This window comes from Clupea harengus, chromosome 14 (genome assembly GCF_900700415.2).
Source record: "Clupea harengus chromosome 14, Ch_v2.0.2, whole genome shotgun sequence".
In the NCBI taxonomy this organism is placed as follows: domain Eukaryota; kingdom Metazoa; phylum Chordata; class Actinopteri; order Clupeiformes; family Clupeidae; genus Clupea; species Clupea harengus.
In genome coordinates, this window is record NC_045165.1 from 27,487,430 (window position 1) to 27,559,518 (window position 72,089).

Consider the following 72,089-nt stretch of genomic DNA (forward strand, 5'->3'; position numbering starts at 1 on the left):
CCATGTCATAGGCACCCTTTCATGAAACGGATCGGTCCCTTTCAGTTAGTTCAAATAAATAATCCAACTGTAAATAAATTAGTAGCTATATAGGTTATCTGCTCCAGTCTTGGAATCATGCCTCGTGAATCATGTAGGCTAAGCTTAATCGTTTCATTTTTGGTAGGTTAGAAAATATGTCATAAAGGTTCTTTTTTGTTAGTTGAAGTAGCAGCGTTGATTTGAACTGCAATGAAAGAATGGTTCAAAAAGGAGGCCTGTTAGGTAGCCTACAGGGTGGATTTGGTTAGCCCATCATCGTTCAAATGTTCTTGATATTTTTTGTTTCTCGATCCTTGTTGCTGCGTTTCATTTCGCTGCTTTTCATGCCCCGGCCTTGTAATTAAATCACAAGTTCAATGTGTTGCTTGTGCAATCACTTTCAGATTCCATTCCCTGACGCCACTTACTGGCACAATACGTCTCTAAAGACGGCTTAGAAACATATGACGCCCACCTAATAGATTTATTTTTTGTTTGTTTGTTTTTCAAACGTCGAGCTGTGACGATTTCTAAACAGTGACCTTGACATTCAATAGGCTACTAGCCCTCACACGCACGCACTCACACGCACACACAGACCATGCTTGTCATATATAACTTGCATTAATCGCAACGTAAATTGCGTGAATTGAAATAACCTGAAAGTTGCCTGCGGTGTATGAAATGCAAACGAGAGACCGCTCCAACTCCTTGAAATTGGCCTTTATCGCAGAAAGTTTATGGCGACAAATCCTTCCCTCAACAGCTTACTGAACTGAATTCTTTGTATATGGTCGTTAATGATAACATAGACCATTTAACCATGTACGACAATGATATTCGTCATTACTCGAAACATATAGCAGGATTAGTTTATGCTGATGAGGCCATTGCATATCTCGAAGGAACGCCTTTCACTTAATTATAGTACACATTATGATAATAACGAATTCACCATGTCTTTGCCAACTTTCATTTGAAATAACCGATGTAGTCCGACACAATACATACTGCATATGATATGGTTTCAATTTTCTTTTCTTTTTCCTTCTTCGACTGGATAGGCCATGGTGTTTTATTGAAGACCCGTTGTGCCTCCGGTTTTGATTTAGTGTTTGTGAGTTTTGTGATCTCATTGCCCAGTATGGAAATTATTAGACAGAGCCAGAGTTGCGTGCATTAAGCAGACTAGGATCAACATGGGGTAGGGGGAATAAAACAGAGCGTGCTGAAATAGGTTTTACGTCCTTAAACTTCATCCGACTTCGCATCTGTCTGTATTGTGATGTTGAGACCCGCCCATTTCCATGACACTTAGTGCAGTTTTACACCGGCGAAGCTGGTATGTTGCAACTTGACAGTTGCGACTTAATTTACGTCAGATGTAAAAACCTTTTTTACTCAACACTTGGTGACACTAGTGAGAAGTACAATGCTTGACAGCTTGACTACACCTAATTTGAAGAGTCTTGTTGCTTCTGTATAGGTCTAGTCATTTATAAGGACAGCTGTATGGTATGAAGGAAATCGGCTTTGCTGAACCAGAGAAGCTCAATTTAGGGAGAATCTCAGGGTGAAATTGCAATAAATGGAATGGTTTGTAAAACCATAGAGAGGAGGGGTCCAGATGGCATATCCATACTGGTTATGCATGAGAGTATATGTGGGACGTGAGTGATTGGCCCCAGCGCTCCACTGCCCTCAGTAACCACATGTTAATTGCTCCATCCCCAAACCAGTGCCTAAGTGGAAGCCTCTATTCAAGCTAATGGGACATGATGTATTCCTGCCCTGATCCATCCACTATTCATATGTATCAGTGTGTGGACCTTTGGTATAACAGTGCATTAACACCTTGACTTTTATAAATACTCTTTTTACAACTTTAGTTGGAAGTGGCAAGTAGGACTTTGGTATCCTTTAGCTGGCATTAGAGGGGAGAAATGGAGAAATCCGAGGCCTGGGAATGGCCGGCCAGGTTTTATGGTTTGAAGGCTCTGAGTCTGCAGTGCAGAAGGACTAATGAGACTGCAAAACCCAATCTGCACCGGGGCAGGTTTGAGCTGCCCAGCTAATGGCTTCTGACCTGAGCAGAATGTGGCCTGAGTGGGAGAGGACGTGTCTGATTTCTAGATGAAGAGTAGAAGAGTGGTAGAGTGGTAGAGTGGTTGAGTGGTAGAGTGGTAGACACACACACACACACACACACACACACACACACACACACACACACACACACACACACACACACACACACACACACACACGTGCATACGTACACACACGTGACTACACGGCTGTGTACGGCTGTGTCACATTGCATAAGTTGCATGAAGTCTGATGATCACACAAGAAAAACAATCAGACCATTTAAAACAATGTCTAGGTAAGGGTAGATCTGTCTATCATAACATACAAGTTCCAACTGGCTAAGATCCCCTGGTGTGAATGCTTCTAAACTCTTCAAAAGGGACTGCAGTCATATATGACATGTCCTCTGAGATAGCCAGGCATTACCTAAGGCCACTACTAGAAGAATATCAGATTGCACCCTCCAATAAAATCCCATATCCCATATCATATTTTCTTATGGCTGTCAGTATCAAAACCTCAACAGCACTATTAACTTATTGGCATGGGTGTCAGTTGCTATGGCTGATATTTGCACCAATAGCTGTGAATACACACACACACACACACACACACATACACACATATATACAGAGAGCGAGAAAGAGAAAGAGAGAGATTCATATTCTATATATGTCAAATGTATTGATTAATATTGTATAATATGAACACATTTCTAGATACAGATTCCATGATGATACTCACACATACGAACGTAAAACATTCACCAAATAACTGAAATAAATGAGCACACTGAGTTGTCACACTCTAAGTGTGAGCTTTCTTAGTGTTTTGTAGATGAAACTCTAAGTAGATGAAAATAAAAGTGCTTATTTTCACTGATGGGCTGTGTTTCCTGACCTGGCCGTGTTCAGTGGATGACGTACCTGCACACATTGCAACCATTGCACTGTTGGCTGTCCTTGAAATTTAAAAATGTTTTGCCAAACACTGGCGACTTATCTGGCTCTTATTATCTGGGGAAGGATATTTAGGAACATTTTCAACTCTCTACAAAGAGGAGCCATTTCTCCTTTGGTACTATGATCCAAGAATATGTCATCAGAAGAAACTGACATTGTTCACTATTAGCCTTTTCAACTTGGTCTTTGTCTATTAAGACTCGGTATGGATGCCCACTAAGACCATATGTACTTGATATACTCTTATCCCCAGTTTCCCATCTAGAGACACTTAAACCATTTGCCCTGCATGGCTAGACATTGAAGTTGGGTGTTGGTTGACAGTGGTTATCAAATACAAACAAACACAGCAGTACCCAGAAATCAAGGCCATATTTCGGTGCACTACCTGCCCTCAGTCCTCCCAGTGTCTTGGTGAACTGAACAGTTCTCACACCTTGTACCACCTGCTGGGTGACAATACCTCCAGATCTAGTAGATCTAGTTCCTGTTCAAGCAGATCAGGTCATGATTATTCTCAAGGAAGAATGCTGTGAGAATCCCCACTGATTCTCTCAAAGTGCACAGGCTCAGGCCCTTGAGGAAGATTGCACAAAGGGCATTGTTCTGTTCCACAGAAATACAACACAGTGCCCTCATGCCTTGGAGGGCTGGCAGCATAGCCATTGGAAAAACTCTGGTGCATGAATGTCGTATCATCCAATGAAATGAAAACGCAAACATCTGTTGGGGAAACCTCCCTCATCACACAAACTGAGTTTAGGCAGCTCTCAGGGAGGAGAGCAAAACCCCAAACCTAAATCTGAACTGGCATCTCAGAGGATCAGTGACAGAGGTGGACGTGCATCTGACTCATTTTAAAAAGCTGTTGACAACAACAACGAAAACATTATAATATTGAGGATGTACGCCAGAGACGTGTTCAGATTGCTAATGTGGAGCAGGATGGTCACCCCACATGTAGGCTTCAAGAATGACTTTGTGTGTGTGTGTGTGTGTGTGTGTGTGTGTGTGTGTGTGTGTGTGTGTGTGTGTGTGTGTGTGTGTGTGTGTGTGTGTGTGTGTGTGTGTGGAGCGGATAGACAATTGATGGGGATGGGTTCATATATCTGTTGGGTTAGGGGTTCATTGTGAAAAAATCCTGGACTTCTTCTGACCTTGACCATGTCAAATATGTTGCCACACACTATATATGAATGAGACATAGATACAGAAGCAAGACATGTCACCCCTCAAATAGCCTTCATAACAGATCATATGTACTTCTTAAATGATGATACCCTACTTAAACATAGATTCCATGAGGCCAGTTGTACTGAAAGAGTCCTGTCAGTTCCCTCTAGCAGCTAGGACTACTGTTTCGTAAAGCTATACTCACCAGCTGCTTTTGATTCATTTAAGGAACCTTCATTATTTTTGGGAATTCACCCACAGTCTTTGAATTACAACAACGGGTGCTGGCTTATGGTCACTTCGCACCTCACTCCCAGTACTATGTACAAACAATCGAATGTCTTTATTTTTTAGATGACATCTGGAATACAGTCTGCAAACACGCAGATGTAAAATGAACAAGATCTGACCAAAGATGGAAAGGAAAATGTAGAGATGTCTAAACTAAGACTTTACTGATAATTCAATTAGTGGTACATACTGTGTATATATAAGTCATATAACATCTTCATAAGCTCTATATAACACAGTTATAAGCAATACATAAGTGCATGTATGCATTCAATGTTATAAAAGAAGTTAATCATGGACATCTGTGTCCATGACAATGTTGTGTAGAGTCTTACCACAGTACAACATTCTTTAAACGGTCATTGTTTTAAATCCAGTATTGAAACAGAACAAAACACTGGCCAGATACTTTATATCTAAAAGCTCTGCTTGCTATTAAGACCAATCTGACAGGTGACAGGCTTGGTTCATTTGTATTCGTGTCCTCCAAAGTGTATGGATGTGCTGTCCTTGGACTCAGAGTGGAGGGGCTCGCAGTGAGAACACAGCGCTGGGAAATTCAAGGCCTGCTATCGAGAGGCAGTGTGATATTGTTTTCCGCTAAACCAAAAATCAAGGCCTTAGACATGCCTTTTTTATGTCAGGAATAGGGGCAGTGTATGTTTTTGACAGTTGCTCCTTTCAAGATTAATGGGTTTATGAAAACCTTGTGTCTTCCGCCAAGATCCAGACCCTATATCCATCAGTGTTACCAGCATAGCAGCACAATGCTGACATTGGAATCCAAAAGACAGAGTGAGTATTGATGTCACAACAGACAGTTTGTGTCTTTCTCTCCCTCTCGCTCCCTCCTTTGTCCTCAGCTGTGTGTGTGTGTGTGTGTGTGTGGCAGCCATCTTGGAATCTTTTAGATATTAGTGGTTGTGGAAAATGTGGCCACATCTTTTCCCAAATTTGACCATTCCCTGACAAAGCCTGAACTTACAATATTGATTATTAGGAGAAAAATGCACACTCTGAAAAGGTTTTCATCTCCGAATGCACATCACTGAGAAAAGACATCACCCGCTAAGTCAATAGGATTCCAAATTACTGGTGATGCCACAATATATTAAATACAACAATACAAAATATTCTGGTTCTCAGGACAATTTATTGTTTAGATATAGTAAATAATGCCCCACAAACAACAGCTGAACAGTTGTAAAAATGACATGGCCATAGTTCAACGAGAGCACTTTGAAAATGTAACATTGCACAGGGATTCTATAGCCAATTTGATTTCTAATTGACAGTAAAGGTGCAGCATAGTTTTAAATTGGCCAGCATGGCAAATAAACCCCATGGCTAAAACAATAGCAGAGTTTGAAGCACAAGTATCTGTGTAAAAATGACCGTCAAACGGCATATTAAATCTGGAAGAACTCGGGAGTAAGTGTTTAAAAGGCAGAATGTGGCCTGATCAGGGCATAGTGTAGGTTCAACCTTCCACTCCAGCTTTCAACCTTCTGCCAGACATCCATAAATACGATCCCTTATTTCTCCCCTTGTGTGGATGCCAGTTGGGCTAAGGAGGGGGTTTGTGTTGGGTGTTCTCCGTGCATTTCAGTGAGAGCCTCAGTTTCACCTGGTACATAAGAGGGCCACTGACTTCCTGAAACACACACGAGCTCTTGCTGTTAGTCGTCTGTCATTTCAACGATTTGTTGAAAGCTGCATAAGTTAAGCCGCGTGTTCGCATAATGGGAGCTTGTTTGTGGAGTCACACATGGATTCATCAAACTTTGCTCCCATCAACGGCCATATCGACGAAATGCAAAATCATATTTTGGAAAAATATTACATTGGCCAAAGAAAGTACCCATTTTATAAAGCAATATTTCTGTTTTCCTTTTTGCACAAGCTCTTATTTAATTTATAGGTGTTTGCACAATTTACAGGAAGGATACCACTAGATGGATGTATGGTTTAATTTGTCTCCAGTTCACAAATATTTCAAAGAAAATAGGACTAATGTACAGATGCATTTTAATGTATTTGCCAGAATGATTCATGTCTGGTGGGGAAAAGATCATTTTGGTGTATGTAGCTTCATTATATGATTAAATGAGTAACTGAAATATATTTGTGTAGAAAGGACTATGCTGTCAAAACTCTGAGATTCTTGGCAGGATTCTTCTGAATGAAGAGTGCGTTACAAATAAAATGAATTATTATTATTATTAAAAGGAGCCAGCACATTTCACAAGAACTCCACTCCAAATTAGACTTAATTTTCATGTATGCATGAACAAGACTGATTATTTATTTGCATCTCTGCATTTGCATTCTATTTATTTCTATGATGTTACTACTGAAGTGAGATGTATCTGATAGTATGGTTGTGTGTTCTTGCTTGTGGAAATGTCTGTTTTTCAACAAATGACCGTGTCTTTACCTCACAATTAAGTGAAAGAACTGCTGCTGGTAGCAAAACCTAAGTATGTCCAACCTGAGTCCAGCCTGGCACAAAGCCAGCCTGGATTTGCCGGTTTGAGTTTAAATTTAACATGTGCTGAATGCTCCCAGGGAAGCTCAAACACAGTATGGGTGGTCAGGAAGAGACACACACAAAGCACAGTGGAGGAGCAGCACTGGGGCGAGAGAGTGACTGAGTGAAGCTCCACCACTGTGCAGGAACCATGATGATTATACTCCATTAAATATCAGGGCAGATTTGGACATATTTTGTTTCAGTAAAGACATCACTGTAAGAAATCTTAAAATGACTTAAAGCAGCAGTAAGGAGTTCTGGTTGAAAACTAGCAGTCTAACTACTGGAAAGGCATGTGAAAACCAGCAGCACACTTGGCAATGATAAAAGGCTTGCTACCATGCTAACTTATCTCCTTTGGCCATATGGTAGGCAATTTTTTCTTCTAAAGCTTTTTTTTGTACATTTTGGCAGGGTGGTCAGACCTGCACCACAGAACTGCGTGCGGCTAGTTGAAAGGACAAGTGTGTTTATCTGACCTTCACATGACCATATACAATAAAGTGGGAAATAGTTGCATACTGTGTCTTTAAGAGGGAGGAAGTAAAATGTTGCATGGTCCAGTATTAAATATATATATTGCATGTTGTTTGTATGTATGTACATACAGTATATATATTAGTTAAAACAGTAAAACTTAATTGAAAAACTGCAGATTTTGAATTACAACTCAAGGTCCTTCACTCACACACACACTAACACACACTCACGCACACGCACATGCACATGCACACGCACACACACACACACACACACACACACACACACACACACACACACACACACACACACACACACACACACACACACACACACACACACACACACACACACACACACACACACACACACACACACACACACATCTGACATACAGACTCTCACCCTCACTTTTCCCTGAAGGGGACCCACATCATATTCCCCTGGAAACAGTGAGGTGGCTGATGTCAGCTAGTGTTGACAGTGCTCATGGGTATTCCATCAGGAATGAAAGGGAACTATGCATCACTGTGTGGCCCCTCTCATCCGCTGAGGGACGGAACATGCAGTGACGGGAGGAGAGGGGTGGAGAGGGAGGAGAGGAGAGGGGAGGAGAGGAGAGGGGCGGAGAGGAGAGGTGAGGAGAAGAGAGGTGAGGTGAGGTGAGGTGAGGTGAGGTGAGGTGAGGTGAGGTGAGGTGAGGTGGGATGAGGTCAGGTCAGGTCTGGTTGTACGTGACAGCCTGTGTGGGGGTCTCGGGGATCACACACCTGTTTTCCCCTCAGACTGCAGCTCCAGGACTTCCCCCTCGGCCCCTCGTGCCTGTGGTGCTTGTGGGGCTTGTGCTCACAGTCAGCCTGAATTTGTGAGTCTCTTCTGATTTCATTCTGAGCCAATCCCCGGTGGTGTAATGCAGCAGACGCGGTTCAAAATACGATCAGTGTTGTTAACGTCAAAAAGTGTTCCATTCTCTTTCTAACGATGTGACTTGAGGTCAGGCTGTACTTGCTCCATATGGGTTAGTTCAGTTGGATAAGTTTAGCTCCTTGACTTTTGGGCCAGAATACAAAAGAGTCCAAGAACAAGAGGGGGTGGCATCCCAACTTCTCCAGTGAGTTAGGAGGTGCCTTCCATAAATGAATTTGCTGTTAGAGCTTGGGACAGCGTGGGTTAATATGAGGTATTCAATGTGAAGCACTTGGTGGCTTGATTATGAAGAAAAGTGCTATATAAATGCAGTCCATTGACCATGGGACTACACTGCAAAATCAGTTGGAGTAGACTGGGCTATTGGAATCTCCCTGTCATGGGACTTGATTTGTTGAAGTGCTGCTGACAGCACTGCCAAGAATCCTTTCAAAAACAAAAATTCTCAGGGGTCTACGGCAAGTGTGTTTACTCTCTGGCAAGTTGTAGTGGAGCCATAGTCTTTGACACCGAAGATCTTTTTTTTATGAAATGTGCACGTTTCTTGTCAGTTGTGATGTTGTTCCACTACATTGTGTTGGAACATTACATGGCAAACTTGGCCTTGCAGCTCTTCAGTCAGAAACATTCCAGCCACTTCTGGGGAAAAAAAGAAAAAAAGACACAAGATCATAATTTGCCCAGGACAAAGAAGGCATCCAGGGCTAATCTGTTTTTGTTTTCTCTTGTGAAATCATCTTCATAATGAAAGGGTTGGTAGAAGACTCCTCGCAAGAAAGGTATGTTACTCAATTCATGATGTCCCGAAAGGATTACCAGAGAGAAATTATCCTAATCCAAAATGATGAAGGCACGTTCACACCTTTGGCAAAAGTATCACTACCTAATTGTATCTTACCTTGTCATTAACTTATGAGACATACTGTATGTGTCTTTGTTATAACAGATGAAATGGAAACCTCTGTCACTCATTCACTGAGAGGAGACAAACATACAGAATGAAACAGCTTTTCCACAAACCTCAGGGGGGGGTTGGGGGGCGGGGGGGGGGGGGGGGGGGGGGTTGGGGGTATTTGAATGACATTGAATCATACATGACAAATAAAGAAATTATGTCATTGAAGGCCTTTAGTGAAAAACTGAACTGCAACTATACTTCACTGCTATTGCAGCAGAGGAGTTACGTTTTCAACTTTTCTGAATTTTGAAACTGACCCACTCAAAATGATTTAAATAGTGCAGCAATGTTTCTTCATCTCACCAGGAATGTTAACCAAATCGTTTTTTTTTTTAAACTAGTTTAATTGCAATGGATTCATCATTATTTTGTCTGAAAAATCTTCTGTCAGTTTGATACGTGCAGCTGATACATGCAGTCCAACAGTAAGTGCTAATTAAATCATGTGTCTGATTCACAATTACCCTATGAGTATATTAGTGTGCAATGGAATGAAAAAAGTAATTTCTTTGGACAGGTCATGTCATGTTCATTGTATATAAAGCTACTGGTTCATCATAAACAACAGGTTCCATCACTGAGACAGTCTGAAGGAAGTCTGTTCTGCACTGAGAGTTTCAGTAGGCAAATATCTGAAACATATTATAATGTCTTCAAACATGATACTAAAACATCCTTTTAAAGATTTATCAGGAAATAATGAAAAAGAAGAGGTTAGTATGTCCTAAGTGCCTTGGAAAGGGACACGAGGATATGCCATTTGTTTCTAAAGCGTTAAGTAGAAGAGCTGTGCCAGACCTGAGTAACCGCTGGATCCCTATGGAGACTAGCCTGTGACCTCAGAGCACAGCCTGGAAAGGCTTTTTCCTCATTCTCTCTCTCTCTTTCATTCTCTCTTTCATTCTCTCTCTCTCTCTCTCATTCTCTCTCACACACACATAAAGTGAGAAAGAGAGAGAGAGAGATTACAAAATCAGAGGCATTCTTGTTCTATGATCCAAAACGAAATTGTCCAAAAACTCATGTTCCCAGCGTGTGAGGACACTTAAAGTGATGAACCTGTCTGAACTGTGAAACACGCCTAACATCTTAGCTGGCTTGGAACTTACTTTCAGAATAGGGGACAAGCAAGTTAAACTACCTGTAGGTAGCATAAGTAAACAGAACTGCCAATCCTTAAAGTAACTAATCCCCAATTGGTTAGAAGATAACTTTGCCTATGGTTGGCCTATGGTTTGCCAATGGTTTGCCTATGGTATGATTATTTGCTAGCTGATTAAAAATTGGCGTACTAACGTTATAGCCAGCTAACATAAGGTGTCAGTATCCAGACATGTTCATCGCTTTTAAGTGTCCTCTGGTTTTGGTTTGCAGAGCGTTGTTTTTCCGGAGCATTTCTGTGTGTGTTGTGTTGTCTGAATTTGTAGTACTTTTTTGTACGGTGTTGTCTTATCTGAATTAGTATTTTCTAAATGCTGTGCATATGTTGCGAAATTAATTCAAGATGTTTTCTTAATTCGATTGTGTTGTCTGTGTTCTTAATCTGCAGTGCACTGGAGTCTCAGGGCCCCTGCAGAACTCCTGTAATTAATGTAACTGATTTACTGCAATCACTATCCGTGATGTACGCTGAAGCATTTTGTTACTGTGATATTTTGGCTTGTTATGCTGTCCTGATGTCCTTTTGCATTTCTTTCTATTATCGAGCAGGCACCGAGTCTGAAATATCCATTTGAATGCTTGATTGCCATTTGATTCTCTTGCGCCATCTCCTATCTCTTATGCGCACAGATTACAATCACACTTCTGCTGATGCCGATGCACCTGGCATCCTGAATCACATGTCACATGACCCGGACATGGGACAATAGACCATAACTGACCCATCTAGCTAGGCTACAAAAAGCACGAGAGGCGTGTTTTGTTATCTCAGTATCATGAGAAAAACAACCATGTTCTGGAAATGCAGGAGGTTTGAGCGCTAGTTTCAGTTATGGTATATGGTTCCATTTGATGACAAAGGTAAAGAGGTTTATTCATCAATTTGAACAGACAATCTGTGTAGCCTATTACATCAAATTATCTTCTTATCTTGAACCTGCAAAATAACCTTTTACTTACTTATGAAAGCAACAACCAGACTTAGGAATAACCCTCTCAACTTTGGGTCTGAAGAACAGCTTGACTTAACGGCACACAGTTTCATATCAGTGTGATTTGTTGCATTTATTGTATTTCAGGCATACCCTCTTTAGAATAAAAAACATTATTTTTCCAAATTTGTTTGTTTGTTGTAAGAGTCTGTTTGGGTTTGAGGTTCTGAAGAGGTTAAGGCTACATGAAAGTTACAAACATACTGGTACGACTGTAAAAGAAATAAACATATACATACATACATACATACATACATATATACATACAGTATATACACATACATATACATATACACACACACAGAGGCTACACAATCATTGATTAGGAAGCCTTTTAAAGTGAGTGGGACAGAGACATCATGGATCATCTCCAGCCAGTCTGAAATGTTCACCTTGGCCCGCTTAAATCAACACCACATGTGGGTGACCTGAGATGTCTCCCACTGACTGCCCACAGCAAAGAGCTGATGTACCAAACCCTCAGTGCTAAAAGAATATACACAAAGCCTGTAATACCTCTGAAATATTCAGAACGGCTGTGGCACAGTATTCTATTTTTCCATACGCTGGTGCATTACCATTACATGATAGAGGATTGCTGTGATAATTGCACCTTCACAAGGTGGACACATCACAAGTGAAGAACAAGACATGTAATCACATGAGACTAAGTTTCTTCCATTTCAGCAGGGACTTTCAAGCCAGCTATTTATATCTGCCTTTGGCATCCATGAAGTTACTGCTACAAAAACACGGGAGTTGCCAAAGTGCTGAAGCAAAGTTGACGTAAAAGTGCTTCTGTCAGTGACTCTCAAACAGACATTCTAAAATTGTGAACACTGTCAGTGTATACAGGTCATCTCCCCTCTCACAGACATGTTTACCTTTTGAAAGTGAATTTGTAATATTCCATTAGGAGAATGTCATGTGGTGTTGAAGCTCTGCTAGCAGTGGCATGGAAATCAGTTTTTCCGCTTGCTTAAGGATGGGTTTCTTATTTGACATAGTACACCTATTAGCCTGTGATGTTTCAACTTTAAGACATCAGGCAAGATAAGCTGGTTTAGCCAGTGGATGTTATCTGTTAGTAAACAAAGACTATGTTTAAAGAATTATTTTTTATTTTTTTTGTTTCCATGTGTATCCGAGTTCATTATATTTCCTAATTAGCAGATTAAATTTATATTTCACCTCAATTTGGGTAAATGTACTTACCGGTACTTAATTTTACCAGAACATTAAATTAGAGGAGACATAAAAATGGTTCACATCTTACAGTTGTATGCCCCATGAGGTCTTGTTGTACTCATGGCATAATGTACTGTGTACTTTTAAGCACTAGTAATTGTATAGTTTGTCCTGCAGAATCAGAGCAAGTCTGGATGCCTGCAGAAACTGGCCGAGCCGGTTGTAAGTGATACACACTGTCTTTGGAGGCCCCTCAGACTAAATCAAGCATGACATTATTAGCATTCTAACGCTAAAATGTTTGAGTTGAAGCTAGAAAAGGATTTGTCACTGTCTCCTTGGCTGGGGGATGATTCATTCAATCAGTGGGTATTTTTTGTAGCCCTCATCTTCTGTGTTGAAACCCAGCCAAAGCAAGCGCAGGCAAGCCCTGGAGGTGAACATCAGATTGGTTCCATTTAATAGTTTTCTCTATTTCACTCAGAGTTCTCACTCCGGATGAACGCAAAAGTTCTCTTTTATTGTATGTGCCTGTGTAAACGAACAATAAATAAATAATACACAAGTGAGCATCACATCCAGTGTGTTTTGTGGAAATACAATGCTAAGGCTCGGAATTTCATGTAGCTTGAGGCTTCATTTGGCTTTTTGCACATCAAGGACGGGCTTTTTAAAAGGCAGTGTGTGCTATAGGTTTAAGGAGTGGAGACACCATTAAAATCCCAGCGGTTCCTGCTCTTTTATAGGGCTGGGCGCAGCTAAGGTTAGGTGCACGGCGTGGACCTGGCGGGCCCTTTGAACTGGGCCTCTCGTTCTCAGGTGGCACGCTGGCAGAAACGCACGGCCTCCCTCTGACTTCTCATCTCTGTCACACACCCCCACCTCACCACCCCACCCCACCCACCCCCTCCCTCCTGCTCTCTAGGTCATATCGAGTTCTCAGGGGGAATCTAGATTTGCCGAGATGCCGTTGATAAGGCCGTGTGAAGTGATGACACGATTGCAGAATCAGCTCCCCAAAGCATTCCGTGGGACACGGGTGAGCGAGCACACGTCTTTCACGAAAGGTTACCTGGCGTCTCCGAGAGGCAGACTCAGCCTCCGCCTGCGCTGCGAGCCGGCCTGTTTGTACCTGACGGAGGCAGAGCTGTGATGATGATTTTTTAAATATCTCAGAGCCTGTCCTTCTTGACCTGCCAGTGACATCTCTGTCAGTGCCAGCCGTGTGGCGTCATGCCATGTTTTGTTTTCTTCTTTTTTTTTTCGCCTGATGCCCTCATAAATGATGAAGACAAGCCTGGCAAGATAAATGGTGTCAGGTACAAGCACGCTATTTATTTAAGCAACCTACGGTGACTGTCCTAGTTGATGAGCCAACACCCACAAAGGCATGCAAGAGCATTTGATTCTCTCTACTCTGCCTGGTAATGATCTAATTACAGATGTTTAATTGCATCTTCAGTTTCTGCAAGTGTTTAATCTTAGTGGGTTGCTGTAAGCTACTAGCCAATGGTGAAAAAGTTCCCTTCTTAGCAAGAAGAAAGCTGTACTGGCATGCTGCAACTTTAAAGCAAGCTGGTCTGACATACAGAGGTATAGAAATATAACGAATATTGAGCTGTGCACTCTTTCTGATGAACAACATAAAGTTAGAAATCTAATGAAATTGCAGCTTAATGTTATTTCACATTTCTGTGTGACTCCTTTTCAGAAGAACATTTAGTTCGAGAAAGATCTAGAAGACCAGTTTAGAGACTTCAACTTCCCAAGCAAAGAACTCATTGTATTATTCAGCACTGACTTGGTGCCATCATCCACAGCTTCCTTTGGTGAAACCTATCATTGTGGATTTAACGGCTATTACTTCATCAGCTTGACAAAATGCCTTGTCCTGGACCCCACACATTCCCATGGAGATAAAGCGGTTCCTACAAACGAATCAAATGGGATCTTTTAATTAATGACAGACGTTGTTGTGATTGGCTGTTTGTGTGGGAAACGTTTCACTAGATCAGAGTTTAACACGGAACAGAATGCATATGATAAAAACTCCACTCCGCTGAGGATTCAGAGAATAATGCTCCAAAGTTGTGTTATCGTTTGCCGGAACATTCCATCTGCAGATATGGCTTCACACCATGAGGCGAGGAGAGAGAGCATGATAGCGCCGTGTTCTCTGATCAATCTACCGACGCTAACCCTAACTAACACACACACACACACACACACACACACACACACACACACACACACACACAAACATACACAAACACAGACATAGAAATGCACACATACACACACAGAGAGACAGATACCACACTGCTGTTTACCTATAAACACCTTAAACATGCAGGTGGAAATATGGGCCAGTGGAGGAAAATAAATAAACTTTTGTCAATTCAATAACAGTGGAATGTTCAGGACACATTTGGACCTGACCAGCGCCTCAAGGCACGTCTCCCTGTCTGTTTCCATCACACGGCCCTGATCAGTGTGGCAAAGCCTCTGTCCAAATGTTTTAGAGTTCAGTTTGAACTCATCATTCAGTGTAATATGACCTACATTTGTAAACATCATTAGCAAGCATGAATGATTTGAAAATATTTCAAATAAAGTTATTTCAAAGTAAAAAAAAAAAGTAACTGGTGCAGCCAAATATATATTCAAAGGAGCGATAGAGAGGAAAGAGTGTGCTGTGGGAATCAATGTCTTCATTGCTCTGAGTCAACAGAGTTATCTCCAGCTTCTCCTACTTACTAATGATCTGCTTATCAGGGACTTTGTCTTTGTCAGTGACTCATGAAATTGATTGACCTGGGAATTAATGGTGCAATATGTTCCAAATTCAAACTGTTAAGATTGAACTGCAGATGTTCCCCTAAACAGTGCCGTGTAATCTCTGTACCTAGTGCTCCACCCTCTGGACTAGAGTGGAACTTTCTTTGCTAGAGGAAAATCACCATTTAAAGAGGTAGCGAACATTTACATGTGTTTTTGAGCTGTAAACTAAATGATATGACTGTACTGTGATGAAACATATCAATGCTGGTGTTAATATTGACCAAATGACAGTTTATATACAAAATATAATGCTTTATATAAAATGGCTCAACTCATCATGTACTGTTTAAAATAACCCAAGGCCAGTACTGACAAACAGTAGATCCATCCGGTTAGTACCGGTGACTGTCAAAAACACTGACTGTAAACTCTCAGCCCCTCCCCGCGGCTCCTCTCAAAACTCTGCCCACCTTTGAGCATTTTTCAAAATGACGCAGTGGGTGGAATTAGGCTCAGACCTGGGGCCTATACTTACACTTTAAAGTAAACTGATGTTTTTTTATAAAAATGGGAATTTTGTCAATATTATCACCAGCATTGATGGGTTTCATCACAGTACAGTTTATCATTTAGTATACAGCTCAAAAAACAGCTAACTGTATACTACCTCTTTAATGGCCGTATTACTGGCATTAATAGCTGTTAAATAATGTTAAGAACACAATAGCTCAGACACAAACTAAGTTACCTGTTTACTTATACTCTTATACTGATACTAATGCGTATACAAATACCCATTCCTAGTTTTATCCTGGTGGAATTCCATTGTGTTTTCATATGGCTCATTCTCTTAATGAACAGGATTTCTTTGCTCATTGTTGGTGTACACCTAATAACAGTAAATGGGTTTCCATCCAACTTTTGAATGTACATTTTGACCATTCGAATGTGAAATTCCTGGTGTAATGCAACTAAGGTTGATGGAAATGTGTTTATTCATATAAATTCGCATTTCATTATTAGGTTTTCCTGTTAAAGTTGCCCTGACAACCTTACATTTTGATCCTACAACTGTTCACAACTCCCCCATAACACAGTGGATGGAGATGCACACAGACACAGTTCCTTACGTATGCATGTAAAATATGCAAACGAGTTGGATAGAAACCCAGCTATTGACACTTGTGTAATAGAGCAGCATTCATCAGAACAACACCACCATAGCATCCTCCTGGTCACCAGAACAACACCATCATAGCAACCTCCTGGTCATCAGAACAACGTCACCATAGCAACCTCCTGGTCACCAGAACAACACCACCATAGCAACCTCCTGGTCACCAGAACAACACCACCATAGCAACCTCCTGGTCACCAGAACAACACCACCATAGCAACCTCCTGGTCACCAGAACAACGTCACCATAGCAACCTCCTGGTCACCAGAACTACACCATAGCAGCCTCCTGGTCACCAGAACAACACCACCATAGCAGCCTCCTGGTTATGGGGTGCCTCCGATGTTTACAGTAGTATCACGTAATAGCAGTGCTAAGTAGCAAACTGTCTGGGATATTCTGTGATTCTGTTTAGAAGTGTCTGATTCTGTATGACAGGCCCTTTTGACTTAACTCTGGTCAACAAATAGTCTTGAAAAAAGTTCCTAGTTTTGAAGGGAGACAACACTCTTTTAATTATATTTCTAATTCTAATCCAAACATTTTAATTTGAGCAGCTCCTGAGGGATAGTGTCTCTCATCATATCATTTCTGTGGTGTTGTCCATGATGAATATGACTGCTTTAAACCAGCCAGTAGGTGGCAGCATTAGCTAAAGAGACTCATGGCATCCTGGAGGTGGTACATTCATTCACTGACACGCCTTCTCACGGCAAACAGTGTTTCTGCACAGGAAAACAAAATCATTCATTTTAATGTTAAATAAGTAATACCAATAATATTTTGGCATCATCAGTTTAGCTATTATCTTGACAGGTGTCACTGTATTGCAGTACAAATGTGCAGTATTCTGTTGTATGCAGGAAGAATCCCAACAACCTATGATGATGCAGCATTATTCTACATTGCTATGCTATATTAAAACACTGCACAACAGTAAATACTTTTGATTCACTTTAATATTTCCACAAAACAATACATTGCAATGTTGGTATTTCCTAATGAGAAGTCACTGATCTCTCAGTTCCGCTGCTGGTCTGTGACAGTGCAAGCTATTTCATATGTACAGCCTGTCTGACTTCTCAATTCTCAAGGTAGAAAGAGAGTACAGCCGTTTAAAAACTATAAAAACTAAAATACTTAAAAACGTCTATTCTGTGTCTGAAGCAGATGGAGGGGAAAGACTAGAAGACAGTAGATGAGAAAAAGCAAGCATGGTCATACTTCCAGGTCATGGAGTGGTGGATGTGAAGGTGTGAATCTAGCTGTCTCTACACATCCCGTATGTTCTATAACCCTCCATGTTCTACTATTAGGGCTCAGCCCACTTCTAATGGTACTGTGTGAAACAATGATGCAGGTCTGATGAGGAGGGTGCTCAAGAGAAGTGCAGCTTGGAGGATGAACCAGGGGATGGCAGTCTTTGCCCAGACTCCACTGAGAGACTCACCTCCTCACTATGCTCATTCACAAATGCTCCCTTTGCTTCGAAGATCATCAACACCTGGGCCTCTTTTTATGTTTTTTTTCTTAGGTCTTTTTCCAAAGTACTCCTTGGATGACAAAATTAGATTAGCTTCAAGGCATCAGTACATATTTAATTGATTGGTCATTTAATATTCAGTGTGTCATTTTTTGATATTACTGAGTATTTACACTCAATTTTGATTAATTTTGAAGAAATAAATCTAACAAGATAACAATGCCACAATTGTACACATCGCATAAACTGATTGGTCTACCCAGCCTACAATAAGGACCAAGCCTCAGTGAGCCTCAGTCTTATGTGAAAAATTGACATGAAAATACGTTATGTAGTAGCTTACAGTCTTTACCAAACTGATGAGTTTCCTAACAGCTACATGAACCTTAAGTTAAAGTGAAGTTTCAGTAGTTTATGTCTCATACGTATAGGCTAGGTCCATAGAAAAGACAGAGACCTTCCCCACCTGAACCCCATATTCCCCCCTCCTGGGTGGGAGCTAGCAATCTAAACACTGGCTATCTGGCAGCTATCAGCTGTCAAGTGAATAGAGGTCCCTGAATCAGGAAATGCTACAAAAACATTTTGTTGAAAATCGGATTGAGTTCACCAGTGTCAGGTTGTATGCCTCAGTTGTAAACGTGCGCTGGAAATCTGTGTCTGAAAGTTGAAAAGGAATCCTCTGATTGATGTGACTCTGAAGATGGCACAAAAAAGAAAACAGGCGCCCAAAGGTGAGCTCATTCATGAGAGGTTTCACAGTACTTTTATACGGCGACGCCGTCTCCGCTCAACCTGCTCCCCTTCACTTTGAAAGTCGGAACAAATCTCCTGACATTGATCCCGCCGCCTCCCTTGGACTCATTTCATTTCATCCGTGCGAGCACAAACGGGGGAGAGAAAGAAAGCAGGAGATTGAGGAGGAGTGAGAGAGAGTGATAGTGGAGAGACCTATCTCTGCCCATCTTGACAGACAATTGTATTTACTATTTTCTTTTCACAAGCCAATAAAGGGGGAGCCGTTATTGCATCAGATTAAATGAAAAACTGTTTAATGATTCCAATTTATAACTCTACAATGAATAATGCTACATTTAAGAGCTGACAGGCGATGATAAATGGGGGCTCATATAAAACGTATTCACCCTGAAGAATGGCTGGAGATGAATTTCACATTGATACAAACCCCAGATAAAACGCCACGAGAGCCACTAGAAGCCTTAATAATGTGCTATTCATTCTGAAGTGATTATTTCTGGTTAATATAAGAGCACAAATTAAAATATATATATAAATTCTGGAAGATAGACATGGGGATATTAAGTATCAGAGACTCCGAGATGCGAAGCCAGGCACCTGCTTTGTCTTGATGCTGATGTACCAGCAGGTGAATGAGGGTTCTTGTCCTTGTTTGGAACATATTCAAGGGCACATACGTGTTTCCTCAAGACTCTTTGTTGTCTCTTCTCATGTGGAGTGCATTTTACTGCTGGTATGAGCAGCGTGGATCATTTCTTAATCATTTCTTAACCTTAAGAACACGTGTGTGTGTATAGTGTTTTGTGTGACTCGACATCAACATCACCTGAACTAAGAGGAGTGAATTCGTTTGGCCACGAACAGGCAATGTTTCATTTAAGGGAGTCAAAATGCCGTGCTATCCTTCAGAGATGAGTATTTCTGGAAGAATCCCACAGTCACAAGGCATTAACTGTTCCCAGAATATCACCTGTGGAGTCCCTCTACACATCACTAGCAAAAAAGACACAGAGCGTGGTCTTTGATTTGATCTTTCTTTTTCGCTTTTTCTTTGCTGGTTTTACCGACTCTGCCACCTCTTGGGTGACACCACAATGGCTCGTTTCTCCCAGGCCGTCTTCATTGATTAGGCCACCAACAGTTGCATTCCTGATCTAACAAAAGTGGTTGAACCCATTCAGTGGCTGGAAGGAAGGATGCTCAAGGGTTCTGTAGTGGCTTTGGTGAATTGTGGTGGACAAGCGCATCACTCTGCCGCCTCAGAGATGGGTGCCGCGCCCCATCTTCACCATTCCAGCTCCCACCACTTTGTTGTCGGGGGCAACCTGAGCACCAGGAGGACGAGTGATAACACCCCCCGCCCCGATTTGAATGATAAAAGTGCTGGGCTAATGAGAAAATGCTAATAAGACTCTGTTTCATGAAGACACAAGGGGCGGGTGGGGTGGTGGCGAAGAGGGCCTGTTTTGAGCGTGACACCTGGGCCTTCAGATGAGCATGTGTGGGTGGGGGCGGACATTGTGCGCCTGCACTGCACATCACAAGAGGTGGTTGGAGGAAAACTCGTTGGGGCAAGTGGCCGTGACCCCCCAACCTGACACAAACATTTGGCGGCCTCTGCAGAAGACCAGGATCAAACAGGTTCGCCAGAGGTTGACTAGCTACCGTTTCTCAGCACAATCACGAGGAACAGTTTGGTTTCACCTCTGCAGCCGAATGCTGTTGAAAAAGCACGACTGAACTGCCTGGGACTGGCTGTCCTCTTCCCCCTGTGTACCTGGCTGTGATTAGACTAACATCACGACTATGTTCAATCACTGCTGCAGACAGACACTTGAATATATAAGGGGGAAGGCTGTGATGTGCTGCAAAAAAACATGCAGAACAAGAGCTGACTTTTGATATCAGAATAGAGAAAGCTGAGATTCAAGGTTTGGGGTGTCAAGGGAAACTGGTGTGCTGTATGCACGTTCCTAGACTATTAAGAGTGTGACACTGAGAGGGCTAATATGTTATGTCGTGCATTATGTTAAAGTAAGACACACTGTTAAAGGAGGTTAACAGCTAAATGTCTGTGTACATGTGTGTAGAAAGATAAGATTAGCTATATGCTTTCCTGAATGTGCATTAAACCTATTTATATACATATCATGTAGAATGACTTTAGAAAGCGCTGATGAATTATAATACATAATTACCAAGGCCATCCTGTCATTTAATTTGGAATTGTGTTCAACAAGCAATGTTTTAAAAGACAAATGTATGAAATGTGCTTGCATGTGAGTGCGAGTGCAACAGTGCCAACTGAACTAAAAGAAAGGTATAGAGCACGCATACGTCCACACATTCACATGAATCTGCCTCAAAGCGGACTAAGGAGAGACACAGGGGAATGTGTTTGGGTTCTTCGTATGTGTGAATGTGCCTCCGGTTCCAACTATTAGTAGTCCTTAAGATGTCATTGCCTGCAATTATCTGACACCTTGATTGTGCTGGACAATGACAGTTCAGCTCTCTCGTGCCTCTTAGAAACAACCTAGCAACACCAGTGCCCTTTCTCCCTGGTCATCAACCCCCCTCCCCCAGCTCTCCATCCCCATGCGCGGGGTCTTTGGCCCTCTGATAAGGAGCTGGGGGCCAGTCCTTAAGAGCCGCGCTGCTAAATGAGGCCCTGCCCCAGCCTTTGTTCAGGCCCCATGGCAGCGCCTCTTTATGTACACAGCTTTTACTCTGTGTGTTTTCTGGCCCTTAATTGCATCAGCCCGAGAGGGCCTTCCTTCCAGTCACTCTATAGATCCCAGCAATGACATCACTCCGGGGCCAGGTGATGGGAGGGTCACCGTGGGAGAGAGAGTGATGGTGGGAAAGACGACTCATGATCCCCAAGTTAACACTTCACAACCCCCCCCCCCCTATTATCACACACCTCTTGAATGGTGCTTGTGCACACATGGATAAACACACACACACAAACACAGACACACATACACACACACACACACACACACACACACATACACACACACACACACATAGACACAAACACACATAGACACACACACACATATAGACACACACAGACAAACAAACACAACACACACACACACACACAAACACACACACACACACACACACACACACACACACACACACACACATAGACACACAAACACACCCACACACACACATAGACACACAAACACACACACAAACACACAGAGAAAGAGAAAGAGAGAGAGAAGCATGATACAAACAGTTTTCCAAACTTTGGCACTATTAGTAATATAAGCAGAATAAGTACTTAAAGTAACTTAAACAGCATGCAACCATTCAGTGCACACATATTGGTATGACAAACAGTATGAAGACCTGTAGGACTGTGCCCACCGTATAGTTCTAAACATTGTACCTACTTCAATAGTTTGTCAATTAGAATATTATTTTTGCAGACACAAATTAGAATAATCCATACCATAACCCTCACCCATAGATGTCACCTGTTCATCAGCTCCATCCAAACAGATCTGTCGACCTTCGTCTTCAGTTCACCTCCAGGAGTGAGAGGAGTGAGAGGAGTGAGAGGAGTGAGAGTTGAGTGCTCAGGGTGCGTGCAGCACTGATGAGGTCCAATCACATTACCCACTAAGGGCCTCACCCTCTGCTGTACCCAGCACTACACTGTTTCTGCAGGCTGTTCCAACACCAATGTTTGGACAGCAGAACAGCGTAATTATCTTTTTGTTTACTTTAATAAGGACACATCCGAGTGCTCGGCCGACTGACAGACACTGTGCACTCACCTAGACACACACATGGCAAAACGGGAAAAAAAAGTATGATATTACCCTCTTCATATGATGCAATTAAAACATTAGTAATTAATTGCTCCCAACTATGCTAACCGCTATGCAAATAGTGTGTTTTTGGAGAGTTACAGAACACAAAGATCCTCTCACCCCACCCTGAGCGGAGGGGTATTTAAAGTTCACCTTTGGAAATGTTATTTTGAACGTGTTGTGATGGCTCTGTTTAATTTCAAGAGGTACTTATCTCAAAGTCAACATCTTACGCCTGTTTTGCTGGTGCCACGCTTGGCCACCTTTATTAGTTGGTAGCCTGGCAACCACAAGAGCAACGCTTTAGTAAATGGATATATTTGGGATGTAATAAACCCGACGAACTCCTCCAACCCTGACCTTGCCAGCCATTTTGGGGGTTTTGTCCCCCCTCTTCCTGCCCAGGAAGGTGTCAGTTATAAATGTTACCTTGTCTCGGCAGGTGTGCCAAAATGGAGAGGCCCATCGCTCTGAGGGGGTCACCAACCCAACGCTGTTACCCCCCATTTATTTAAATAATGGCCCCCATTAGGACTATGGAGGGGATATCCACTGGGACATGTCACTGTTTTTGGGTGCAGAATAAAAGACATAATGACCTGAGAAGAGAGAGCTGGTGGTGCATACTGGAGTTGTCCTGGAACCACTAGGGGGCGGCAGAGAGGATGACAGCTGCAAGCTCTGTCTGTCCCTGACACAGTCCTCATCCTGGCCGGATTGTCCCCGTCAAGATACAAATCATTAGGAAACCAAGAATGCTTACTATTATTGTGGAGATTAGAGTTAGTAAACATACTGTGGCTCCAGGTCACCATCTTTAGCCAGCCTGCGCTGGACAACATTTGGATTCCCAATGCTAATATTGAGACAAGAGCAAGAGCAAGAGCAAGAGCAAGGACCACATCGGAAGAAAATCAAAAGCAGTGCTTTACCTTCAATGTACACAGGCCGCTCTTCTGATCTTATTTTGAAGTTTCTCAACCCTTCAGTAGACTTACAGTATTTTTCTAGTTGTAAAGTTGAAAGTGTGCAATGCTGAAAAGAGATACAGTCCTTACCAAAAATCACCTGCCTGACAGAAAATCTTCCCATTAGCACATATTGAACATTTGCACTAAAACTGACAAAATCATATATTCGGCAACATTGAAACACACTTCAAAGTACCAAACTGTTCTATATTAAACATAGATGAACTGTTGATTTTGGGCATAATCATCTCCTGGGGGCTGTAAATGATATAACCTTTGAGGTAAATCTTTTAGAACAATATAGTCAAACAGATTCCATAGACAGGGTGATGTCCTGGGAGGATGTTGTGAATGCATTTACCTGACACCTAGGGTACGTTGGAACCCTTGGAACATTGATGGTAGCATGCCATTTCATGTACTGCCCCATGTGAGTATCCGGCACTCTGTTATTTGTGCACACCAGGAGGATAAAGGTGCGCCCCATGGAAGACACTCGTCATTGTCACTCTGCTTAATGCAGTCCAAAGACAGCCTTGCAATACAGTGAATGAAGAAAATAAGGAGTATTTTTCTGTTTTCATTGTGGTTATGGATTTGAGGCCAAATAGATGCCCAATTAGGGTTCCTTCAGGTTCCTTGAGTTTCTTGTTTGCCCTTGGTGTTTTGTTTTTCAATTGATATCACCAAAAAAAGCACCCTTTCAGTACTAAAGAATAGGACGCAAATTTGATTACCTCCTCAGATGGGACATCTATCTTTCATTTCAAATCGTCATCTTGATTGCCTTTGAGAAAAGTTTTCTCCTTCCCACAGAACATGCTAATTGCCCTTATAGGCCTGGCTTAAAGAGTTTAATTATCCTCATATCTGCCTGCCCATCTGTAGAAGACACATTGACATTTTTAAATGGTGTTCATCTCTTTTCTGCCTTTATTTAGGATGTATTGTCGATTAAAATGCCTCAGAGATGCACAGATGGGTAATACTTGTCTCGACAGGGTGCAGTTGAGTTCAAGGTAAGTCCTCTTTCAACCTTGTCAACTCCCATTGTAAGGCCAGTCCACCTGAAGCAGATCAAGGCTTCCTCACCACTCTAAAAACTCAAAAACAAACACTGCGTCTGCTGCACAGCCACCACACATAGACACACACACACACACACACACACACACACACACACACACACACACACACACACACACACACACACACACACACACACACACACACACACACACACACACACACACACACACACACACACACACATAATGTGTCAGGCTTGGGTCTCAATACAACATTTACAATTATGTTTAGAGCACAGAGCTGTCACCATGAAATGAAGTACAATATATGTGTTTTTAGCTATGTTGTTCAAAAAGAGTATGTTTTTGTGAAGAACTGACTTGAAGGACAATGTCACAGTACTATCCTGAGGAGCAATGTGAAAGCAAGGACATTCACAAGGAGTGGCCTTCAACCGGCTTAATTATGCCAACATCTGAGGATGTAGCTCTACTAGTCTCATTCAAATCAAAAAACTCTCACAGACGCAAGTGACATTCCTACTGTTCCAATCTCATATTGGAACAGTAGCAGTACAGAAAGCTTCTTGCTCACCAAGCCAATTCAACTTGCTATCAAGTTGAAGGTGTCAAAGATGTCTTTAGTTGTTTCACACAGCAGGTGTCTTTGGTCTGAAATAAGCTTAAAAAGGGGCCATTTTAATGTCGTTCAATACACTGTCAAAGTGGGTCTATAGGATATGAAATAAGATTTGATTCCCTGAAAGCTTTCAAACTGACCCAAGATTTTGGTCCTTTGTCTGAAAAACCTGAGTCAAACTCTTCAGTTTAGGTGCATTTAATAGAATAAGTGCTATATAAAACAGGAGTGAAGAGTTTATGAGAAATATAAGTTGAAGAGACAAAATGAGTGTTTCCATTGAAATAAAAATTTCTTCTCCACTTTGTGTGCTGGAGCGGAATAAAGACGTTGACCATGAAGCACCTTTCAGAGACTGAATACCTGAATACTCCTTTCAAATTCTGTCAGGATCAAATATGACTGCTGTGGAAGGCCTTGTAGCTATGTAGTAAAATACATGTGATGAAAACATTAAGCCTATTCCTTCACATTAGCTTCTAGCCAAGCTAAGATCAATATGTTCTGATATGGGTGGTAACAATGGGAAATAAGCCCAGGCAAATAGTGCAAAGGTGAAAAGGTGAGTCTGATCATGAAAAATCAAAAGGAGACAACTACTCAAAGTATGTTAGCAAAGTTGTAAACTATGAGTAAATGTTATACACTGGCCACATGGTCAAATGAATGAATGTCGACTATTTAAAAGGTTCTTCTTCTCTCAGTGGCCACACATGGAATCTTAACTGCCATCTCACATCAGCCAGCAGTCTGCTGCTTTCATATTGATTCTTAGAAATGCTGAAAGCAGAAGAAATATTTCAATTTCTCAGTTGTGTTCCTGAGTACAACTGAACAGATACTGCATGGAGTAAAGCAAGCTCCAGCCTTCAAGTTTCTTTTATGGGACACATCCTACAGATTTGCAATATCCATCACTGAAGCGGTAGAGGAGCCTGTTGCATTCTTCCCAAGAGTTGTGCTTAGATCTCCGTTTGTGAAACACCATGTGATGCCGTTTTAACCTTGAGGAAAGTGCTCCAAGGATACCAGGACAGTTCAAATTGATTTTAGTACTTTACTGTAACTGCCATGCTATGCCGGGTCTAAATGTTCAGCTTTCCCAGAGATTCCCTCTCCAGTCATCATAAAGGAACCAGATCTCAGCACATCCACCAAGCCATAAAGGCCTCTTTATTGAAGAGCACAGAATTGTTGATGTTGTCTAAAAAGTACTGTCCTTGCATTTTTCCTGTGTCTTTTCTCCTGTGTTCTCCAGATGGAGTGGTACATCTCTCCATGTTTTCTTGGTCCAGTACAATGTGTGTATGGCCTTCTCTGTACATACTAGTCTGGAGAGCGGTAATGGTCAGTGTTATACGAATCAATATAAGACCCACAAAGCAGTCTTTGGACTGTGAAAGCATCCCCTCAACATTCCCAACTAAATGCATCTCAGTCGGCCTTAAAGTACTCTTGCCTTACTATATCTGTATGTCAGATGCTAAAGAGGTGGAATATTGTTCTTTAAAGGCGCAGTCCTCGATACTAATCCAATAGACTTTTTGTAACATTTTGAGAATCGCTGTTCACAGTCCTCTAGCTGTCTGCTCAGTGTTGGCACTCAAAGAAGCTCCAGTGTTCGTACACAGTCCTGGGAATGGGAAACAAACATGGTGGCTCGGACCAAGCCATGAACAATCCCAGCCACTCAACACTGTGCCTCAGGAGCACCAGAAGGAAAGGGTGACATTTGATAAGCTGTTGAGCTCAAATAACAACAACCTTTTGCAAAATCGAAAACTGAATCACAAACCCGCATCTTTAAGAACCTCTTTTCTTGTTTCTGAGTTCTAGATGCTTAGAAGACAGTAACAAGAAAATCTGCAATCTTCCATATAAATTAAATTCTGTGTAGTGTCCTCAGTTGTGTCTGTGTGTAGGTGACACATTCACATACTTTAAGATAGGGCATTATGAACCCAATTGACTCTGGGGCCACAGTTTGATACTTTTAACCAGGGGGTACCTCTGAAATATTTGATGAGGGAGAGCAAAATGTCAGATGTGCGTTTGCTAACGTCCCCAAAGAGGGCACACTGATACAATGACAACTAAATCCCCATCGAGTGAGAAGCTTAGTTTACCTTTCATAGATGGCAGTCATCCTATAATGGTACACTGAAGGACAGAGGTGTCGGAGAGTTTCCCTGTCCTCTCCCACCGAGGCCATCTTCCATCCCCTGGCGAGGCCTTGGAGTGCTGTAGAACCCTTTCAAGCAGCCACTTTTGTGTGGCACAATAAGCCGTGCTGTTTATGTGCTGCCTCTCACCATACAGTGCATCAGAGAGGTCACATTCATCTGACCTGGCAATTTCAGAGGCACCATTATTGTGAGGCTGCTTAAGACATGTATGGCGGGGGATATCGATATACCCTTTCTCTCATGATGGCTCATAGATGTACCGAAGGGTAACATTAAGCAGGCAGCTCATGGGATCAGGAGCTGTGCCCTGACACAAATGCATGAGTGTACCCCCATGCTAATTGAGCATTTTGTTCTGTCCAAGGAGCAACTTAGGTAAAAATGTGTGAGGCTCTGACCAGCATTTGTGTGTGAAGAAGCGCTCTCCTGCACTTATTCTCTTTTTCTCTCTCGCTCTCTCTCTCTCTCTCTCTGGCTTTCTACAAGCAGCTCTCTTCAAGAGGCTGATATATTAAAACTTGAACTGATTGATTTGAGAATGCCGTGCCATTGGGTGTCTTTTATCCCCGAGCTGACTACGTTTGAAGAGTCTTAGTCATCGAGCTGCAGGCCAAGAGATTGATAATAGCTTGACCAGCAGGCCCCATCTTCCCTGTCCTTGTTCAGCAGATCTGTTTAGTAGGCCCTCAGAGAGCTCCTCATGAAACTCCAGTAGCCCAAGGGGATTCACACAACGGAATGAGTGGAAGTGGGAGCTTTGACAGAGGAGAGCTACGTGAATACACTGGAACTTAAGCGGACTACTTTAAGTTAATGTGGAATTCTAATGCACTGATGAGACCAATTTATTTATTTGTATTCGCCGTGTATCAGCAATACACTTGAAGACTCTGATAGCATGAGGCTAATCTCTGTCTTTCATCTGCAAAGTGGTGGGCCACAAAACCCCATCAGTAATGTATTCCTCATTGTTTGATGGCCGCTCCTGCACTACTTGGCAACACCATTGTAATTGTGCAAGGATTCCAGACCATCCAGAATAAAATCACCGTGCCTTGATTCAAGCTGTCCTCCCTTTTTCTTAATAGTAGGGTAGATATTTGTTTCATATTACTTTGATCTCTGCAATCATCGTCAAATGTGCCTCCTCCCAACATTGCCAAATGCTTCCACAAAAAGGACACTCTGGCCTCAGTCACACATACAAATATTCCTGTGTTGCTGTCATGCCAAAACAATCTGAGTTCCTCAAATCTGAGCATTTCAATGGCAAAATACCAATATAATCAAGAAAACAAATGAGATTTCAGCAATTTCAAGTTTACCCCACATTTGTAATGAAGAGAGAATGAATTGTAAAAAGAGTACTCTTCTTGAAAACATGCCCATAAAAGACAAGAGGCTTCACATGCAAAGTGAATCCTTCCTCGTTTGGATTTGAATGAATAAAACTAATTGTTGTATCTGTTGAAAACTGCCGAAGCTTATGTGTACACAACTGGATGTACCTCAAATCTCCCCAGTGTCTCCCAGGAGAACTGAAATGTCTTGAGAACTGAAACGTCTTGAGTATAAGAGAATTATTGAAAAATAGGAATCAGCATTCACAGATATGATAAATATTCAATATTTACCATTTTTGTGTTTGGGGGCCAAATTAGATTCCACATTGTTTCAACGGTGAAAAATAATGACACAGCTCATTAAAATGAATCTGAATTGATACTATACTTCTTTTACATGTATAGGTCAGACACGGAGGTGAGATAAATGTTACTTTGCAAGTTGGTTTGAAGAATAATGAAGTTTTAATTATGATGGGATAGTAAATTATATCAGAAATCAACTACAAATAGAAACGAAAACCTTTTTTTGAGGGCAAAAAACGTTCTTTGCAAACGTCTATATGTTTTGCGCTAGGCAGTCACTCCCCTGATGCCACTCAGATACTCCGAGAACCTACCGCATGTAAACATAAAGACTGGAAGGAAGATCACTTGCGTTCGAGAGGGATTTCATTGACCCTGGATATCAACCATTGCACCAGGGTATCTTGAATAAACGGCAGTGTCGCCTCAAATAACATGCCACATCTGGTCCCTGAGCTTTGTAGCCTCCTGGTTACCAAGCGATTTATTAGATAAGTAGGCTACTTCTGCGGGACCGTACCTCAACGATTAGTTCAATAAAGTTAAACCGTTAAAAGCCCCCCCACACTGTTCTGACTCACTGTCACTGCATTCTCCTATGTCAATTGCTAAGAGTCACTGGGGAAAATATTTATAAAGATTGATTTGGAACAACGTGATTGAAATAGCACTTTTGCAGGTATTGCTTGCATGAAAAACCAAGCCTGAATCAGCTAAAAGCGTTGTCTGTAGGCGGTCATGTTTGCTCTCATAGCAATTTATTGCCGATGAACATATGGTCAGTATTTTGTCACACGTCATAGCAGGGGAAAACAAACATCGAGTAATGTTAGCGAGACAGCTAGAGCAGAGCCACTTGGCCAGCTATGCAAACGCACTTGGACAATATCAGAAGAGGAGCACTTGCTCTCTGGGTATATAAAGCGCATCAGGCTTATCGGTGCATGCACTCCTGACTTCCATTTGGAGATATTTCATTAACCGAGCGGTTTCTTAACGCTAGCTGCAGCACTTAGCTCTGTCCGTCAGTCGCCAGGTGAGTAGAATAACATTTTATCTCACCTCTCGTCACACAGCTTTCTGTAAGAACGTTATGTTGTGAGTGTGTGTGAGTGTGTGTGTGTGAGTGGTGTGTGACAGCGCGCGCGTGCGCATATTCGGATACAACGTGTGTCTGGTGAGGGCTAAGGTGTCAAAGCTGTACGCACTATGACGAATTGTAAGACAATAGCCGACCTCAAACATAACTAATACAAACAAAAGCCGATTCTGTTTATTGTATCGCGTTGCCTGGTGTGGTCCAATTCACCATTTAAAACACTTCTCCTTCACCCAAGAAGCTATCGAGTATTTTTGTATGTAGCTGAAAGATGCCGTGCTTCACCTGACGGCTGTAAAAGTTCTCGAAAAACAGAGCTATCTTCAACACATGTTAGACAATAACACGCTTTCCAGTGACAAAACCTAACGCTGGCGCTTCCAAAACACCTAATCTAATCTAAGGTTTAGTATCATTATAAGCCTTAAAATGAATGAGCCACGTGTGTTTTTACATTTAAGTCAACATGGGCTGGATTTAGAACATTATAACATAATGTTGAGCGTTAGACGAGTCACGATAACTCGCACCCCATTACGGTATGTCTTCTAAAGTCGCTTCATTTTAATGAATGAACAAATAGGCCAACACACAACACTTTATTAAAACAGACTAATGTCCTCCTACTTGCAGAACCTGATATCCATCTGTGTATCCACAATTTTTTTCTTGAGGTTCATACCCCTGATCTAAAAAAGGGGTAAAAAAAACATCCAAATCACCTCTATCACGAACCATGTATCAGTGAAGACACATAGTCCTTTGTCCACCCTATGGTTTCCCCAAGACGATTCGCAGCTATGTCAGCAGAGTTCGCTAGAGTATTACGGATGCCGCTGACAAACCACTGGTCCTGTGTAGCCTCCTCAGAGTAAAGTATCCAGTACATGCGGAGGAGCATCCCTGGATGAAGACATGGTTAGTTTATTTCATGTGTGACAACGAGGAACAAGAACTTTACCCCGTTTTATATGTCTTTTTGTCGTGGCAAATGACTTGTCAATTAAATGTTGTTTTGAGTGATTGCAAACTGAACAGTGTAGTGTAGTAAATTAAACAGAAGGGGGTCGCAAAAGAGCCTTGCATCCCGTCCAGTTAGTTGCTGAGATATTGAAAACAGGAGTGATTTAAAATAATAATCCTTTTCAGCAATTTGTCTCGGAAATGTTGGTAAAAGGGGGCGCCGGATTTCACAGTACAAGCCATGAAATTTACCGTTGCAAATAAACTGGTATTTTAACAAATGAAGGCATCTCCTCGGGGCACGAGCGCTGCGCTAATCTCGCGGTGACATGTTTAATCATTAGACTCGGGGAGACGAATAAAGGCTCGACGTTTGCCTTGGAGCGAAAGGTGCTTGGATTTCTTTCCTGGCATCAAACTGCAACAAATGATTTGCGCTCCAGGGCACTGTCCTCGAGCTAAGGCTTAGCTCAACAAAAATCGGGTTTACCATTGAAACCAATGGATTGCACACAGTGGCTTTTAATCATAGAATTAACTGGGGAGGTCAAGTTGTCAGTTTATACATTTGTTATGAGCATCTGAAGGAAAAAGAAGGTTTCCTTTATCAAACACTAACCGACACCCCCGGGCAATAGGACACACTGTAATTCAGCGATTAAAGAAAGGAAATGATCACTGCTTTGAGACATCTTCCCCTAGCGACCTAACTCAATTCAATTGGATATTTAATTTAATCTACAATATAAAAGAAATTATTTTATTCATTTAAGGTAAATAGTTCCACCACAATTTGGATACAATTTGTATAATCTGGAATTCCGCAAATTCTGACGTTATCGTTCAAAACTAATTAACATGTTTTGGCATTAAATCCCGTTATTATTTTCATGTCTTATAGCTTGCTCTAGCCTTTGAACAGATATGCCTAAACAGTTACGCACCCATTATGAGCTACACAGTACCAGCAGTTGGCTATTTAGCTCTCATCTATAATGATCACAGAATATAGCTAACCCATCCAGCATTTTGTAACACTTTCAAAGTCAACATATTCAGCGACATGAATTCTTTCAAGAAGCCACAGGCCTAAGAAAAATAGTGAATAACATTTATCAACATTTATCAAATGGTTATGTGCATATATCGACTACTTGGTATGTCTACATTCTCCGTGATTACATGTTATGTTGTCATTTTTGTGCTCCACACTTGGGTCACACTTGGTCTGAGATCATTCCGAGCCTACTCGCTAGTTCAGAATACTTTAAACTAGAAAATTACGCACACAGAAAGACACTGCTGCTTTATTCAACTCCAACCATGTAGTTGTTTGGTAATCCTATGTATTCCTATTATTCCTATTCCTATTAATCCTATTATTATTATTATTACTGGCGTCATTATTATTATTACAATATTTAATCTACAGAGAAGGCTGCATTATTCTAATCAGAAAGAGGTATGGAATAGCTGTGCACGGAAGTGAGTTTACCTCAAGTGATGGGTGGTTTGGCCTGCCTGCACGATGTAAATACCTTCGAATCCACTCTTCTTGTGGGATTTGCCTGTCTAAAACTCAAGTAAACTGAACCTGTACAGCAAACTATGTCCTGGCCTATACTCCGAGTGAAAAAGGCGCACGGCCTGTTAGAGCTACCTGGGAAAGTAAACAGGTAAACATAAGGAGATGGCTCTTCAAGTGAAGTGCGCCCACTTAGTCAGTACACATTTACCTCTCCTTTCGTAAATCCCGTTTCACTTGTACAAATACATGCCCCATAACAAGCCACGAATCACGCTCCAGCTTTCGCATCACCGAAAACAGCGATTACCGATTCCATCCTGACTTGAGAAAGAAACACCAAACATACAAGTAGGTTAAGCTTATTATATGACTTATCGTGAATTCATAATTCCAGTGATATGTTTGCAAATGAAAATGATCTCATGCTAAGCCAACATAGGGTATACTGCCTTGAAATATTATTTTCTTGTTTATTTAGGTAGTTGGTTAGTTTAATGGTGAAGAAATATAGTTTTCTTATTATAGGCTTGCGTAAAATATCGGATTGTATGTCTCATCACGGGACGGAGGGTCAGTCAGTAACCTTGTTGAAGCTTTGTCAGCGTGCGTTTTCGCACTAAGCCCGCTCAATGGAGCCATTGTCATTGCAGTTAAGACTGCTGCATGATTAATTTCCAGCAGATACAACGCTAGTAAAGTATTTAACTCACAGGTAATTCATTGCCAACATTAAGTCGTGGGAAAAATAGGTGCTTTTAATTATGCAAGCACATTTTTTATTAGGCTAATATTATCTTATATATTTGGTAAAGTATTCACGGTATTCATTTTAAATAGCCGACTTCTACTTCTATCATACTGCATAACAATATGCATCTAGTATTTGGCTACAAGTATCCTACGCATGTAACAAAGTGTGAAAAGATAACAATAAGTCTGCTAATTTCGTTATATAATCTGTCCGTCTTGTTTTTTTAAAGATGGGTAGGCCTAATGATGCTTCACTGCGGTCACATAAGCAGGAACTAGTTGAAAAGTGTGCTGGACAGTATTTGTTCAGCAGCAAGAGTAAATAGGACGTTAAGGGACTGGATAAGATGTTTGACACAGTCGTCGCCTGCACCCAAGAGAGGCAGAGAGCAAATGAATTTGTGTGTGTGTGTGTGTGTGTGTGTGTGAGAGAGAGAGAGGGAGAGAGAGAGAGAGAGAGAGATAGAGAGAGAGAGAGAGAGGGAGAGAGATGAAGGACTTTCCTTAATATTGTGGAAGGTTTCAGAAATGAATAAAGAGATAGTCCATTGAAAGCGGTTGAATGCCATGACAACTAGGAACAACCTCAGATTTATTCCAAACAGTTAGAACGCATTGTAGTTGGGCGTCAATCATCTATTATTTCGCCCCTGAAATAAATGCAAAAACTGCGCCCGGACAAAGGCTTCCAACAGGAGCCGGACATTTGTCTACATTTCCCCTATTGTCTGCAGCTTAGCAATCGGTTTGTATTTGTGTTTGCCCGGGTCCGACCACCCAGGATGAGCAGAAGACTGGCCAAAAACGTGCAACATTGTCACCCACGTCACATACGACATAGAAGGCAGAGGGAAGAGAAAGCAAGGAAAGCGGGAAGAAAAAAAATGCAGCTAAGCTGAGAAAAAACTAAAATCAAGAATAATGCTGAGTGACCAGCCACACTGCCAAACGTGTGAAGTAAAGCAAACATTTAGGTTGAATAATTCACCACTATCATATAACCTACTTCAGAGTAATTTTGTCGAAATTCAGCCAATGGAGAAATAATAAATACAAAAAATGTTGGTGACCAAATGTCATGACATAGTTTAAATAATTAACATATTAATAATAGCCTAAAATTGATATTGTCGATAACTCCAGCTAGGTCCGTCATTTGAATGTTTCACCTGTCGAAATATTTGGGTTATGTCTTCATTTTTAACCGCATCTCTTGTTTCTAAAGCTCAACCACAATATTGACCCAAAAGGTTTACATAAATGAATCCCTTGTTAAGCTTTGGCATTCCGTTCGGACGAAAGAAAATGCTTGACATGAAATGGACGCAAGCACACGTTCATACTAAGATTTAGGCTTAATAAAGTAACAACGTGAAATGTTCGATTTTACGGCGTTAATATTTTTTACACAAGCAGCGCAGTAGCGCAAACGTAATCTCGGTAGCAATTTGTTAAAACGCGCTTTCAAGTATCCTGAGTATAAAGCTACTTGGAGGTCCTTTGTATGTAAATAGGGTGTAAAAAGGCCCTCCCCGTCTTTGTAATTAATTGACACGTTATACCACTCATCATGTTCTGAAGCACCAATGGTAGAGGCTCGGATCTCCCCAAAACCCACAATTTCACATCTGCAAACACTGTCTTCATCCACTTGACTCCCAAGACCCGCCCACACGTGGCCAACCTTTTGCGTTTTTAATGTTTTTTCACTGCAGGTTCATGTGTTGAGACCAACCTTATATGGACTGAACATCCCGGTAATGGCTTATTTCGCCCTAGCACCCAGCGGTAGCACAATATCCATGAACCAGATATAGCACTTCAGCCACTTTGGCATTCTTCCTGGACTTACTGAACTGATTCCTTCGCTACCGTTACTTTGTCAGGCAATGGTTATCGACTGAGACTCATGATTTGCCTTGTCTTCTGTAGCTCAGCGTTTGTGCGACACTGATCTTTTTTTATCAAATATCGACTGTGTGCGTGTCTGTTTCTCTGTTTTAAAACAGCGGATTTCCAAACTGGTGCACAAAGTTTCCCGAATAATTTCTCCCAGACTATGTCGTTGACCAACACAAAGACGGGCTTTTCTGTAAAGGACATTTTGGACCTCCCTGACACGAACGATGAAGAAGGATCTATCACTGGAGCGGAGGACGACACAGAGGGATCTGAACCTACAAAAACGACTGGAGTTTTGGTGCAAAGTCCACTTGAAGGTGTTCCGAATCTGCCTTTAAAGAACCCCTTTTATGACAATAGTGACAATCCTTACACAAGATGGCTTGCCACCACAGACAGCATCCAGTATTCATGTAAGTACAGTTCAAGAATGAAAACTTAATTCAACCAGTTTAGGAATAGTTTACTTCTAATTTTGTGTTAAGCAATACAAGTGTGCATTTCTGTGCCAGACAAATATTCATGTGCTATTGAGTATGTTGATAAGACCGTCGGAGTGATGTTGTAGTGATGTGCAATGTTGATTATCATGCAGTAAGCATTTAACTGAGAAGAATATTAACTCAAACTAATTTACGCGATGTTTTTCTGTGACCCAGCCTCTACTCCATACATTATGTTATTTTCCATTTAATTTCTGTTGTCACAGTTTAACATTCGCTGAGATCAATTACATAGCTGATATTAATACTGTTAATCAATGTCAAATATTAGCCTATTCATTAACATAGCGTGACTATGTACTTATCTTTAAATTCGTCAATTTTAAACATCCCATCATATATCGACCAGATTATTGAAATATATATTTTTCTGAGACCTCTAACAACAGGTTTCTCTAAATAGCTCAACTGAAAGAAATGCTTGTTTTTGTGCTATAATTGGCCTATTCTGAAATTGCTAAGACTACAGTTGCGCAAATATGAAACATGAAAGCTATACTGTATTAGATTCCGATGTTGGCGCCAGAAGAAGGAATGTTCATTGTGTTTTCCCACACAGTGCACGGTCTATCCGCTAACTCACAAGACTCATCAGCCAAATCGCCAGAGCCTTCCGCGGATGAATCACCAGACAACGACAAGGAAACTTCAAGCAACGGCAGCGACTCCGGTAAGAAACGCAAGAGGAGAGTGCTGTTCTCCAAGGCGCAGACTTACGAACTCGAACGTCGCTTTAGGCAACAGAGATACCTTTCGGCACCCGAGAGAGAACATCTCGCTAGCTTGATTCGCCTGACACCAACGCAAGTGAAAATATGGTTCCAGAACCACCGATACAAAATGAAGAGGGCTCGCGCTGAGAAAGGTATGGAAGTGTCCCATCTCCCCTCGCCACGACGGGTGGCCGTCCCTGTCTTAGTCAGGGATGGTAAGCCCTGCCACACACTAAAAGCTCAGGACTTGGCGGCCACTTTTCAGGCTGGAATACCCTTCTCCGCATATAGCGCCCAGTCCCTCCAGCACTTGCAATATAACGCCCATTACAGCGCCACACCACAGTTCCCTTCGGCACATCACTTGGTACAAACGCAACAGTGGACTTGGTGAATCAGACTGAGAGGATGAGCTTTATTTTGGGACTGAGATTTGAGTTTCAAAAACAAAACAAAAGGAAAAGACTTTTTTTCTGCGGCTTGACCCATATCAACCGTTACATTTCGGGGCTGACGTGTGCGTCATGTTTACATTTTTTCCGTTCAGCAAACCGGGTCCAGCCTCTCCTTAGATCTAAGAATGTCAATGCTCTTGTGAAATTTTGTAAAGTATGTTTGTGTGTTGTAGAAATGTTTTGTCCTTCGTGTCCCCAGCACGTATAAAACCACTTTATAATTACAGAAAATTTTATTTCGTGCTTTTACAATGGACCGAAAATATTTATGGCCAAGAATAAATACTGGCAACTTTTAGCCAATTACTTTGGTTTCTGTTCCTTGTAAATATTTTTGTGGCAATTGTTTGCAATAGTTACATTTCAGGGCGTGTAGCTGGAGACAAATGGAATATTCAAAATATTATTGAGCGTTAAAAGGTAAAACAAATGTCAAAGCTGTCAATATTGACCCATCGAATTGTGTGAATAGTAATTAAAACGCGCGCTGATTGCGAGAAACCGAACATTTTTATAAGGATTTTAATAAAAAATTGTGTTCTAGAATATATGCTTTGTTTTGCGTGTGTTAAACATCAAGTTTTGAATAACTCATATATTCATATGCCTACTCCTTTCAGTGAGTTTCCTTTGAAACCGCAGCAAAATATAAAAACCTTCCGATATCAGGCCTTGCACATAACTTTCCCGAAAGAAACCGATATCATCGTCTTTATTTTGTATGTATTTTTAATCGGTCTGGATTTTCTAAATTTATCTATGCGAACACTTCAGAAATAAGAAGGCTAAAGTCACTTTTGTGAATTGGGGATAAAATCCACTCAATGTAAGAGGGCTTCTTCAGTCAGGAAGCTTTTCATTCATGGCCTCTCCTTTTCATGGTCCTCGGGTGCTCGAGACACAACGGTGTTGAAATGGCACATTAAAAAAGCAAAGCAAAAATAACAAAATCATCTATGAGTGCTATGCTATGAATAAGGATTTAAAACTTATTTAAAGGAGAATGTAAATACATCACGGGTCGTTATGTTATATAACGGAGACTCCTTTTGCCTTTTTAATGAACAGAAAATAACTTCTAGCTCTATGAAACATGATCGGACTCAATTTAATGTAGTGGGTAAATATGATTGTTCCCTGCAAAATCCCCACCGCACTCTGAGCAAATAAAGCTGTGTTAAACAGATGTAGTGGCACCATTGCTATCACTGAACAAACTGCTAAATTGGCACACGTGGCTAATTATTCACTGAACTCTTCGACAGACAAGATTTGGATCATTTAAAAACTGAGACTAATTCCGGAACCTTCTAAACGGCATCATGTTCATTGCGTAGGCCTGATATATTTTGCATCCTGTTGTTATATTACAGCTACAAGTGATAGTAATGAGCCTTTCATTTGGGGGTCGTAACATAAATACGCAGTAAGCTATGTGTTTTTTACTCTATCGCATTTCCATTTTAATGTATTACTATTTCATATGGACTTGGAATTGCGTCTCAATGAGGAAAATATGTTGTTCTACTAGTATCGACAACAATAGTTATATGGACTGCACCGTGGACAAAGTCACGGGAAGGATGCCGCCAAAGTAAATCATACGGACATCAGTGTTGCCCTATTGGCCTGATATTCAACACCGTGACGGAGCACTTTTGAGCAGTCCATCGTTGCACAATATACAGTACACAACACAAAAAGCACACAAAGCCGTAGGGGTGGTTGTTGTGGATGTTAGAGGCGTGCATATTAACAAGGGCCAGAGAAGTGTGTTGGCCAGAGAGCAAGAGAGAAGGGGGTGAGTGGGGGGTTCCTTGTTGCTATTCACTTCCTTTATCTCGACCAGAGCATCCCCGAGTCACGGAGATGTATCCTTGGGTTTTTGTTGAGCCTGTCAGTTGGTGCCATTGTGGTCCTTGTTGTACATGTTGTATTCCATATGGACAGCTGGGCCCGGGAGAGGAGAAAGGGGTCCCGCACAAAACCCAAATTGTGTCCAGCTTTCAAACACCGCATTGTTGTCTCTCAAAGAAAAACGAATTAAAAATTCGCGCTATATCTATTCTGGAAAGAAGCAACCCCATTCACCGATAACAGCGAGTCCTTCTTCCTTGATATAGCAATGCTAACAGAGGCGCTCTCATTTCTTTTTCTCCCTTGCTCCCCTCTTTCCCTACAACTGAAAGAGAACGATTATTGTCTGCTCTCAAAAGTCTGCGGCCATAGTAACCTACCACAAAACTATTTTGAAACGTTTTATTCTGGGCAGCTTTAGTTCCTGATTGCATTTCTGGTGTTGCATTTTATCACAGTGAAAAATCACCAGTGTTTATGAATTTGTGTTAATTGCTACCATGACAGTGCATGTGAAAGTGCTGCATCTTCTGAAATCCAAATCAAAAAGGCTAAAGCCGGCATTCCTTTGCAACTTAAGGGTCACAACATTAAATTGGCATCGACAGTACTGATAGTCTACTCTGTGGCAAAAAGCACCTGACCGTGATCCATCTGCCCTGTTGATGCAGACTTTATTTTATTTTTCCAAACTAAGTTGGCTTGGGTGTTTACTCAGAACATTAATAAGGCCAATTGTTTTTACTCAGTATGTATTTTGTTTGTGGAGGACTATAGTATTAAATCGCCGTAGTATTAGGATCATCTTATTCGCTCATTAAGGCCCCAGAAAAAAAAGTGGAATGCTGTTGCCTTGGCCTATGCGTAAGGACGGAAAGTTGTGGCAGAATGACATTGACCTGCAGGTGTTAAAAGACGGTCTATGATAATACTATCCAGGATTAGGCCTATTCGTCGTGACACACACTGGGTATTATGTTCTCTTCCCGCTGATTCGATCGCCTTTTTTGCTCTCACAAAAATGATGTTGCTTCGTCATGCCATTGCAGGGGTAACAACGTTCCAGAAACCAATTTTAGATAAAACATCCATGTACAGTTGAAGAGGAAAACAATGTTATTCAAACAAATAGGTTAGGCTGTATACACCTAGCCCCGTGGATAATTATATTACTCGCCTGAATCTAGCCCCGGACTCCTGGGGGTTAAAATGTAATATTTCAGGAAATATGCACTTGGGACTCCAGAGATCGCAGTAATCGTGACCATTTGAACCTCGACATAAATCACTCCTTATCATGTACATCTCCAAGTAAACGACGGATCTCCAAGCCATAATAACCAAGGCTTTCATTTAAAGGAAGTAATGTAGTTTTTTATTGCCTCATGTAAGATTCAGATTAGATTCGCCGTTGTCCCTAAACCCAGATATTAAACAGAGAGATTTACTGACGACGAACAACGCTAACGCGTCCTTCCACACGGTGGCAGCAGAGCCTTACAAAAGGAAAATCTATCGTACTCGCACATGTCTGAAAAGACATAATTGACCAATGCTTGCTTTTGGTCAACTGTGTAAGTGATTATATTTCCGAGAGCACAGTTATGAAGTCAATCGATAGGATATGGCAAATTAACCACCTTAACTCATCTTTCAACAGAAATCATTTAAATAGTCGAAACACAAATGTTTAGGCCATTTATGATAATTCAAACTTGAAAAATGCTAAACTCGTAAAAATTAAGGCACAAATGTGTGCTTCACTTGGCCATAGTTCCAAAAACATAAAGTGTTGGAATTACTTTGACTCCAGTTTATTTAGAACTAGGCATAATACCAAACAATGCATTGAAACATTCGCCTGCGTGTTGATTGTAAACAATCTTTTCACATGTGATTTGATTTTTTATGTTGGTCATACATTTCAGTAGTAAAATTACGTTGTTAAATTCTTTGTAAGCTGTTCCACGGACAGGGCAGTCTTACAGGGTAGAGCAATTTATTCTGACCATTATTTTAAAATGAGAAATGTTCGAAGCAAGGTGGCGCTCTCGGCACAGGAATGATTTAATGACGCGCACCCTAGAAATCATGATGATGTCCTGGATTCCTCAAGACATGAAGACCATAATGTTAGCCCCAAATTCACAATAGAGCTGTGTGCACTGTTAATACTAGACATCATCAAAGAGCTGTGCACACTGTTAATACTAGACATCATCAAGGAGCTGTGCGCACTGTTAATACTGATATCATCAAGGAGCTGTGCGCACTGTTAATACTGACATCATCAAGGAGCTGTGCGCACTGTTAATACTGACATCATCAAGGAGCTGTGCGCACTGTTAATACTGACATCATCAAGGAGCTGTGTGCACTGTTAATACTGACATCATCAAGGAGCTGTGTGCACTGTTAATACTAGACATCATCAAGGAGCTGTGCGCACTGTTAATACTGACATCATCAAGGAGCTGTGCGCACTGTTAATACTGACATCATCAAGGAGCTGTGCGCACTGTTAATACTGACATCATCAAGGAGCTGTGCGCACTGTTAATACTGACATAATCAAGGAGCTGTGCGCACTGTTAATACTGACATCATCAAGGGGCTGTGTGCACTGTTAATACTGACATCATCAAGGAGCTGTGCGCACTGTTAATACTAGACATCATCAAGGAGCTGTGCGCACTGTTAATACTGACATCATCAAGGAGCTGTGTGCACTGTTAATACTGACATCATCAAGGAGCTGTGCACACTGTTAATACTGACATCATCAAGGAGCTGTGCGCACTGTTAATACTGACATCATCAAGGAGCTGTGCGCACTGTTAATACTAGACATCATCAAGGAGCTGTGCGCACTGTTAATACTAGACAAGCTAAATATGTTTTTAACATGTCAATATAAATGAGGAAAATACAACAGAATTGTAGCCAGAATATTCAAAACAGTGGATTTCAATTTCATACTTACATGTAGTGTCTGTAATTAAATAATTAGATCATTCCTTAGGTGCCCTGTTAGAAATATATTTAAGTAAATAAGTACATCCAAATTCAGTTTGATATTTCAAAGTGATCAAGATTTGATCATTCCAAGTGATAGGTTTAACTTCTGAATGTCATTTAAGTTAGCAAAATACCTGTCTGATTATTTAGGTTACTGAAGCTAAAGAAGTTCACTGCATGGCTTTGCGCCTTTTCATCCAATGTACACTGACTTTCTGTGAGTTCGAGCTCGCTTGTTACCTGAACATCAAGGTTAAGGTATGCTGCTCCTTCCAAATGCACATAGACACAGAGCAGATGAGCCTTCTTTCTCATTCCTAAATCAGTAGCATATTCCCTGGAAAGTCCACATATCTACAATTAACAATGACATATTGTTTATGGTCTAGTTGAAGTAGCCATTATTTGTCTACACATATAAACATGTGCCCTTATATAGATATTATATTAGACTAGTGTGTGAAATATTCCTCATGTCAATGAAAAAACATGAAAATCTTGAAAAAAAAAAACAGCATGGATGCGACAAAAGAAAACAGACAAAGAAGCTTTCTCAAACCTCTAATTAAAAAAAAAAGTTTTCAAAAGAATTGTTAATTTTAGCTAATTTACATGATGGATTACATGGACATTCAGAACATTATTTTTTTTCCGTTTTAAAATATCACAGAGTGAAGACAGACCACCATAACCACAACCATGGATGCTGACCTACTATTTTTGATTGATGTGAGGTTTTTGCATGAAGTATACAAATCCAGGGCACCAAAGGTCATTCGTTCTCTCTCCCTGCAGCCAAGAAAGGATTTAGTATTAGAAATGCCAGACCAGCAGAGTATGAACTTTACTAATATTCCACTCCAATATCTGTGAGTCTGACTGTCCTTAGCTAGACCACAGTATGTGTGTGTCGGGAGAGACAAACAACAACACATCACAATATAAGAAGGATAATGGAACTGACAAGGAAAGAATCACCTCCATCTGATGTAGACAGCAAGCTTAACCATATACAGACTCATATTTCCATGTGTACAGTATCTAACCATACACAGACAGTGATATTTTCACGCGTAGAGTATCTGACCATTCAGCCAAGCTTTATTCATCACCCTTGGTAATAGAATGCTGAACACATATTTAACAGATTGCCCCACATTGATACAAATCTAGCTCTAGTGAGAGGCACATAGACTACATTTGGAACACAAGCGGCCCAAGACGAGACAGATGATCCCATCGCATCCTAAATGACAGCAATGTGTGGAGGGGGGGAAGGTGGACCCAACATCCCATGGTAAGAACCTTGCACACCTTGAGTATTTATCACTAATAGACAATTACAATGATACACTGAGGTATAGTATGGTATGGCAATGAGGAGAAAGTCCTACTATGAACAGTAAATCTTAATAAGTTTAATTTGACAGTGACGTTGGCCATCAGCTGAAGGTGCTAACGTACAAATGTTATATTATTAGCCCTATCAATTTTACAATTGTACGGTGACACCTTTAGGGTACCAGTGAAAGATGTCAATTTGACCTTGAAGCTATAAAGGTCATGACCTTGACACTGTGTATCATTCCTTGACTTACTACTTATAAATGGATTACGCTTGCTTCCTGCAACCAGTATCACCCATAAGGCTGGGTATCGCCACCTACTCTACAATATGATACTCATCATGATACATATGTCTCAATACAATACATCACAATATCACAAAAGTATCACGATAGTACTGCTGAAAGTTCTTGAATGACTTCAAATGAATATGATTGCCCTTACAATAAACCGACAGGAGTCTAATATTGTTTATAGGTGCTGAGTAGGAACTGCACTGATATGAACAGTGTGCAGAATAAATACATATTGAATTCACAACACAAGAGGTCAATACCAGCAGCGATCCAGTGATACCTAAATGTCTGGGGACAGCTCTAATTGCACATAAACAGTACGTCAGCACTAAAGGGGAAACATTAGTGGGAGGAGTCAGCAGGCCACACGGTAAACCATACAGCAAAGTATCCATCAGTCAGCATTCTACAGACCTGGCTACAGACCTGGCTCCGCAACCCCCAATCGCAGATTCTTTATGGGTCATTCTACTACACTTAAGAGTTTGGGTTTGAATTCTATCCTTTACCATTGAAAGCCCCTTTGAAATAAGATGCTGGTGTTTAGGCTTGTCAACAACGGGCATCATCACATGGTTTGGTGTTAAAGGTCAGACAATGTTCCCAGGCTGGTTTGTTCCACTTCAGCGTCCATAGACTGCCAATGCCACGCCGCTCTGCACACACCACTAATAGAAGTCCTCTTTGGCAGCTTGTGCTAGTTTAATATCCTTGACAAGTAAGTCAAGGGCACAGTACAACTGACACATTAAAAAGCTCAATGCTAAAAGGGTATACTATGTCTCTATCATTTAAACACTCTTTTCACACTCATACATTACTCCACAGAGTCATTTCAGAGTGTTCATGCTTGGTGCACTTCATGGACTGCTTTGGTGTGTCCCTGGGGAAATTTTAGGGAAATGAGGTTGCACACGGTAAAGTCAGTTATTTCTGATATAGAGTTCTGACAGCCGTGTTTAGTTGCTGTCGAGATTCTCAATCCTGCATCAAACAAATGGAAATGTGTGCCCACTCTGTTAAATTAGCATTTTTAAAAGTTTAGTCTAAAACAGGCAAGTTAACCAGCTAGCAGCCAAACCTTCAAACACTTAGCTTAGCATAGAGTGAGTATAATGCAATATAAAAAAACTAAATAAAAGCTTCCTTTTGTGTCTTTCGTTTTGTTGCACAGCATCAACGTATTGAGGCTTAATTACTGATTATGTGATGTATATTGCTACAGTGGCTGGATTATTTGGACTAGGTCTAGTCCCGGATGCTGACAAAAGATTGTTGATATTTGAACTCGACAGTCAATCAAACACTGAAGCAACCCTTGTTGTTGATTGGCTGAAATAGTGTATCCACTTGAGCCACTTTGTGTCCTCAGCAGTTGTAATGGGTTGGATGACACTAGGCCTTACATCTAAAGCTTCTGTCCATCTTTGGCTGATCATTCCATCCTCAGCATGTTCCTCGTGGCTTAACTCTTGGATTGATTACTTCACATCTTACTTTACCTACAATCTACCAGTTGTGAAAGCAAGGGTACAAGGGTTTCCTGGTGTAAAAAAAAACATTTGTCCTGGTGGCCCCTGATTGCCCAGCACAAAAAGGAAAACGACAGGTTACCCTCAACTTGTCCTCGAAGCTCAGTTGGCTCTGTCTAATCTTTTCATCAAGGCACTGATTCTTGACGGACTCTATTCTGTTCCTGGTTGGTGGTGGACTGCTCCTTCTATCTATATCATCTACTCCAGTTTAACAGTAAGATGGTTCATGGACTCGGAGTCAAGGTAGTCAACATGGTCACTAGTCAAGGGTGTCCTGAAAGGGTATCTCCAGGTGGCCCTGCACGCCGCTTGCCCCGTTGGAGAATCATGAACCATGAAAAGGAGAACTGTGCAGGTAACCCTCTTCTTGTTCTCAAAGCTCAGATGGCTCAGTCTAAGCCTAAATCAACATACTGGTTCTTTCATTGATTGTAATCTGTTTCTAGTGATCTGCCCCTCCTATGTACACATTTTCCATTTTTTTTTAGCAGTAAGGTGCTCAGTTGAGTTGCCCGGCTCTCAGAAACTGAGAAACTGTACAGGAAGCCCTGTACGCCGGTTGCCTGGCACGAAAGCACCTCTTTCAGTTTTCTTTCTTGAGTTTACTACTTTATCAAAAGAGAGATATGCCGGTGGCCCAATGAAATGCCTAATGTTTTGATCTAAATCCATCTTGTTCTGGTGTTTATATGGCTGTATATCATATTAATTATTACATCTTTTGTTGTATTTTTGCCTCCTGAGTCTTTCTGGTAGAAAGACTCATAGTCTATGTCATCCATTCATTCACTACTACGAACTAATAGCTTGTCTTAAAATAGTTGTGTCTTATTCACCTCTCTGCTGCATTCAGGACGCCGAATCTAACGTTCCTTCCACCACTGGTTGGTTCCTGTCTAGATGTCCAGAGGGGAGGCTCCTGGCTCTAAGTGTAACAGACCTTCATACACAGACCTGACCTTGCAAGGACAGGCGTTTATTTATTACAAAACCATGTAACAATGTAATGCTTTTTGTCCACGAAAACATTTGTGCACAGGAAATGAACTGATGATTCATGTTGTGCTTTTCATTTCGTTTACGAAAAGCGGAATGCACTTTTCACTTTGTAGACAAAATACATTTTTTGTCATTCTGTCCACATAATAGATATCTTAGGCCATCAAATGTTCTACCCAGAGGAAGAATGGAGATTTTGTATAGAGTTTCAAAATGATATAAATGACACAAATAAATGTCACGCGATTCACAAATGTATGTCCTGATTCACATATAAATGTCACCCCATTCACAATTATAAATGCTGTTACATTTATCTACAGACTAACCAATGTGCATTTACAAACCGCTCGCCATTTGTGAACATCCTTGCATTTATTTGTGGATTTTTGACACTTTCCTGGCACGGCTTGATTCACAAGGCATTTTTTTCAAAAGGACATTCTCCGCAGCCTATCAGATATCTCTTACAATTTCAGCCAATCACATGAACGTAAATTTGAATGTGACCACACTGCATTATATCTGCCCAGTGTCCAGTTATGTGGACTACTACACCATAACAGACATCTGCTTACAACTGATCAAACAAAGAGGAATCCATGTTTCAATGGCCTCTGGTAGCTGCCCACCAAGTGGGAATATAACGTGTTTAGCAAGTTAAACCCTTTATGTCATATGTGATTGAACATGCTTGAACAACGAATATTTGAAAGAATGGACAATTATCGGACCTGTCATCTCAAGCATGTTGCTTTACCGAAGCAGGTTGCTTTTTCCAGTGCTAAGTCAACCTAACCCATTTGGATGGGACATTGCTATTTTCACCAAGCTGTGGACAAATTGGACCAACAATGCTGGGTTAACCGAATCTAAACAGACGGGTTTATTTCACCTAATAACTTCAAACCATATGCTACCTCATGTTGAAACACAATACTTTGTCTGAACAAACTAAACATTTTCACTAAGTTATGTTGAAAGTCACACCTTCTCCTACCAGCTCAATTGATATGCTTTATATGTAGCGTCATTTCAATTATCTAGGCTAATATTACATTACAGGTAGCCTACAGTTAAATAAAACAAGTTAGACAGAAAGACTTCAGACAATAGATTTATATTTTACAACATAACAGGCCTGGTTTTAAAAAGCAAGTTTTGCCAGGGGGGGGATTGCACTGTTCCTTCATTCCAACACAAAATATACAGCATGAGTCATTATTTACACTAAGGGAATCTCAGCAATTGAGTTAGACTAACATGACATTTTGAAACTAGGCTTTACATCAGGATAACGTAATAAGGCGTTTAACTAGTTTAATGTTAGCTCTGTTAGCTAAGCATTATTAAACATAAGCTAATGCTAGCTATCAACAAAATTAGCCAGCCAACTGCAATTGTATCAATCATCATTCAATCATTCCACAAAGGGCATGTCTGTGCTGGATTATAAAAAGTTAAAAGTAGATACAAACCTTTATTCCAGTGCATGTTGAAAACTGCTGGACAGGATGGATGGAATAATAACAACTTTTTTTGAACTTGTTACATAGCTCAAATAATGAAACATTTGAGTTAAACAAAAGTCCCCCAGCAGCTGTAAGGTTTCAGACTTCTGGACCTCACCCCAACTCTATACTTTGTGTAATTGGTTGTATGCATATGGGTCAATGACGTGACGCCTACATATTCTGTCCGACTGCATTTATTTCAGTTAAAAAAAGGTTTAAATGCATAAAAAGATACCATGTATATGTAGTACCTCTCCCATATATGTACTCACTTTAATTTTCTAAAAAACATTATTTATTTGTAATTTTTCTGTTATTTAAAGTGTCAAAATATCATGTGGTGCGACCGTCCGGCCATGACTGCTGTTGTGAAAACTTCTTTGAAAATACTCTAAATCTATTCAAATTTATTTTCTGCCCTATTTGGCATGATATCTCAAGTGTTTTGTAGTCCTGTACAAAATTGCAAAGCATTTGGATTTATATTTCCATCATAATATACAACCAAACTTTGTCCGATGATGTCCATTTTATGAAATATCATGTGGTGCGACCATCAAGAAACGACCACTTTGGGACAATTATGTTGCAACTTCCTGTTTTTGAATGGATATCATCATTGACCAGTTTGCCAAGGACCCATGGAATCAGCAACAGGTTTGTAACACTCTCAAATTTGGAAAAAAAAATAACCTTTTTAACGGATGGTATGTAGTTGCCATATTTCGATATCATGTGGTGTGACCTCAAAAAAACAATGAATTTTAAGTTATTTCTACAAATATATATTTTGATTATAAATTTCATTGTGACCTTTTGTGCTAAGCTAGGTTGTTTTGTTTAGGTGGCCAATTCTGTGCCTGTAAATTTTGACTGAACTTGAAAATATCATGTGGTGCGACCAAATATCATGTGGTGCGACCATTGCAAAATGTTTTCCATGATAGATATATGTCCTTGATTGGCAGTTTTTGTGCTTTAATATTCAATTGATGATTTATATGTATTAAGTACTTTATTTAAGTATTATTTGGAATAGATTTTTATGCAATTTGAGTAATTTTTTTCTAATATTTCAGAAACAACGTTTTAGGTTTAAGCTTTGTACAATATCATGAGAAAAAGCTAAAAATATAATTTAGAGCATGTCATTTCACTTTAGTAATTATGCCTTTATTAGTAATTTATTATTTATTTATGTATTCATTTATTTATAACTGTTTTAATCTATTTTACCAGATGCCAGACAGCCCCCGCCATGATGAGGAGGGAGTGTGGGCACACCTGGAGCCCATACTGAAAGAGCTTCAGGCAACCTGCCAAAAGATTACAGTTCTACATGTAGTCAGATGGACCTGTGGTTGAATCCGCTGTAAAGACGTCATGGAGCTTGCGCATCAAATGAGAAGTCGAGATCCAACTAGCAATCTACCGATTGCTGAACGACTTCTCTACCACCTGAAATCACTCTTACCACAGCACTCCAACACGACTAGTTCGAATCGGGCACTTCGCCATAACCCTCGTTTGTGTTAAATAACTGTTTTGAAACTTCCGTCTATAATATAAATCTTTTCACGTCAGATTTTCTCATATAAGCTATTGCGGACACTTAAAAAAAAAAAAAAACAGTTTTGAACAATGGTCTGATGCAAATAGATTAAGCAGTGATAGATTAAAGTATGGCTTGTTAATGTCATCCCTTTCCTAACCAGCTTCTTAACGATTTAGTTATTGTTGTTGCTGTTATGAAGTGAAGCAGGGTTAATTAGGGTTCAGGCTGAGGTTGCGAGGCGTGGCGTGGGGCGTTCATGTGGGGCAATTACGTCATCGGGTTAGAAAATGTGCGGATCAGGCGTCCAGACAAACACGGATCCGCTGGTGGGTTGGAATCTTTCCACTCTTAAGACCGGTTTCAAAAGGTTGCGGATTCAGTGACCCAATCTGCCGGATTCGTGTGGACGGAGGGCAGATCCGACAACATTTCTTTCCGGATTCAGGCAATCCAGGTTCCGTGTGGACGGGCCCTTAAGATTCACCAGGTTTTGTTTTCACTAGCGGCACAAATAAGTCATAGGGAGGTGTCATGCTTTTGAAGCATGTAGAAATGAAGACATGCCTATGTTACCAGCCAGTAAAAGTAGACCTGAGGGAAACAATGTGCCACACTGAAGATCACTCAAGCACTCCTGAGCGACCAGGGAGCAAGCTAGACTTCAAGACCTGAATGGCAAGTTTGATGCGATTTTTATATAAAAATATGTTTATGTAATGTTTGTGTTCATGAAAATTCTATGAATTTTTGAATAAAATCTGGTTTTAATCTATGTTTTGTATGGAATTTATTGTTTATTGATCTCTTTAAACGATAGGAGGTTTTCATATCATTTGGAGCGACCACTCATCATGTGGTGCGACCAATAATAGCAATCACTGTATTTAATTCTTAATAAAATATCAAATTTTTGGGGCTGAAATATTAATCACTAATACAGTATGCTTAAGTAAATGGTATTTTTTAAACATTTCTATCAGTTTTATGCGCTTTACAGGAAAAATACGTCTGTAAACTACATTTAAGAAGGGGACTTAAGACATAATAGAACAAAAATATGAGATCATTATGTACAAAAACTCAAAAGAAATGCAAATACTGTCTCTAAACACTTTATATTACTGATAACTTGTTTAAAAAATGTTAAGTATGTTAAGGAAATTAATTAGTTTTAAGATAAATCACGGTCGCACCACATGACATTTTTTAAGGCCATGGCCAATTTATCTAAATGAAAAATCACTAAAATCACTTAATTTAACATTGTAATATGAATTTACGTGTACACAACATTCTAAATGTTTGAAAAATTGCAATAGATATTCTTATTTTTTGTATTTTAAAATTGGCCTGTTGAAAATCCTTATACGTCATTGACCCATATGTCTGTTGTAGTGCAGTAGTCCACAAAACGGGACACTGTGCAGATGCAACGCATTGTGGTCACAATCAATCATACCCTCAAATTCATGTGATTGGCTGAAATTGTAACAGACTTCACACAGACAAAAAAAAAAATTGTGAATCAAGCCATGTCAGGGAAGTCTAAAAATCCACAAATAAATGCAGGGATGTTCACAAATGGTAAGCTGTTTATAAATACACGTTCATTAGTTTGTAAAGAAATGTAAATGTTTACATGTGTGGAATTTATATGTGAATCAGGAAATACATTTTTTGTGATTCACAAAAGACATTTGTGAATTGTGTGATATTTATTTAATAATTTTGTGTGTACGAGAGTGTGTGTGCGGCTGCTTGTGTGTGTATGTGTCTGTGAAGATTAGGGTAAGGTTATGGAGTTTTTTTTACTACTAAACAACAATGATTATGATGATCTTATATGATGATGTGTGTATATTAATAATTTATACTTTGTTTCTGTAAAATATTGATTTTTCATTCCACAGGGTAACAATGAAATACAACACTTGATTTGTTTGTGAAATATGAGACTTGAGTAATGTATTGAAATGTATTGATATTGATATATCTGTTTGTTCCAGTGTTATTTTTGGCAGCTATTTTATATTTAGTCTTAGTCTTTAGACGAAAATGTATATTAGTTTTAGTCACTTTTAGTCATTTTTATCCTCCTTAGTTTTAGTCTAGTTTTCGTCGACGAAAACTCAGAACATTTTAGTCTAGTTTTAGTCGACGAAGTCTCATTACATTTTAGTCTAGTTTTAGTCACATTAAACTAAAAATTAAGTCCATCTTATAGTCACATTAAACTCCTTTCCTTCCCTTCTCAGGCCCGGGGACCCCTTGTGTTGTGTCTACAACTGCATAATAGTCAACCTTGCAGTACTTAAACTGTGGATGCAATTAGTCTCTAAGATACAGATCTCCTATGCCTACAGCTGAATTCAAATGAATTCAATGTAAATAATAATTTTAATGCAATACTTAATTAACAGTATTATCATTAAAATATAAGAGAATATCAAGTCTAGATTTTGAAGATTCAAATGATGTGATAACACAATACAACTACTATGCCTACCTGGCCTTAGTTAAATCAACCACATATCCTCCATATGAATTGCTGTGCAATCTGATAACCAACATATTTAGCTTGACGGATAGTTTGAGAGTTGAAAGTAGTGCCAATGATAATAACAATTGCATAAATAGACAAGGATATGTAAACCAATAACATATTCATTTATTTTTTCTTGATTAATGTCATGGGTGGCCTGTCCTATAGTCCATTCTGCAATGCGTTTACTAGCTAGTTATCGATAGCTAGTATAACTTAGCTAGCTATCGATAGCTAGTATAACTTAGCTATGCTACCTCATAGTTAGCCAACGTTAGCTAGCTAAACGTTTTGGAACTCATTTGCCAAGCCAAACGGGAGGTTTCAATCGAAAATGACTAGCTAGTTATCCTACCTGACACAACCTATACACTCGACTGCCCCTTTGAAGTTAAGTTAACGTTGGCTAATATATTCTAATAACTAGTTAACATTAGCTAATTATCATTGACAGTTACTAGCTAATTTACCTTGGCATAAATGGCAGGGTTGTCTTGTGCGCTTTCAGGTGCCTCTTGTTGTGTTCTTCCCACCTATTTTGAAGCCACAAGGTTTCTCTCCGGTTATTGCGGTGCATTGTGTTTTATTTTCTGTCAAGTTATAATTAAAGACTGTCCAGATATCTATTCTTATTTTTCTTCCAGTACCGAGTGCTTGAACTTCAGCCATCATAACGTTCAGCCATAGGGCGTCACTTGCATGTCTGGCCATCTCAGGGAGTGGAGGAGGGATAGATACAGGACCGGGCAACATTCAACCAATGATGTGCATACAAGTTTAGAAGAAAAAAAAACAATTGTGACTTAGTCAACCACCAACATTTTCGTCTCGTCAACGAAAGTTAAAATAGATGTAGTCATAGTTTTTATTTTTAAAGATCCGTTTTCGTCACGTCTTAGTCTCGTCTTAGTCACGGGAAAAAGGTCGTTAACGAATATTTTTCGTCATAGTTTTCGTCAACGAAATTAACACTGGTTTGTTCAAGCGTTTAGTTGTTTCTCCAATAGCTATGTTGTCCTTCATCAGTGCATTTACATGATAAAGTAGGGTTCCTAAATGTCATGTAAACCTGAACAGCCCTTGCCTTAACCCACTTAAGGGAGTATGTGAAAGCAATGTTTCATACCTAAATTTCTCTCACAGAACATTTCATTCTTTGCCAAAGTCATTTATAGTGGATGTATGAAATCAGTTACTCTTAAGTTCACACAGAACCCTCTAACAGGGAAGCTCCATGTGTAGTTCATCACATTACCAATGGACATGTTCCACTGTGTTTGATGATTAGGGCGTAGTTCATCACATTACCAGTGAACATGTTCCACTGTGTTTGATGATGAGAGCTCCATTTCCCAATAACGATGACTCAGGTATGGATATACCCTATGAATGAATCTATTAACAGTCATCATTTTTTACACGTTTCCAAAAGAAGAATGCGGCATGAATGAATCCACTGCTCTCAAGTAGCTGCCCATGTAAGTGGCGCTGAAATATCACCTCAGTTGATAGAAGGAGAAGACGACAAGCAATCTAAATTCCTACATCAAATATTTAAAACAAATTAATTAAACCAAAACGACCGGGTCAGTGCTCTCGCCTGGACTTTGACATTTGACCGCACTGCTGGACATTCTGTGCATTGTCCTGCCGTGTGCATTTGTTTTTCGTTTTTTTATTGACATGTGCTTCTGTTTCTGTGCTCTTGTCCATGCCCCTCTCCTGATCACTGATTATCTTAATGGTTTCCTGCTGTTCCCTGTTATTTTTCCTCCTTTTGTCTGGCTTTTCTGCTAATTGCTCACAGTATTTAAGTCCTGTGTCTGTACCTGTTCTCTGACACATTGTCATTTTTACCATGTGTCTTAGTTGCTGCTGTTGAAAAGCATTATTGGTGCAATTAGCGGTGAAAAAGACATACTATTCCATTTGAAATTAGGCCTATACGTTACTTATCAGTCATTGGGCCACACGCTCCTAAATCTCTCTTATATTTAATGGTCCAAACAGCAAAGCTGATGGAACCCTATTGTTTTTGTAAAGATTATTATTCTTTCCCTTTCATGAAAGTGGTTGGGCAGAAAACTTGGTAAATAGGTTCCTGAACTCACAAAATTGTAATTTCCTCCAATTGACTGTATGGGGCGCTATAATAAGCACTTTTACTTCTTGGCGCATACTCTTTTTTCCACCCTCAGATTCCTTGAAAACTGCAGGTTCTAAAGCCCCCGCATTCATGCCGCCAATTTCTGCCTGCCTGCTAGTAGTCAAAATGAAGACCAGTCACAAATCAGTCTCATGTAATATAATAAACTATCAATTTGGAAAAACTTGCACAAGAATGAATGCTGCCATTCTTCTAGTTAGTTTTTCCAAATTGATAGTTTAGTATATAACAATATTTTGTAAATAAGTGCTTGTTATTGTATATGCTGGTATACAATAAAAAGCATTTATTTACAAATTTATTAGAAGTAAAATACTTGGTGTGCACGATCGTGAACTCAGTGAGGTCAGACAAAAAAGTATCCTTTGTGAATTGAGTTTTCTCTCCATGCGTGTGGCTATGTTTATGGCTAACGTATATGTGTAATCTGTTTGACTAGGGTGCCAAGTTAGAGGAGACAAATGGTTAATAATGCAAGACCCTGTATGAAGCATAACTAACATCTACTTATCAACAAAAAGAACAGAACACTCCTGTCCGTCCCTGACCGAGACGGACGGTTCACTTGGTCCCCGGGCGCTGAGAAGCTGCCCACTGCTCCTGGAGGAAGGACGATCCGGGATGGGTTAAAAGCAGAGTGAATTCACAGCGACCTCAGCCCTGCGTGTGTGTGTATGTGTCCTGTGTCCTCTCCATATATAACACGTGTGTGTTGCAGTGAATCGCGTGTGCAATAAAAACTGACAGTCAGCCTTGTTTGTTTGTTAGTGTTGAGGCGAAGTGATCATGAGAAGATGGCACGATAATTAAGTTCAGTGGATAAATCAAATCAGTAAACGAACATTGCAATAATCAAAACAGTCCATTGCTTAGCCTTGTAAATGACTGTGCTAGGTTAGCTAGATGTATACCTAGTTAATATACTGGGGTAAAGGGGGTGTGCTGGCAATTCCGACGTTCATTGAGCCAGGCTGGACAGAGTTTGTGGGTGAGCTGGCTTGGGAGGGCTGTAGTTCCGATGCCAAATGCCGTTGTTGCAATGTTCTGACAGTACAGATCAGAGGAACTGGTTGTTCTTTTTGTTCAACTTGCAGATTTTACGGATTGTCTTTGCGCCAAACTACTTTGCTCACTCCCTTTGTAAAGTAAGTTAGCAGACTTTCAGTTGCAGCTCCTTGCGCTAAACTAGTTTATTCTCGGGTAGTTGTCCTCAGTCCATAGCTAAAGAGAAATCTTAAGCAGTTAGAAAGAGTTTGGTGCGTCTGCTCTGAGCACCACGGTAAAGGAGGACCTTAGGTCAGAGAACTTGAGAGGTAAGAGAGTGAAGGCTCCCCTGTGAGAACGGGGAGAAATTAGTTAACTATTGGTGACTTGGGGTCTCAGTTACATTATAATGAATGTCTAAAGGTTCCCCCTAGATGGATAAAAATTAGCCACAGAATGTCTGATCATCCATTTTTAGAGTAGCAAGCAATGTACTTACAACTAGTTAAAGAAACGGCTACTTGGCCAGGTTGAAACACAGTAGATCACAGTACACTGACAATAAACGTCTATCAGCTCATCCATGCTGGGTCGGGCTTCGGAATAGCCTAAATAATCTAAAGTAGCGAATGTGTAAGAATTTTAGTATAAAACATTCCAAATAACTATAAATAGAAAAAGAACGTTAAGAAATAACAGTTCTGTTGTAAAAAAAACACCTGTGTTTCCTAGTTATCCACCAAAGTTTGCATGCTAACCAGCTAGCCCCGACCCCCTCATCTCTCATAATATGACTTTGTACCTCTAAAGGCAAAAGTGAGCCAAAGAAGTGAAATACCATTTCAGAGGCTAAAATAATGACATTTAAGTCTGATCTACAGAACCTCAACAATCAATTTTCAGAGTGTTGCATTGAATTTACAAACAGACCCAAGTAAGCTATCCTGTAGTTGGTATCAACAAGTAGCTCAATAGCAAGCCCATCAGCTAACATTAATAGTTAGCTGGCTCAAAAGCTTGAGTGTTTAAATGAAGATCTACAGGGTCTGTTTGCCTAGAATAAGTTCATACAACATATTTCAATTGTTATTGATGGAGACACTAATGGCAGCCTAGATATCTTTCAATCATAATCATGTTTTCATGCTACATGTAGCCTTCAGCCTCCTCTACCTTGGCCAAACTTTTTGTTTACTTCTACGAAGGGAGGGGTGTGCAAACTTATAAACTGCACACAATCTGCTTGGGGTTGAGAGTATGAAATAATTTAGCTCTATAGCTGACAGCTAGTCAGGCTTCCATGCCCTTTAACAGAAACCTATGTGCACCTGGAAACTGTCAATGGGCTATAACCAAAACAATAGCAAATATAAAGAAAAAAACAACAACAAATATTAACAGAAAAAGTTGGGACGGTATATTAAATTAAAATTGAAACTGAACATTTTGACCTGTATTACATTGAAAACAATACAACAGCACATTATTTGATGTTTTACCTCATGAATATGATTGTTTAAAAAAAAAAAAAAAGGTTGGGACAGTAAAGCATTTACCACTTTGGAATGTCCTTTTCACTTAAGATGTTTAGGGACTGAAAACACCAAGAGATGAAGGTGCAACTTTGTCCCATTCTTCTTAAGGTGTGCAACGGTAAGAGGTCTTCGCTGTCGCATTTTGCGTTTCTAAATGCGCCACACATTCTCTATTGGGGACAAGTCAGGACTGCAGGCAGGCCAGTCCAGCACCCGTGCACTCTTCTTCCTCAGCCATGCCTTTGAAATGTGTGCAGAATGTGGTATTGCATTGTCTTATTGAAATATGCATGGGCGTCCCAAGGATGTCGTCTTGAAGGCAGCATATGTTAGCCACAAGTTATCTCTGCCGAGTCCTTGACGCCTGCCATTGGCAATGCAAAGAAAAACGACCTGTTAACCAAAACCACAAGAGTTCCAGTCTCGTGGCAGAAACTAATTGAGTCTCAGAAAGAGGATGAGTCGCTCGCATGCCGTGCTCCAAGAGTGGCTACGTGTACCTTTTGACTATGATGTGCGTTAATACTCGCTTCCCAGAGGCCGTGCCGTTGCGGAAGATGACCACTAGATCTGTGACTCAAGCTTTGATCAAATTCTTCTTGCTTATTGGTCTACCCAAGGTGATACAAAGTGACAGGGGAACGAACTTCACTTCTCGTATGTTCGCCAATGCTCTGAAACAGCTTAAGATCAAGCACAACACCTCCAGTGCTTATCACCCGGAAAGTCAGGGAGCCCTGGAAAGGTACCACCAAACGTTCAAGTCCATGCTTAGAGCTTACTGTCTCGAACTTGGTGCGAGTTGGAAGGAGGGTGTTCCCTGGTTGCTACTTGCATCAAGAGAAGTAGTCCAAGAGTCCACTGGTTTCAGCCCAGCTGAGTTGGTGTTCTGTCACAAACCACGCGGCCCGCTGGCCGTTCTCTGAGATGCTTGGTTAAGTGAGTCCCATCCACCCAGTGTATTGCAACACGTTGGTGACATTAGGTCATGTCTGTTCACTGAGTGTGAAATGGCGCGAAAACACCTCAAAGGTGTACAAACAAAAATGAAAAAGTGGTACGATGCCAAAGCGAAAAAACGTGTATTTGAGCCGGGTGACAAAGTGCTCGTTCTTCTCCCTGTCCCCAGATCTTCACTTCAGTCTCGTTTTCAGTGGTCCTTATGAAGTCGAACAAAAGGTGTCTGATCGAGATTGTGTGATCAAAGCTCCCGATAGTTGCGAAAAGCTCATTCATGAGTTTAAAAACCTTTTAGGTGACGTTCCGTCACAGACGAATGTGCTTGAGCATGATATCGATTCAACTCCACCGATCAAACAACATCCGTACCGTGTAAATCCAACTAAAAGAGCACACTTGCAACCTGAGGTTAAATACATGTAAAGTTACAACATCGCTGAGTCCAGCACAAGTGCTTGGTCGTCCCCGTGCATTCTCGTGGGTAAATCTGACGGCTCTCTCCGTTTTTGTAGGGTGTACCGAAAAGTAAATTCCGTTTATAAACCTGACTGCTTCCCTCTGCCTGGTGCAGACGACTGTGTAGACAGCGTAGGATCTGCTGTCTATGTCAGTAAATTCAACATGTTGAAAGGCTCCTGGCAGGTGCCGTTAACTCCTCCCGCACAGGAGATTTATGCATTTGTCACGCCTGATGCATTCCTAAATTATCGTGTTATAGCTTTCGGAATGCGTAACGCACCAGCTTCCTTCCAAAGGCTGGTAAATATAGTTTTGAATGGCATGTCTATTGTTGAAGCATTTTTGGATGATAGTTTTATACAGTAGAACTTGGCCGCAGCACATGGATCAGATGCGCAAGCTTTTCTGACGGTTGAGTGACGCCAACCTCATGCTCAACCTTGCTAAATGCGAGTTTGCCAAAGCAAAAATCACCTACTTAGGCGAACGTCAAGGCAAACTTAAAGTTTCCTGTTCCCGTTGCAAGACGTGGTCTGAGTCGATTCTTAGGAATGGTCGCTATTACCGAAACTTTTCCTCTGTCGTATCTCCGCTCACTGATCTTCTGAGCCCAAAAGTCCCTTTTGAGTTGACTGAGAAATGCCAAGGTTCGTTCGAAGAAGTGAAAAGTCTCTTGGTCTCCGCTACTGTTTTGTCGGCCCCGGACTTCGACAAACCGTTCAAAATAACAAAGACATCTTCAATAATCAAAAGTAAGCTAACTAATAGGGGTGTAAAAAATAACCGATACGTATCGATATCTGTTTTTAGCGTGTAAGATACGACTACATCGATGCGTGAAGTCCCGTATCGGTATTTAAATGACATGAACCGGTCTTTGCTCTATGTGATGCACTAGCGCTCAACGATGTTCCCTAACAATGTTCCTTACTGTTCTAATTGCATGTCGTTGTTCTGTGTTGGGACGGAGTTTATACAGATGTGTGACAGTAGCACAGTCTATTCGTGATAACTTGTACCAGGGCATAAAGCCCGTGCCATTTTGACATTGTGTTGTTTTTAGTGTTAAATAAAAAGCCATAACAAATATTCCGCACTTCCGTGATTTGTTAAAATATGAACACTGCAAATGGCAGTGAATAAATAAATAAGCACTATATGAACACTGCAAATGGCAGTGAATAAATAATTAAGCACTAAACTCAATCGCGTGGATATAGACATAGTGGAATAGAATGGACACATCTACATTCTGCAACAATAGGCTACCTCCACCTCTTCCCTGGTGAAATTAGGTCTGGGTTTACCGGTGCTTGCTTTGAAAATGATTTTGATCAGTCTCTGAAGTTGCTTTCGCGTTGCCTGTGGAGTGTGCACATGTTGCAATAGCATGCTCTTATAAGGAGCTGGCAGGGCGTTTCTGTATGCAAGTTCAGGTGCATGAGAAAGCGCTTTCAATTAAGAACACATTTCCAGGCGTTCATGAATCCAGCCGAGATCTTTTCTGAGGTTGGTAAGAAGATATTTAATAATACACTTAAGAAAATGTTCGAGAATGAGGTCCATTGTTTCCTCACAACTCAGTGTTGTCAATTATTGAACTGCATCGAATCGCATCGAATCGTACTGAATCGTTTTTATCAACATGCATCTTTTCTTGTATCGTATCGTGCCCATGTATCGAGATACGAATCGGATCGTCTTTGTCATGAGAGATTTACACCCCTACTAACTAACTCTGGGAATTCAACTACGTATTGGTTACTCCACGTCAGAGGTGTTGTCTGTTGTCCACCTTAGACCCATCTGCTTCAACCTGCTCTGCTCTGGCATTTTACTTGCCCAGCCTAAACCATTATAACTATCCTAAATCAATTATCTTTAAAATTATACCTATTTCACCTAACTATCAATAAATACCTTCATTATATTAATAGACATTTTATACAAATACAATACATGTCATATAACTATTTAGCCCTCTAAAATACTCCCAGTGATCACACACTCCAAACACCCTTATCATCCCACCAACATGGCATGTACACGTCTTACGTTCTGTGCCCCAACTTTCAAAATACTCTTCCGACTTTACGTCGGGTCTTCCCTCTGTCCTGACGCAGAACGTCAACATGCCACTGAAGTTCGCCATTGTTCAGCGCTGTACAATGTTTGCCACGCGATGTCTGGATGGCTCCTCCGTAACTGTATGTTGTATGTTGTATGTTTGTCTTACAGATGCGGTGATTGTGGTGTTCGTGTTTGTGTGCAAATAAACATTGTTCTTGTATCCCGATCTGGCTACTCCATTTGACTTATTCAGTGTAATGTTTAGCGGTAACAGGCAGCCACACCGTTACACTTGCCCTCGCCATCCAACAGTTTGAGGTTTATGTAGGATCCTCTGTCCATCCGATCACCATCTACAGTGATCATGACCCGTTGCGTTTCCTCAATAAAATGTGCAACTCGAATCAGCATTTGATGCGCTGAAGCATTATTTTGCAACCTTACAACCTAGAGATAATACATGTGCGTGGGTCAGATAATATCCTGGCCGATGCATTATTATAGGCGATATAATAGTCTGACGGTTTGTATTGTTAAATAAGAATGTAAAGTTTAGCTCTAGGGTAAGCATATTTTTCGATTTGTGGTGGCTAGAGCCACCATTTTGATGGCAGAGTGTCACGAACCTGTCCCTTTTTAGTTATTTTTCCCCAGTTCAGTTTGACCCACCCTGGTGGTGATTTTAGTATTGTTTCCGTTTTGTACCTTGCCTGTCACCCCTTTTTCCATTTAGTTAATTTAGGTTGTCATTGGCCGACACCTGATCGTCCCCGCTACAAAAGGGCTTCCTCATTGCCTCACAGGAGGATCACGCCTAGGATATCTGCATTTCTCTGGTGCAGGGTTCATACACATTTTGACCAATGGATTTCCATGACTTTTCCATGACTTCAAACCAAATTTCCATGACCAAACATTTTGTGAAATCTCGGTGTATACATGAAAAAGTGATACAATTTAGTATTTAAACTAACAATGAGAATTCCAAAGCATACAGTATACAAAAATATGCAGTTTAAGCTCTGTGTCATAAACTTAGTGCATTTTGTTAGCATTTTAATATGCTTCCATAGGCCATTGAATGCTGGGCATGTACAAAAATCCCACATTTTCACAGATTAATTTTGAGAAAATGAGGCAGAACACCATCACAAATTTTTGATATGTTAAGAACAAATATCTAATCTTTCCAAAACAGTTAGTTTCATGTTGGTAGCTGCTCTCATCACATAGGGACAGTTTTTTATACAGAGCACACATAGGAAGGTCTGTATATAATATCAAGTCTCTAGCTTTAACATTGAGCTTTCCACAGGCCTTCAAAGATGCTGCCACAGAGCGTAGAGTACAACTTTCGCGCAAATTCAAGCACCCCGAATACTATGATATACCCAAGCCACAACCTGGAAGTCCATATTCTTCAAGTAATGGTAGCTGATTTTAAGACTAGAAAGTTTGAAGGAGCTAGCTTAAATACTTTTCTAGTTATAGCAATTTGAAAATGGTTCTTCTGAAAACGCTGCTAAAAAAGCGTCTGAAAATGAACATAACTTAGTTGCTAAAACATTTTGTTTGTGACAAAACTATTGGGAGTAGAGAGCTAATATTTCTGACTATACCTATTAAGAAGTGTATGAACATCCTTGAATTTTTTCAGCCAAATCTGAGATGGTCGAGTGGGGAGATTTTTTTTTATTTGGACGTTTGGCATGGACTGACCCAATTGTGTTGCAATCTGGCTATCGGGGAACATTCGTTGAAAGAGCAGGCTGGCATCTTCGGATGATTCAAAAGAATAATGCGAATTGGCCACCAGTGCCCACATTACCTCCGCAGTTAGGACTTCATTTTTCGTTACAGAATCGGTTATCGACGCCTGCTTGGTAGCCGACGAGAGAGACGTGCTGCTTGGCGTAGCAGTTGCCCTCGCTGTGGTGATAGGGGTTGCTGAAGCTTCGCTAGTAGCAGCGCTCTGTTTGCTTCCTTTGGCATGGCTTGTTAATGGTTAATGCCGCCTCTCCCATGTTTGAAATGTCGAATGTTTTGCCACCACACAACCTACATTTTGCTCGTCCCGGGTCTTCGTCTGTTTTAACCCATGACATGTACTTTTCCATTTGTAGCCAAGCATGGTTAAATCTACACTTCCCTGACATTATCCCGTTCGCTTCCCTGAGTTACTGTTGCTATGGCCACCAAACTTTTCAGTTAGTATGAGAGCGTATGCCTGCTTATATTTTGAGCGTATTTCTTTTAAAAGCATATTCATTATTTAAAACTCAGCGTAAATAACCGTGAACAAATTTCCATGACTTTTCCAAAACTTTTGGGATTTAATTTTTTTCAAGCACTTTTCCAGGCCTGGAAATAACCATTTTAAAATTCCATGACTTTTCCAGGTTTTTCATGACCGTACGAACCCTGCTGGTGGCACGGACGCCGCTATTTTGCCGTTCTTTTGCTAAGCTTTTCGTAAACATTCAGGCCTTTGGCCAGTTTGACTCTGCTGGATCGTCACGCAGCCTCACTGTGCTGCCTGGCCCCAGCTTTTGTGGACTCTGAGGTCCTTTGTTAGAACTTGTATCCGCCTTGCCGGTATTTGCTTGCCCGCCTGGTTTCTTTAGACCCTTTTTGAAATTGAGAAACATTTAAAACCCTTAGACTAACTAGCCGTGTCCTTGTGCTCTATCAATCTTCGCTGCTGATATGGCACTTGTTACGGACTACAGACATCACAGAAGTGTACAGGTGCATCTCAATAAATTAGAATATCATCAAAAAGTGAAACTCATATATTATATAGATTCATTACACACAGACTGATATATTTCAAGTGTTCATTTCTTGTAATTTTGATGATTATAACTGACAGCTAATGAAAACCCCAAATTCAGTATCTCAGAAAATTTGAATATTGTGAAAAAGTTCAATATTGAAGACTCATGGTGTCTCACTCTAATCAGCTAATTAACTCAAAACACCTTCAAAGGTGTCCCGAGCCTTTAAATGGTCTCTCAGTCTGGTTCAGTAGGCTACACAATCATAGGGAAGACTGCTGACTTGTCGGCCTTCAGCTCTTCTGCATTGTTGGGTCTGGTGTCTCGCATCTTCCTCTTCACAATACCCCATAGATTCTGTATGGGTTTTAGGTCAGGCGAGTTTGCTGGCCAATCAAGCACAGGGATACCATGGTCCTTAAACCAGGTACTGGTACCTTTGGCAGTGTGTGCAGGTGCCAAGTCCTGATGGTAAATGAAATCCGCATCTCCATAAAGCTGGTCAGCAGAGGGAAGCATGAAGTGCTCTAAAACTTCCTGGTAGATGGCGGCGCTGACCTTGGACCTGAGAAAACACAGTTGACCAACACCAGCAGATGACATGGCACCCCAAACCATCACTGACTGTGGAAACTTTACACTGGACCTCAAGCAACTTGGATTCTGTGCCTCTCCTCTCTTCCTCCAGACTCTGGGACCTTGATTTTCAAAGGAAATGCAAATGTACTTTCATCTGAGAAGAGAACTTTGGACCACTGAGCAACAGTCCAGTCCTTTTTGTCCTTATCGCAGGTAAGATGCCTCTGATGTTGTCTCTGGTTCAAGAGTGGCTTGACACAAGGAATGCGACAGTTGAAGCCCATGTCCTGGACACGTCTGTGTGTGGTGGCTCTTGAAGCACTGACTCCAGCTGCAGTCCACTCCTTGTGAATCTCCCCCAAATTCTTGAATGGGCTTCGTTTCACAATCCTCTCAAGGCTGCGGTTATCCCTGGTGCTTGTGCACCTTTTTCTACCACATTTTTTCCTTCCATTCAACTTTCCAAACGTTCTGCTTGGATACAGCACTCTGTCAACAGCCAGCTTCTTTAGCAATGACCTTTTGTGTCTTACCCTCCTTGTGCATGGTGTCAATGATCGTCTTCTGGACAACTGTCAAGTCAGCAGTCTTCCCCATGATTGTGTAGCCTCCTGAACCAGACTGAGAGACCATTTAAAGGCTCAGGACACCTTTGAAGGTGTTTTGAGGTAATTAGCTGATTAGAGTGAGACACCATGAGTCTTCAATATTGAACTTTTTCACAATATTCTAATTTTCTGAGATACTGAATTTGGGGTTTTCATTAGCTGTCAGTTATAATCATCAAAATTAAAAGAAATAAACACTTGAAATATATCAGTCTGTGTGTAATGAATCTATATAATATATGAGTTTCACTTTTTGAATCAAATTACTGAAATAAATCAACTTTTTGATGATATTCTAATTTATTGAGATGCACCTGTATATATATATATATATATATATACACACACATACACATTGAGGTAGAGTCTAAAAATTGTGCTGTATGAACGGTAAGGAGCTTTTCAGGCAGTAGTGCAAATAAGTAAGGCGGTGTATATGGACAGTGCATATATGGACAATATAAGAGAAGACATGGTAATATTATTATCTCTATTGAGAGAATGGAGATTGGAAAGAACAATAAATATAGCTTAAAGTGAGGTCTGTGCAGGTTGAGTCCAAGGTGCAAAATGACATGTGCTTAATGAGGGAACAATAAATATTAGAGTTTAAAAGTGAGGTCTGTGCAGGTCGAGTCCAAGGTGCAAAATGACGTGCTGAATGAGCCTAGTTCAGCTGATGGTAGTGGGAGGTGGATGGGAATCTATCCATCCATCCGTACGTGAAGGTGGTGGAGTGCAAGCTAGAGTCGACCTAACTGAGGAGGTAGCACGCAGTGGAGTAGTACTTGAAGGTGGTGGAGTGCAAGCTAGAGTCGACCTAGGTGAGGAGGATCCAGGTGAGCCTCCGAGCAGCGTCTCTTCCGGGTCCATTGTAGTATCTATAAGATGGTACAGCACAAATAATAATAAAACTTTATTTATATAGCACCCTTCATGCAAAAGAATGCAGCTCAAAGTGCTTTACAGCAAATACATTACGTGCACAAAGAAATTACATGCACATAAAAATAGACATCAAAGAAACATAAAAACTCAGATATAGTGCAAAAACAAATGTAGAAAGTACACTTTATGTAATGTACACTTTAATACGTTTGTAACTAGCTTTCATCCTAAATTGAATTCCTTGCAAGTTAGGGGGAAGGTTTACACGTTTCTCAAAGACAAAGGGCTAGCTAGCAAGTGGCACCCATGTTAGCTTTGAAAGTTAGGGTTAGCAAGTGGGACCCCAAGTTAGCCTTACGTTTTATGATTGTACCTTGTTTTCATCGTTGGTTTAATTCCTCGCAAGTTATGGGAAGGTACACATGTTTCAACACATATTTAGCACTGCTAACACATCTCACAAACAGCATCAGCTAGCATGTGGTATCTAGCACTTGTTTTAGTGTGATGCAACTGAAATTAACTTACCCATGGTAGTTGGCAACTGAACACCCGAATCTACGCCGTTGTGCTTGACTAGGGACAGAGGTCGGCTCCCAAGAAGGTCATCGAGGACATCATAGAACGGGCACATAGTGCGACCACAGCCACTTGCCCCATTGTCCCGTTTAGCCTGGAAGAACGCCTTCTTCACGTTCTTCCAGCGAATCCTGATCTGTTCAGGAGTCCTGGGAAAGCCGTCTTCTACCATCTTCAGTGCCACCTTTTTAAACAGTTCACCATTTCTGGTCTTCCTCCCATCCATGAACTTTAGTATGTTCAACTGCTTCAATACATTAAGCAAAAATTGTGTCTGCTCTTCTGTCCAGAAATGTGTTGTGCCTCTTGTGTTGTCCATAGCGTTGTTTGTTTGTTTCTGCCGGCCGGCTCCCGGCAGTGACAACTTATCGTCTCTTTCGACTTCCGGGTCACGACCTGGGAGGGAGGGAGGGATGAGGGCGGTGGGATCTCAAGCATGCGCAAAGACGCAAAGTCCAGTTCCTAATCCAATTCACCGTTTACATGCCGCGATGTCCGAATTATCAACAAAGTCGGATCGAGTTATCCAGGGGTGTTAATCGGATCGTAGTGGGACTGCAATTTTTCGAACAAAGGTGTTCACATGAAAGGGATAATTCTATTTCAGTCCGATTAAGCCAGTAATTCGAATGTATGTAACCACGGTCACTGTGGTGCAGGCCTGAATGGCAGGAATGGCTGTATATTTACAAATCAAATTAAGTTGACCAGACAAAACATAAAATATCTGTAATATCTAAAGTGTTCATACTGTCTGGAATGAAATAAAAGTCAAGATTAATTTTATAAATCACTGCTTTCTCTTTTTACAACCCCAAATCAGAAAAAGTTGGGACGGTATGGAAAATGCAAATAAAATAAAAAAGCAGTAATTTATAAATTGACCTCGACTTGTATTTCATTGCAGACAGTATGAACACAAGATATCTCATGTTTTGTCTGGTCAACTTCATTTTATTTGAAGGAAGAATGGGACAAAGTTACACCTGAAACACTTCCTCACTTGGTGTCTTCAGTCCCTAAACGTCTTTTAAGTGTTGTGAAAAGGAATGGCAACGCTACAAAGTGATAAATGCTTTACTGTCCCAACTTTTGTGGAAATATGTTGCAAGAATCGAAATTGAATTAAGTGTTTATTTTGAAAAAACAATAAAATTCATGATGTAAAACATCAAATAATGTGCTGTTGTATTGTTTTCAATGTAATACAGGTCAAAGAGAATTTACAAATCACTGTTTTCAGTTTTAATTTTAATTTAACATACCGTCCAAACTTTTTCTGATTTGGGGTTGTATTAAAGTAATAGGCTAGACCTCTTTTAGGAGGCTACAGCCCTCTCTAAATAGGCTTGGCGATGCCCCTGGTCTGTCTATTCTTCATTCTTAACATGACAAGATTTCAGTGCCATCGTTCTGCAACTAATCACCATCAGCCCACCATCGAGTCCACTTGTACCACTCCCCACTGGTTGCTGATTGAGTAGCACCAAACGGCAGCTTCTGAAACTGGCCTGCACAGTGGTGGATGTAAGTATCGGTGACAGTCTTATATTATGTTGTTACAACTGTGGTTCAACAGGTATGGTGTTTCTCGAAAACATAGCTCAAACGATCCATAGTCAAGTGAGGAAGTACCACTCCCATTCATTTTAATTGTCAATGCTTTGCTTGCTACTTCAGCTCAAGAAGTACGAAACTGACTGTGGACATCTTTGAAAATGTCCCATAGGTGCTCACCTCAAGCGAATACGAAAAGGCACCACATAACAGATGGACACTAAAAATAATTTGTTGCCTATGTGGATTGTGCAATGTTTTCGGCTTAGAACACTCTCTTGCGAAGCCATTCGGGAACGCCCATAATTCGCTTGCAGCAGCACAAGTGTATATTCATTGTTTGCTGGAAGGGTAACTTTTTGCTGTAATTGTGTCAGGGTTTTTTGGACTGCTATTCTCTTTGTGGGGTCCTCAGTGTTTCTGTTTTCGCTGTCACATGTGTGTTAGCTTATTGTTTCATGGTGTTCACCTGTCTCGTTTGTTACTCTTTATAAGCCTCCTGATTTTCTGTGTTTTTGCTGATTCTTTGAAACGGATACCCTGTGTTAGGTTACGTGAGTCACTCTGAAAGATTCTGCTCTTGAATGCTAACTACTGTTCTGAGTTCCTTTGTTTTTTTAGATCCTTTTGTTAGCCGTTTTTGGGAACATCCTGAGTTGACGCTGTTAAGTTGCCCAGACTTTATTTTGTAGTTGTCTGGAGGTATTTTTAGTTACCGTTCTGCCGTGTGGCAAGTCCTTCCCTTCTGAGTAAAGAAACCTTTTTGATCCCACCTGTCTCTTCACCTGAGTCACCACCTTCTAGTAGCGCAGTGGTGGGCAATCCGCCTACTACGCGGGAGTCCCAGGTTCGAATCCCGTCTGATCCTGACAGCAAGACTCAGCCATGGAACCCGACTCAGCGGAGGCAAAGGCCCTATCTCAGTCCCCATGGACACCGACATCGGCGGACCAACTCTACGCGGCGGTGGTCAGTCATGAAGCCATGGTGTCTCGTCACGAGGCTCGCCTAACTCACCATGAGGCTGCCTTCACCCGCCAACAACCTTTGCCTTCAACAAACTCTAACGGATGTACTGGCTCGTTTGCCACCCGCTGGAGCTCCACGACGACCTGCTCTCGAGAGGTAGGACGGCAACCACAGGGACTGTCGGGCGTTCCTAACCCAATGCTCTCTCAGCTTCGAACTTCAAGCCTCCTCCTTTCGTACTGATCGTGCTTGCATTGCCTATGTCATAACTCTCCTGACCGGCTATTTGGGAACAGCAGGGCCATTCCTGTGATGACTTCAACGCCGCGCCGGGTGTTTGGCCATCCCTTGAGAGGTAGAGATGCGGCAATCCGCCTACTGCGCGGAAGTCCCAGGTTCGTTTTTTTTAAATCATGTCATAGTGAGAACCATATAAATCTATGGGAAAACAATAGGCTGGCAACATTACCTTGCGTTAGCAGCAGGGTAGCATCTTAGTCACATATCAACGGATCCCCAGTCATGGTACTGGTGAAGAGTTGTGCTGTAATACTAATAAGAAACAAAATCCCAATGTGAAGTGACTTGTGTGATCATGTTGATGGGATACTGTTCCTTCTGCATCATTTGTCTCTGTTGTTTTAATAGTAGCTTAATTTGCAGCCTGCAATTAGCCAAGTAGCCTAACTTAGTCAAAAGCCCTCCATTAAACTCAACAACAAACAAGCTAGCCTGATAGCCACCTCAAAGGAAATTAGTGAACTCTGCTAGCTCCCTAATGAGGCAACTTATAAAAATACACTAAGTCAATATGAATAACACTATTAATAGTGTATGTAATGATGTTTGTATATCACCACTGCCTATCTGTCACCTCTTTCTCATGGAGCACTGATAGAGCACAGATTATCAGCCCATGGCGACAGCTCTAACATGTCAAGGAAATGCTCAGCTTGGTCCACACCTTCAGTAACAGGCTATGTGCTATTATTACAGGTGTGTAAGGCTATAGCTCATAGGTCTTGTGCTACTAACCTACAGTAACCTTTTCCATAAATAAATGTCGGTAAGTGGGGTGCCCATTTTTAGCTTGAGCTCCTAACCCCCCAAAATGTCTGTGCATGGCCCTCGTGACCAATCAGAGGACACGACTTCATTCTTGCAGCATTCTCGAGTAGGCTCTTAGGCCTTTTCAGATGTCTCTAGTTCATCTTCCCAATCATAGGAAGACAGGCTGTCTCCTTATGACTGAGTTTCCAAGAACAGAATGATCTAACCCTCTCGAGCTCAGGCCCTAACCTTGCAGTTGTACAAAAAGAGGAGATATCGACACTTCTGTCCTTGGATACAATACTGAGAAAAGAACATGAAAGCACAAAACTAGTACTGATGGGTCATTTCATAATAACAAAGGATGTGTTGGAGACTCAGTCTGAGATATGATCAGTCAATAATTCAGGTTTAATCTTGCAGTGATGTACATCAAGGGAGAGAGACAGAGGTTTCACTCAAAAGTTTCACATAAATCTCTGCTACTCAGCCATTGTAACATTACAGTTCTTATACTTTTCATTGAAAAAGGGGTGTCACCCTATAGTCTCATCCCCTCAAGAATATGTATCAGATTATTATCTTGGAGACGGGAAAGCTCCGAACCATTTGCTACCCAGGGGAAATGGGTTAAGAGATCCAGCTGTGAGCAACTGTCTCAGAGGCCTGTATTCATGGAGGCAAGGGCCATCAAAGACACTTTCACACCTCCCTCAGGTAATTTCCTCTAACAGAATATACAACGAGAAGTCTTACATTTTAGCCTAAGTCCAAATAAAAGCAACAGTTACAAATTAATATAAGATGCATTGGATTATTGAATATTAATAATAATATCATTATTAACTCTGAACCTTAAATTCTGATTTTTTCCAACTCCTTCAGTACTCAGCGATCAACCATTAAAGTAGAACACAAATAATGAACAAATATGAACATTCACACGGAGCTTGGTAATTGTTCTACAATGGAGCAAACACAGAAAGCAAACAGAGCAGTTTACGGCAGAGGAGATGGAGGTTCTTGTGCGCAAGGTCCTTGCCCAACATGAAATCATTTTTTTGGAACCACCAGCAGTCCCCCAGAAATAGTCTGGGACCAATTGACAGAATCGCTTTGGTATTTTGAAAATTGCAAACTGTAAAAAGCAATCCATTGATATTAGGTGGGCTGGGCTGGGCTGGGCAGCAAAATCTTGGCTCTAATAATGAGAGAGAACAGGGCAACAGGAGGGGGTCCCTCCAGCCAGCCTTTGACCCTGTATGAAGAGTTTGCAGGGTTCAGAATGGGAAACACCCGGCTACCTTTCAACATTTAATGCAGAGGGTATTGTCTGGGCTGACGATTTGGGAATACCAATCTTAATAGGCCCTATCATTGACATTCTTTACACTTATACAAAAAAGCTGGAAGAATAAGAACAAGCAGGCTAGGAATGACAGCACAGTGCATGTTTTGCCAGCACTGTAATAAGAAGCCTAGGAATAAGCACTGTAATGTAATGTAACACTGACATGTACAGTAGGGATGGGCATAATTAATCGACGATCGATTAATTGATCATTAAGAATTTCCTCGATGAAATTATTTTTTCATCAATTAAAACTAATGCATGTTCTGTTGCGTAATGTGCGTGTAATTTATTTATTTTAGGGCTGTCAAAGTTAACACGTTATTCTATGAGATTATTGTGGCCGAGATTAATGCAATAAAATATTTGAACGCAGTTAACGCAACTTTGTTTACTTCCGGTGCGCGTTGACCCATGGCACGAAACTGCCGCGTGTCTGCAAGTCAGTTAGATAGAAAAGACCGAGACGGTAGTTGAAGATAGAGAGAGCTGAGGGATTGTTGGGCGGAAAGTTTCTGTTTAAGAGGCAAAATGACAGAACAATCGACAAAACTAAAGTTGTATGTAGCATTTGTCAAGCTGAATGTAGCTATTACAGAAGCAGCTCGTCTTTAAGTTGTCACCTTAATGCAAAGCACCCGACAGAAAGCAGTCCCAGGTTAGATGGTCGCCAACCCACACTCCACGACTTCTCTAGGAAATGAACTAGACCAGTCCGTGAAAAGGTTACCAACGCTGTAGCAGTTTAGGTTGCCGGTGACTGTCGGCCCATCAACATAGTTGAAGACGGTGGGCTGACTGAGGTGATTCGAATTGCTTCAGGGGACAATTCTTACGATTTACCGTCGAGGGGCACCATTGTGTCTCGCATATATTCCTTGTATGACGGCGAGAGAGCACGAAAAAAATACAATTGAACAACAGTGTCTAAAATACACGCTGTCTGAAGTGATTACTCGTTAATTTATAAGATTTAGTCTTGAGAAGAAAACAAACTTTTAATCACGATGAATCTAGATGAATGCATTTCAAAATGTGAGATTAATTAGTTAGAGAGAGAAAAAAAAGTTGTGTTTATGAGCACCGGCTTCTAGCTGTCGGCTCCGCTGCTTAAGAGTACAGCAGCGCATATTTTCAAGTGTAACCATTGAACGGATCCCGTTTAACTGCCACAAGAGTTGTTCATCTTGTAATAAAGATCTCAATGAGGAAACACGCTGTGTTTTTTTTTCTATTTTCACTGCATTTTAATATAGCCTATAAATAGTGAATTTTAATATAAAAATATTAATGATTAATCGAAAATCGATCGTTAATTCTCCCGACGATCGATTAAGACAATTTAATCGAATGCCCATCCCTAATGTACAGTAACTAAGCTTCTAACCACAGATCGACAGTTTTTGTGACGCCAAGTTTCAGACGCCAAGTTCCATATAAAATAAGACATACAACTATAAAAAAAGAGAGAAAAACTAAAAGATACAACATACATAATACAGTGCATTAAAAAGTATGAAGACTGTACGGTGTACAATGGTGTTACGTAGGTTCTAAACAGGGAACATTTAACTGAATCTGAGCACATGGAAAACTTCCTTAGTAACATATTGGCCTGAGAATATATATTTTACAGCGCTGTCGATATATATCGTTGTCATCTGTCCAATCATCAGAAATGATGGCCCAGAT

General features: G+C 40.8%; 1 protein-coding gene across 2 annotated transcripts; it reads left to right on the forward strand.

Moving 5' to 3' along the window:
- Positions 1-30,069: 30,069 nt before the first annotated feature.
- nkx2.2a (NK2 homeobox 2a) lies at positions 30,070-38,312 on the forward strand. Of its 2 annotated transcripts, XM_031580858.2 has the most exons (3): positions 30,070-30,324; positions 35,638-35,943; positions 36,593-38,312. In XM_031580858.2, exons 2-3 carry the CDS (start codon positions 35,688-35,690, stop codon positions 37,138-37,140), a joined length of 804 nt encoding a protein of 267 aa, XP_031436718.1. In that variant the 5' UTR covers positions 30,070-30,324; positions 35,638-35,687; the 3' UTR covers positions 37,141-38,312. The 2 variants fall into 2 exon arrangements, with proteins under 2 accessions (XP_031436718.1, XP_012693523.1); XM_012838069.3 differs by lacking the exon at positions 30,070-30,324 and having other exon boundaries at positions 35,225-35,943.
- The last annotated feature ends 33,777 nt before the right edge of the window (positions 38,313-72,089 follow it).

Coding starts and splice junctions, on each gene's coding strand:
- nkx2.2a (XM_031580858.2), top strand. CDS start 35,688: ATGTCGTTGACCAACACAAAGACGGGCTTTTCTGTAAAGGACATTTTG. Junction 35,944..36,592: donor AGACAGCATCCAGTATTCAT/GTAAGTACAGTT, acceptor TTTCCCACACAG/TGCACGGTCTATCCGCTAAC.